Source organism: Triturus cristatus, chromosome 5_2, assembly GCF_964204655.1.
Source record: "Triturus cristatus chromosome 5_2, aTriCri1.1, whole genome shotgun sequence".
Classification (NCBI taxonomy): Eukaryota; Metazoa; Chordata; class Amphibia; order Caudata; family Salamandridae; genus Triturus; species Triturus cristatus.
In genome coordinates this window covers 904,503,432-904,575,520 of record NC_140588.1, presented here as the reverse complement: position 1 = coordinate 904,575,520, position 72,089 = coordinate 904,503,432, and positions in this window count along the sequence as shown.

Genomic DNA, 72,089 nt, shown 5'->3' with positions numbered 1-72,089 from the left:
TGCATTTTAGTTCACCATGGCGTCGGTACCAATATTCATTTGTCCCACGCTGACAAGCCATCAGATTGATCAGTTGTGTTTCCAAATGATCATCTCGGTGCTGCACTTTGTCCATAAAATCCTTAGCAGACACATTTTGTAAATGTACTCCACTTTTTAAAATGTGATTTACTGCATAAGACAGTGCAGACAAGTCGCTTTCAAATAAAAGATGGAACAAATAAGGAATACTTTGTCGAAATCTGGGATCTTCAGCATATAGTCTTGTAGTCCGATACTCAGAAGCTGGAATCTGTTCTGGACGTTCATCGTATCGTCCTCCTTTTCCTTTAGGAAACAGCTGGGGAAAACATCGAGCTTCCAAGCTCTCCTCCCATACACTCACGGGAGTTCCTTTTGCTTTCTTCATCTGAAAGAGATCAATATTATCTCCCATAACTTCTTTTGAATGAAGAGGATGTATGCTAAAATGTTCATAAATTTCTTCTTCCTTTGACTTGTCCACTTTTTCAATTTGTCCAGTTGGTGTTTCTGTGTCTTCTTGTAAATCTTCTTCTTCTTCTTCTTCTATATAAATTGATTCATACCATTTGTTATTCCTTTTCAAATACAAATTTGCTCTTTGTACTTTCCGCACATCTACCAGCTCCTGCCAAATCTTCTTATTCTTTGTAGGTACACCATTAACCAGAATAATTAATGGTTCAGTTTCCAAAGTATCCGCATCAATAGTTTCCATATTTTTTTTCAAATCCAAGGGCAAATACACCACTCTTCCTTTTAAACCTCTCAGTAAATCAGAAGGAGGTAATTTACCAGTTTTGGGCTCCATACGTACTATGGTCTGGAACGGATGAACACATTGAATGAGTATAGACTCATATGTATTTAATTCAGAAAGTTCAGCAGGAATAGCATCCAATTCTAAATTATTATGTACAGCTCTGGTCGGCATTCTATTTTCCTCTAACTTGTTGTAACAGTATTTACAAATACGCTGATCTTCACCCAAATCAAAACAATTTTCTAGAAATATATATGTGGCAAAATCCTTCCACTTATAATTATCTTCATTTTCACTCTTTCTGTAGAGATCAACATTCCTAGTTTGTTTTCTATAATGAGTTCTGCGGCAACAAATACAAGTAAAATTTGGTCTTTCATTAGAGACTATTGCAAATTTTGTTATATGATCATTAAATGTGTTACTTACAAAGGGTTCTACATTCTCTTCCACTTCTTCCTCATTTACTGTGTCCTTCTCTGCACTGTTTTGTTCAGGACCAAAGTAACAAAACTGAATTTCATCAACAACCTTCTCTACATCTGATACCGTTCCTCGGAACAGAGCCCTATTCAATTCATTTAACTTTATTGCTGGACTTTTGGCAAAATACAACCGTCTCACAAACTTTCTCATTTCAGTATGATGAACAGCCAGCATCCTAAAATGATGGAAAACACTATTGCACACTTTTCTAGATAGACAAGCCAGAGAATGACCCTGCAAACCAGTATTCTCTCTCACTCTGCATGGATCCAGACTTTGAAGCACCTTAATCTTCTGTTTTATACTTTTTTTACTATATTCTCTTAGAAACTCTCGAAATTTGTCAATAGATTCCTGACGCACAGTGCAAATACTACTACAATTCCAAGTGTACACTGGGGCTTTAGGACGTCTCCCCATAGCCTCATCTGCCATCACTTGTACCTCATCTCTTGGAACCATTATCTCCTTCTCCATTATGCAACCATTTTTTACTTCGTAAGAACGACCTCTGGTGTAGACTGCATGCAGCAAACTATTACTTTGAAAATAGCTCTCTTCATTAAAAAAAGGTTCACTACTTGAACTATGCATCCACTTTCCTAAAAACACTTTACAAAAGTTTGTTCTGTTCACTACTCTTTTCCTTTTGCTATGTGATTTCAGTACATTAACCATTTTGTCTAATGTACGCATCCTATTCAAAATTAAAATGAATAGTTTCCTTTTTAATTCTAATGCCTTTGCTGCAATGGCTTCTATTTCTTTTTTTCTTTTATAAAACTTTGTCTTTTTCTTATATTTCTTCACATCCTTCATCAAATTGGACATAACTCTTCTCTGAAACATTTTTCTACGTATCTCTTTAAACGCTGTTTTTCTATTTATATAAATCTTTTCAGTTGCTGAAGGTATATTTGCATTAACTAAATTGTCAATTTTTTCCTCTCCTTTTTTGTTCAAAACATCCTTTCGAGTACAGACATTTTGTACATTTTTCATTCTTTTGAATATATTTTTTAGAAATTGTTTTTTCTGCTTACCAGAAGATTTTTTCTTTTTCCCAACATGAGCATCTTCTACTAACTTTGGTCCTCTAGTTGTCTTCAAATATAGGTTTTTTTTTTGCGTTTTTTGAACTCTGGATTTTGTAGGCATCTTAAATTTTGTCCACTGCTCTTCAGCAATACCTGAAAAAAACTAAAAAAAAAATCCTTTATTTTATTTAAATATATTACTACATTTCTTTTCACAATAGTCACAAAACGTAATTTCTTTGCCAATTTGAATGCACACTTACTGCTCTTTTTTTTTGGCAAGTTAAAATCACTTTTACAGACTGACACATTATGAAACCACTTTTCAGTTTTTTAAAAAAGCCCATGTCCAGACTGCTTTTTCAGACCACCACCATGTGTATCCTCGGTGACTACCTACACTCCAGCAAGGGCAACCAGCCTTAGTGATGCTGAATGTATTTGCATTACAGACTGAAACCTGAAAACCCCACTCGCTTCTAAATACTGTGCATGATTATACATGGAAAGGAGCTGGGTGTGTGCTAAGAGTCTGCTTCTGCACCAAAATAATCGCTCCCCCTTTTTCCTACTAATGCAACTGTGAAATCACCAGAGCAAAACGCAATAAATCTCTGCCTGTAATTCCTATTTCCACACAGAGTCATGTTTTCACATTAGTCCCAAAACGAAATTTCTTTGCCAATTTGAATGCACACTTACTGCTCTTTTTTTTTGGCAAGTGAAAATCACTTTTACAGACTGACACATTATGAAACCACTTTTCAGATTTTTTTAAAAAAGCCCATGTCCAGACTGCTTTTTCAGACCACCACCATGTGTATCCTCGGTGACTGCCTACACTCCAGCAAGGGCAACCAGCCTTAGTGATGCTAAATGTATTTGCATTACAGACTGAAACCTGAAAACCCCACTCGCTTCTAAATACTGTGCATGATTATACATGGAAAGGAGCTGGGTGTGTGCTAAGAGTCTGCTTCTTCCCCCAAAAAATCGCTCCCCCTTTTTCCTACTAATGCAACTGTGAAATCACCAGAGCAAAACGCAATAAATCTCTGCCTGTAATTCCTATTTCCACACAGAGTCATGTTTTCACATTAGTCCCAAAACGAAATTTCTTTGCCAATTTGAAAGCACACTTACTGCTCTTTTTTTTTGGCAAGTGAAAATCACTTTTACAGACTGACACATTATGAAACCACTTTTCAGATTTTTTTTAAAAAAGCCCATGTCCAGACTGCTTTTTCAGACCACCACCATGTGTATCCTCGGTGACTGCCTACACTCCAGCAAGGGCAACCAGCCTTAGTGATGCTGAATGTATTTGCATTACAGACTGAAACCTCAAAACCCCACTCGCTTGTAAATACTGTGCATGATTATACATGGAAAGGAGCTGGGTGTGTGCTAAGAGTCTGCTTCTGCACCAAAATAATCGCTCCCCCTTTTTCCTACTAATGCAACTGTGAAATCACCAGAGCAAAACGCAATAAATCTCTGCCTGTAATTCCTATTTCCACACAGAGTCATGTTTTCACATTAGTCCCAAAACGAAATTTCTTTGCCAATTTGAATGCACACTTACTGCTCTTTTTTTTTGGCAAGTGAAAATCACTTTTACAGACTGACACATTATGAAACCACTTTTCAGATTTTTTTAAAAAAGCCCATGTCCAGACTGCTTTTTCAGACCACCACCATGTGTATCCTCGGTGACTGCCTACACTCCAGCAAGGGCAACCAGCCTTAGTGATGCTGAATGTATTTGCATTACAGACTGAAACCTGAAAACCCCACTCGCTTGTAAATACTGTGCATGATTATACATGGAAAGGAGCTGGGTGTCTGCTAAGAGTCTGCTTCTTCCCCCAAAAAATCGCTCCCCCTTTTTCCTACTAATGCAACTGTGAAATCACCAGAGCAAAACGCAATAAATCTCTGCCTGTAATTCCTATTTCCACACAGAGTCATGTTTTCACATTAGTCCCAAAACGAAATTTCTTTGCCAATTTGAAAGCACACTTACTGCTCTTTTTTTTTGGCAAGTGAAAATCACTTTTACAGACTGACACATTATGAAACCACTTTTCAGATTTTTTTTTAAAAAGCCCATGTCCAGACTGCTTTTTCAGACCACCACCATGTGTATCCTCGGTGACTGCCTACACTCCAGCAAGGGCAACCAGCCTTAGTGATGCTGAATGTATTTGCATTACAGACTGAAACCTCAAAACCCCACTCGCTTGTAAATACTGTGCATGATTATACATGGAAAGGAGCTGGGTGTGTGCTAAGAGTCTGCTTCTGCACCAAAATAATCGCTCCCCCTTTTTCCTACTAATGCAACTGTGAAATCACCAGAGCAAAACGCAATAAATCTCTGCCTGTAATTCCTATTTCCACACAGAGTCATGTTTTCACATTAGTCCCAAAACGAAATTTCTTTGCCAATTTGAATGCACACTTACTGCTCTTTTTTTTTGGCAAGTGAAAATCACTTTTACAGACTGACACATTATGAAACCACTTTTCAGATTTTTTTAAAAAAGCCCATGTCCAGACTGCTTTTTCAGACCACCACCATGTGTATCCTCGGTGACTGCCTACACTCCAGCAAGGGCAACCAGCCTTAGTGATGCTGAATGTATTTGCATTACAGACTGAAACCTGAAAACCCCACTCGCTTGTAAATACTGTGCATGATTATACATGGAAAGGAGCTGGGTGTCTGCTAAGAGTCTGCTTCTTCCCCCAAAAAATCGCTCCCCCTTTTTCCTACTAATGCAACTGTGAAATCACCAGAGCAAAACGCAATAAATCTCTGCCTGTAATTCCTATTTCCACACAGAGTCATGTTTTCACATTAGTCCCAAAACGAAATTTCTTTGCCAATTTGAATGCACACTTACTGCTCTTTTTTTTTGGCAAGTGAAAATCACTTTTACAGACTGACACATTATGAATCCACTTTTTAGATTTTTTAAATTGCACATGTCCAGACTGCTTTTTCAGACCACCACCATGTGTATCCTCGGTGACTGCCTACACTCCAGCAAGGGCAACCAGCCTTAGTGATGCTGAATGTATTTGCATTACAGACTGAAACCTCAAAACCCCACTCGCTTGTAAATACTGTGCATGATTATACATGGAAAGGAGCTGGGTGTGTGCTAAGAGTCTGCTTCTTCCCCCAAAAAATCGCTCCCCCTTTTTCCTACTAATGCAACTGTGAAATCACCAGAGCAAAACGCAATAAATCTCTGCCTGTAATTCCTATTTGCACACAGAGTCATGTTTTCACATTAGTCCCAAAACGAAATTTCTTTGCCAATTTAAATGCACACTTACTGCTCTTTTTTTTTGGCAAGTGAAAATCACTTTTACAGACTGACACATTATGAAACCACTTTTCAGATTTTTTTAAAAGCCCATGTCCAGACTGCTTTTTCAGACCACCACCATGTGTATCCTCGGTGACTGCCTACACTCCAGCAAGGGCAACCAGCCTTAGTGATGCTGAATGTATTTGCATTACAGACTGAAACCTCAAAACCCCACTCGCTTGTAAATACTGTGCATGATTATACATGGAAAGGAGCTGGGTGTGTGCTAAGAGTCTGCTTCTTCCCCCAAAAAATCGCTCCCCCTTTTTCCTACTAATGCAACTGTGAAATCACCAGAGCAAAACGCAATAAATCTCTGCCTGTAATTCCTATTTGCACACAGAGTCATGTTTTCACATTAGTCCCAAAACGAAATTTCTTTGCCAATTTAAATGCACACTTACTGCTCTTTTTTTTTGGCAAGTGAAAATCACTTTTACAGACTGACACATTATGAATCCACTTTTTAGATTTTTTTAAATTGCACATGTCCAGACTGCTTTTTCAGACCACCACCATATGTATCCTCGGTGACTGCCTACACTCCAGCAAGGGCAACCAGCCTTAGTGATGCTGAATGTATTTGCATTACAGACTGAAACCTGAAAACCCCACTCGCTTGTAAATACTGTGCATGATTATACATGGAAAGGAGCTGGGTGTCTGCTAAGAGTCTGCTTCTTCCCCCCAAAAATCGCTCCCCCTTTTTCCTACTAATGCAACTGTGAAATCACCAGAGCAAAACGCAATAAATCTCTGCCTGTAATTCCTATTTCCACACAGAGTCATGTTTTCACATTAGTCCCAAAACGAAATTTCTTTGCCAATTTGAATGCACACTTACTGCTCTTTTTTTTTGGCAAGTGAAAATCACTTTTACAGACTGACACATTATGAATCCACTTTTTAGATTTTTTAAATTGCACATGTCCAGACTGCTTTTTCAGACCACCACCATGTGTATCCTCGGTGACTGCCTACACTCCAGCAAGGGCAACCAGCCTTAGTGATGCTGAATGTATTTGCATTACAGACTGAAACCTCAAAACCCCACTCGCTTCTAAATACTGTGCATGATTATACATGGAAAGGAGCTGGGTGTGTGCTAAGAGTCTGCTTCTTCCCCCAAAAAATCGCTCCCCCTTTTTCCTACTAATGCAACTGTGAAATCACCAGAGCAAAACGCAATAAATCTCTGCCTGTAATTCCTATTTCCACACAGAGTCATGTTTTCACATTAGTCCCAAAACGAAATTTCTTTGCCAATTTGAATGCACACTTACTGCTCTTTTTTTTTGGCAAGTGAAAATCACTTTTACAGACTGACACATTATGAATCCACTTTTTAGATTTTTTAAATTGCACATGTCCAGACTGCTTTTTCAGACCACCACCATGTGTATCCTCGGTGACTGCCTACACTCCAGCAAGGGCAACCAGCCTTAGTGATGCTGAATGTATTTGCATTACAGACTGAAACCTCAAAACCCCACTCGCTTCTAAATACTGTGCATGATTATACATGGAAAGGAGCTGGGTGTGTGCTAAGAGTCTGCTTCTTCCCCCAAAAAATCGCTCCCCCTTTTTCCTACTAATGCAACTGTGAAATCACCAGAGCAAAACGCAATAAATCTCTGCCTGTAATTCCTATTTCCACACAGAGTCATGTTTTCACATTAGTCCCAAAACGAAATTTCTTTGCCAATTTAAATGCACACTTACTGCTCTTTTTTTTTGGCAAGTGAAAATCACTTTTACAGACTGACACATTATGAAACCACTTTTCAGATTTTTTTAAAAAAGCCCATGTCCAGACTGCTTTTTCAGACCACCACCATATGTATCCTCGGTGACTGCCTACACTCCAGCAAGGGCAACCAGCCTTAGTGATGCTGAATGTATTTGCATTACAGACTGAAACCTGAAAACCCCACTCGCTTGTAAATACTGTGCATGATTATACATGGAAAGGAGCTGGGTGTGTGCTAAGAGTCTGCTTCTGCACCAAAAAAATCGCTCCCCCTTTTTCCTACTAATGCAACTGTGAAATCACCAGAGCAAAACGCAATAAATCTCTGCCTGTAATTCCTATTTGCACACAGAGTCATGTTTTCACATTAGTCCCAAAACGAAATTTCTTTGTCAATTTGAATGCACACTTACTGCTCTTTTTTTTTGGCAAGTGAAAATCACTTTTACAGACTGACACATTATGAAACCACTTTTCAGATTTTTTTAAAAGCCCATGTCCAGACTGCTTTTTCAGACCACCACCATGTGTATCCTCGGTGACTGCCTACACTCCAGCAAGGGCAACCAGCCTTAGTGATGCTGAATGTATTTGCATTACAGACTGAAACCTCAAAACCCCACTCGCTTGTAAATACTGTGCATGATTATACATGGAAAGGAGCTGGGTGTGTGCTAAGAGTCTGCTTCTGCACCAAAATAATCGCTCCCCCTTTTTCCTACTAATGCAACTGTGAAATCACCAGAGCAAAACGCAATAAATCTCTGCCTGTAATTCCTATTTCCACACAGAGTCATGTTTTCACATTAGTCCCAAAACGAAATTTCTTTGCCAATTTGAATGCACACTTACTGCTCTTTTTTTTTGGCAAGTGAAAATCACTTTTACAGACTGACACATTATGAAACCACTTTTCAGATTTTTTTAAAAAAGCCCATGTCCAGACTGCTTTTTCAGACCACCACCATGTGTATCCTCGGTGACTGTCTACACTCCAGCAAGGGCAACCAGCCTTAGTGATGCTAAATGTATTTGCATTACAGACTGAAACCTGAAAACCCCACTCGCTTCTAAATACTGTGCATGATTATACATGGAAAGGAGCTGGGTGTGTGCTAAGAGTCTGCTTCTTCCCCCAAAAAATCGCTCCCCCTTTTTCCTACTAATGCAACTGTGAAATCACCAGAGCAAAACGCAATAAATCTCTGCCTGTAATTCCTATTTCCACACAGAGTCATGTTTTCACATTAGTCCCAAAACGAAATTTCTTTGCCAATTTGAAAGCACACTTACTGCTCTTTTTTTTTGGCAAGTGAAAATCACTTTTACAGACTGACACATTATGAAACCACTTTTCAGATTTTTTTTAAAAAAGCCCATGTCCAGACTGCTTTTTCAGACCACCACCATGTGTATCCTCGGTGACTGCCTACACTCCAGCAAGGGCAACCAGCCTTAGTGATGCTGAATGTATTTGCATTACAGACTGAAACCTCAAAACCCCACTCGCTTGTAAATACTGTGCATGATTATACATGGAAAGGAGCTGGGTGTGTGCTAAGAGTCTGCTTCTGCACCAAAATAATCGCTCCCCCTTTTTCCTACTAATGCAACTGTGAAATCACCAGAGCAAAACGCAATAAATCTCTGCCTGTAATTCCTATTTCCACACAGAGTCATGTTTTCACATTAGTCCCAAAACGAAATTTCTTTGCCAATTTGAATGCACACTTACTGCTCTTTTTTTTTGGCAAGTGAAAATCACTTTTACAGACTGACACATTATGAAACCACTTTTCAGATTTTTTTAAAAAAGCCCATGTCCAGACTGCTTTTTCAGACCACCACCATGTGTATCCTCGGTGACTGCCTACACTCCAGCAAGGGCAACCAGCCTTAGTGATGCTGAATGTATTTGCATTACAGACTGAAACCTGAAAACCCCACTCGCTTGTAAATACTGTGCATGATTATACATGGAAAGGAGCTGGGTGTCTGCTAAGAGTCTGCTTCTTCCCCCAAAAAATCGCTCCCCCTTTTTCCTACTAATGCAACTGTGAAATCACCAGAGCAAAACGCAATAAATCTCTGCCTGTAATTCCTATTTCCACACAGAGTCATGTTTTCACATTAGTCCCAAAACGAAATTTCTTTGCCAATTTGAAAGCACACTTACTGCTCTTTTTTTTTGGCAAGTGAAAATCACTTTTACAGACTGACACATTATGAAACCACTTTTCAGATTTTTTTTTAAAAAGCCCATGTCCAGACTGCTTTTTCAGACCACCACCATGTGTATCCTCGGTGACTGCCTACACTCCAGCAAGGGCAACCAGCCTTAGTGATGCTGAATGTATTTGCATTACAGACTGAAACCTCAAAACCCCACTCGCTTGTAAATACTGTGCATGATTATACATGGAAAGGAGCTGGGTGTGTGCTAAGAGTCTGCTTCTGCACCAAAATAATCGCTCCCCCTTTTTCCTACTAATGCAACTGTGAAATCACCAGAGCAAAACGCAATAAATCTCTGCCTGTAATTCCTATTTCCACACAGAGTCATGTTTTCACATTAGTCCCAAAACGAAATTTCTTTGCCAATTTGAATGCACACTTACTGCTCTTTTTTTTTGGCAAGTGAAAATCACTTTTACAGACTGACACATTATGAAACCACTTTTCAGATTTTTTTAAAAAAGCCCATGTCCAGACTGCTTTTTCAGACCACCACCATGTGTATCCTCGGTGACTGCCTACACTCCAGCAAGGGCAACCAGCCTTAGTGATGCTGAATGTATTTGCATTACAGACTGAAACCTGAAAACCCCACTCGCTTGTAAATACTGTGCATGATTATACATGGAAAGGAGCTGGGTGTCTGCTAAGAGTCTGCTTCTTCCCCCAAAAAATCGCTCCCCCTTTTTCCTACTAATGCAACTGTGAAATCACCAGAGCAAAACGCAATAAATCTCTGCCTGTAATTCCTATTTCCACACAGAGTCATGTTTTCACATTAGTCCCAAAACGAAATTTCTTTGCCAATTTGAATGCACACTTACTGCTCTTTTTTTTTGGCAAGTGAAAATCACTTTTACAGACTGACACATTATGAATCCACTTTTTAGATTTTTTAAATTGCACATGTCCAGACTGCTTTTTCAGACCACCACCATGTGTATCCTCGGTGACTGCCTACACTCCAGCAAGGGCAACCAGCCTTAGTGATGCTGAATGTATTTGCATTACAGACTGAAACCTCAAAACCCCACTCGCTTGTAAATACTGTGCATGATTATACATGGAAAGGAGCTGGGTGTGTGCTAAGAGTCTGCTTCTTCCCCCAAAAAATCGCTCCCCCTTTTTCCTACTAATGCAACTGTGAAATCACCAGAGCAAAACGCAATAAATCTCTGCCTGTAATTCCTATTTGCACACAGAGTCATGTTTTCACATTAGTCCCAAAACGAAATTTCTTTGCCAATTTAAATGCACACTTACTGCTCTTTTTTTTTGGCAAGTGAAAATCACTTTTACAGACTGACACATTATGAATCCACTTTTTAGATTTTTTTAAATTGCACATGTCCAGACTGCTTTTTCAGACCACCACCATATGTATCCTCGGTGACTGCCTACACTCCAGCAAGGGCAACCAGCCTTAGTGATGCTGAATGTATTTGCATTACAGACTGAAACCTGAAAACCCCACTCGCTTGTAAATACTGTGCATGATTATACATGGAAAGGAGCTGGGTGTCTGCTAAGAGTCTGCTTCTTCCCCCCAAAAATCGCTCCCCCTTTTTCCTACTAATGCAACTGTGAAATCACCAGAGCAAAACGCAATAAATCTCTGCCTGTAATTCCTATTTCCACACAGAGTCATGTTTTCACATTAGTCCCAAAACGAAATTTCTTTGCCAATTTGAATGCACACTTACTGCTCTTTTTTTTTGGCAAGTGAAAATCACTTTTACAGACTGACACATTATGAATCCACTTTTTAGATTTTTTAAATTGCACATGTCCAGACTGCTTTTTCAGACCACCACCATGTGTATCCTCGGTGACTGCCTACACTCCAGCAAGGGCAACCAGCCTTAGTGATGCTGAATGTATTTGCATTACAGACTGAAACCTCAAAACCCCACTCGCTTCTAAATACTGTGCATGATTATACATGGAAAGGAGCTGGGTGTGTGCTAAGAGTCTGCTTCTTCCCCCAAAAAATCGCTCCCCCTTTTTCCTACTAATGCAACTGTGAAATCACCAGAGCAAAACGCAATAAATCTCTGCCTGTAATTCCTATTTCCACACAGAGTCATGTTTTCACATTAGTCCCAAAACGAAATTTCTTTGCCAATTTGAATGCACACTTACTGCTCTTTTTTTTTGGCAAGTGAAAATCACTTTTACAGACTGACACATTATGAATCCACTTTTTAGATTTTTTAAATTGCACATGTCCAGACTGCTTTTTCAGACCACCACCATGTGTATCCTCGGTGACTGCCTACACTCCAGCAAGGGCAACCAGCCTTAGTGATGCTGAATGTATTTGCATTACAGACTGAAACCTCAAAACCCCACTCGCTTCTAAATACTGTGCATGATTATACATGGAAAGGAGCTGGGTGTGTGCTAAGAGTCTGCTTCTTCCCCCAAAAAATCGCTCCCCCTTTTTCCTACTAATGCAACTGTGAAATCACCAGAGCAAAACGCAATAAATCTCTGCCTGTAATTCCTATTTCCACACAGAGTCATGTTTTCACATTAGTCCCAAAACGAAATTTCTTTGCCAATTTAAATGCACACTTACTGCTCTTTTTTTTTGGCAAGTGAAAATCACTTTTACAGACTGACACATTATGAAACCACTTTTCAGATTTTTTTTAAAAAGCCCATGTCCAGACTGCTTTTTCAGACCACCACCATATGTATCCTCGGTGACTGCCTACACTCCAGCAAGGGCAACCAGCCTTAGTGATGCTGAATGTATTTGCATTACAGACTGAAACCTGAAAACCCCACTCGCTTGTAAATACTGTGCATGATTATACATGGAAAGGAGCTGGGTGTGTGCTAAGAGTCTGCTTCTGCACCAAAAAAATCGCTCCCCCTTTTTCCTACTAATGCAACTGTGAAATCACCAGAGCAAAACGCAATAAATCTCTGCCTGTAATTCCTATTTGCACACAGAGTCATGTTTTCACATTAGTCCCAAAACGAAATTTCTTTGTCAATTTGAATGCACACTTACTGCTCTTTTTTTTTGGCAAGTGAAAATCACTTTTACAGACTGACACATTATGAAACCACTTTTCAGATTTTTTTAAAAGCCCATGTCCAGACTGCTTTTTCAGACCACCACCATGTGTATCCTCGGTGACTGCCTACACTCCAGCAAGGGCAACCAGCCTTAGTGATGCTGAATGTATTTGCATTACAGACTGAAACCTCAAAACCCCACTCGCTTGTAAATACTGTGCATGATTATACATGGAAAGGAGCTGGGTGTGTGCTAAGAGTCTGCTTCTTCCCCCAAAAAATCGCTCCCCCTTTTTCCTACTAATGCAACTGTGAAATCACCAGAGCAAAACGCAATAAATCTCTGCCTGTAATTCCTATTTGCACACAGAGTCATGTTTTCACATTAGTCCCAAAACGAAATTTCTTTGCCAATTTAAATGCACACTTACTGCTCTTTTTTTTTGGCAAGTGAAAATCACTTTTACAGACTGACACATTATGAATCCACTTTTTAGATTTTTTTAAATTGCACATGTCCAGACTGCTTTTTCAGACCACCACCATGTGTATCCTCGGTGACTGCCTAAACTCCAGCAAGGGCAACCAGCCTTAGTGATGCTGAATGTATTTGCATTACAGACTGAAACCTCAAAACCCCACTCGCTTGTAAATACTGTGCATGATTATACATGGAAAGGAGCTGGGTGTGTGCTAAGAGTCTGCTTCTTCCCCCAAAAAATCGCTCCCCCTTTTTCCTACTAATGCAACTGTGAAATCACCAGAGCAAAACGCAATAAATCTCTGCCTGTAATTTCTATTTGCACACAGAGTCATGTTTTCACATTAGTCACAAAACGAAATTTCTTTGCCAATTTAAATGCACACTTACTGCTCTTTTTTTTTGGCAAGTGAAAATCACTTTTACAGACTGACACATTATGAATCCACTTTTTAGATTTTTTTAAAAAGCCCATGTCCAAACTGCTTTTTCAGACCACCACCATGTGTATCCTCGGTGACTGCCTACACTCCAGCAAGGGCAACCAGCCTTAGTGATGCTGAATGTATTTGCATTACTGACTGCAACCTCAAACCCTTAAAGTATTCCTTATTTTTACCAGTACACCTTAATTTATCATGAAACATTTTTCCATATTATTTTACATGTTCCTCACATTTAAATTTCTCCCAAAACAGAAAATAATAAACACAACTTCTACAAAAGGAATTCCAATTCTATTATTCATTTCTTAATTTACCATATACATCCCCTCTCAAACTCTAAACTCACCTTTAAAATTAGTTAGTTGTGAAAGAAATGTGGCACTCAAACAGCAGATTATCAGAGCCAGGATCTCTGTTCTCTACACCTCTCTCCTCTCAGCAGAACCAGATAATGGCAAACTTTCCCTCTATTTTTCCACACATATACATGTAAGTTTCAAATCTCAGTGCTTCCCCCTTTTTTTCAAATGTAATTACACATTTCTATTGGTTGAAAACCAACCCTTTTCCAAAAGTACCCTGCCCCCAACTTGACTTCTGCCTAGTACCCTTCCCCCAACTTGACTTCTGCCTGCTACCATAGCAACAGCTCATGGAACACTGCTGTGTGGAGTTAGGTCAGAAGTTCGCCACACAATGTTTCAATTCCACAGAGCAAGAGTGCTTGACTTTTCAAACCTAACAGCAAATCCATAGTACTGTTCTTTGGTAACACATGTTTTTGTACCAATACAAAACATGCTTCTATTAATTTACACATACAGCCTAGTTTTTATTCTAGAATGGTATGAAACAGCCAATCAGTTCTTTTTGTTTTGAAAAAAATATGTATGCCTCCATTTCCAAACTGTCTTTCTTTTCATATTGCCATTCTACTGAAAGACACCTCCTGAGTGCATCCAGTTCTCCTTTGAAGATGTTCACAGTGTGGATTGTAGGGCACAGCTATGTCTTCTGGAGTGAAAAGTTTGCAGAGAAAACAGGTATGGTGAGAGACCTTGCTTTGCCAAATGTAGACATTAAATGGATTGGTCAGAGAGGGTTAAAGTGGCACCAATTGATGCCATTGGTGAAATCCTTCATGCAAATCCAACACCCTGACCTCATAATAGTGCACTGTGGTGGCAATGACCTAGGCACTTTGACTGGGGTAGGTCTGGAAATGCTTATGAAGGACACCTTTGCACAACTGTTTTCACTTTTCCCTAAAACTGCCTTTGTGTTTTCCAACATATGCCAAAGGCAAAAATGGAACTGGTCCAATCATTTCTGTCCGCAAATTGACAAAGCAAGAAAGCACGTCAACAAATCTGTTTCTGCTTTCCTCCGTGACTATGGTATGGGTGCCATTTACCACAACAACTTGCGTTACGACATGCAAGACATTTATAGAGGAGATGGTGTGCACTTCAATGATGAAGGGAACAGAGTCTTCCTCTTGAACCTTAGACTCTGCATCGGTACTTACTTGTAGGTACCACTTAAAAAATCACTTCATAAACACAACGGCTCTTTTTAGAGCCCCCTAATATCTAAACTCTTAAATCTGCATTTCATTTCTTTTTTAATTTTTTTTTTCTTCCGTACGCTTACCGTAAGCTTACCGTACGCGTACCCCGTGATTTTTTTTAAAATCAATAAATGTTTTCTTTGTACTTTTCTGTCCTTCTTTGTCCCCCTCACAAATGTAAGGGGGTCTGTAACTCTCATCCTTGCCCCCTTTTCTTGTTTTCACTCTTTTTTTTCTGAGTGAAACACACAAAATGGCGGCCGCCGCTTCCTGGTTTCGGCCGATTCGAATGTTTACTAAGATCTAACAGCCAATCAGAATCGCGCTCGCGCACGCCACCGTACGCGTACGGTAAGCTTACGGTAAGCGTACCGTAAGCTGGCTCAGATATATATATTGATTTAAATGCTATTTTCTCAGGACCTACTGAACAGATTTACACCAAACCTACAAAAGGCACTTCCTTGACCTAGGGACTACCTCTCTGCCAAATTTCTAGTAATTCTGTTCAGCCGTTCGGGCTGTAGCCCTGTCTAAAGGTCCTATGGAAAAATGCATGGGAAAAACGCGTTTTGGGACCCCCCTTTTATCTCAGCCCCCGCTTGACGAATCCCCCCGAGACTTTCAGGGTAGGAGCGGAGCGTAGCGCCCCACCTATTTTGAGAAATTCGCGAGGATTCGTCAACCGGCGCCAAAGTTATTCCAAATAGAATGTTGCGGATTTCCTATGGAAAAGGGGTCCTAACTATAACTACCTACTGGCAACCGCCAGTAGGTAATATATATATATATATATATATATATATATATATATATATATATATATATATATATATATATATATATATATATATATATATATATATATATATATATATATATATATATATATATATATATATTAGCACAAGAGTCCGATCAGGTTGAAGGCTGTCAATCGAGCGGTCCGCGTTCAGGGTATCGGAAACCCTGTATCTATTACTCCACCACTATTTCCGATTCTGGAAATATCACGGACACAAGGGTAGTTGCAGCAAAAAGGGTTTATTTCTGGCTGCACAGCAACGCGTTTCAGCTTACGCCTTGATCACGCTGAGTGACAGGCGTTTTTTTGCACATTATTTAAATGCAGTGTAAAACATAAAAACAAACGGTGAACAGGCCCTTAACCTTGTGAAAAGCGGCGGCCATCTTATAATGTATAATTCCACATTAGAATTCAATATAAATCAGAGCCTCAAACATACGTTCAGCAGGGAGATCGATGAAAAAGATTAACAATCGAAAACACAAATATATCCTGTATCGTGAATTAAATATGATTGATGATACATCTAATTTTTAACACAGATTTTGTCAAAATGAAAGGACGAATATAGAATCCAGCCCAAGTGGGCATTGGTCGCCAAATAATTACAATATTCATTTGTAAGTCCATCAAAATAAGAGAATAATTGTTATTGAATACACCCCCAGTGGGTATTAATCGCCCCTCATCATTTGAAAGAATGATCATTATAAATCTTCCTACGAGGTACAAATAAAGACCACATATAAACAGCCCGAGTGGGCCTAAGTATATTATACTTCGATTGTTACTTAAATCAGTTTGTCATCATCCTCTAGAAGATCTCAACAATTTATAATTTGTGATTTGGATATTCTATCTCCCCAAGATTTCATGATCTAAAGTAGTTGTGAAAGCCAGCCACCAAGAAAGTGCAAAACACCTGAAAAATAAGAAAACAAAAAGACCTAATTAAAATCTGATTGATTCAATAGTTACACAGCTTCATATTCTACCTATGCAGGTGTACAGACAATTCTTCATTGGAATTCAAACCCAAAGGGGCCATAGTTTCAAGGTAAATGATGTGCCTAGACTCCAATTTACGTAGAGTTAGTAATCTATTACCCCCTCGGATATTCTCGCCGACAGCATCAATGACCACCATTTTTAGAAATTTCTCGTTCTGCATATGTGTATCACAGAAGTGTCTAGCTACCGGGTATTGTCTGTTATTGTGGCGGATAGCTCTGATATGTTCCAGTACTCGTTTTTTTGCACGGTGGATAGTGCTGCCTATATAGGCCTTGTTACAGGGACAAATTAATGCATATACACAATAGGTCGTATTGCACGTCAAAGATTTTCTTATCACAAATTTGTTTTTACTGCTCAGAATATCCAACGTTGTGCAGTCGACGCTGTTACTGCATGCCTTGCAGTTTCTACAGCATCGAAAGCCTACTCTCCCACTCTGAGTTGATCTATTTCTGCTAGTCACAAGATTGGGACTCAATTCCTCCCTTAAAGATCGATTTTTTTGAAAAGTGATCTGAGGGCCATTGCTAAGATGTTTTTTCAGGTGGGGATCAGTCAACAACACATGCCAATGTTTTTTGAGTGTCATTCTTACATCCCTAGCTTGCCCAGAATAGGTTGTAATAAACCTAAGGGTATCTGAGTCTTTGATTTCTTTGTTAGGATGTAATAGCTGGGTCCGTGTTAGTGTCTCCACTTTCTTACAAGCTTCTGAGATGGTTCTTTTGCCATAGCCCCTTTCTCTGAATCTTTGTATCATGGTCTGTTTTTCTTTTTCATAGCCTATCTCAGAGCTACAATTACGTTTGGCACGTAGTAATTCGCCAAACGGAATACTTTGTATCAATTTCTTAGGGTGTGAACTTAACGCACTCAAAATACTATTTCCTGCAGTTTTTTTACGAAATAGTTTCGTATGCATCCCACAGTCTTTGATTTCAATTTGTATGTCTAAGAATTCAATTTCCGTTGTACTTATTTGCCCAGAGAAGGCCAAATTGTAGCAATTGTCATTCAATTTGGCAATGAAGGTATTAGCAGAATCACTATCTCCATTCCAAATAAAAATATGTCGTCAATAAAGCGTAGCCACAGGACACATTGATCGAATTCTGCCATGTGCGCCACCACCTGCTCCTCCCACCAACCCATGACCAGATTGGCATAGCTGGGGGCGAAGCAGGTGCCCATGGCTGTGCCCTGTGACTGGCAATAGACGACCTCATCAAACAAAAAATAGTTGTTGGTTAGACAAAACTGGATCATAATCAGAATCATCTCTGAGTGCCCCAATAATGATATTGATCGAGTTTTTAGGTAATGTTTTATGGCTTGTAAGCCAAACTCATGTTTAATACTGGTGTAGAGGCTACACACATCCAAAGTTACGAGTGTGTAGTTCTCTTCCCAGTGGATGTCATCTATGATGGTCAGGAAGTGTGTCGTATCCCGCAAATACGATGGTAGATTGACCACATATGGTCTTAAATAGTGATCAATGAAGCGAGATGTGTTTTCTAGTAATGAACCAATTGAGGATACAATTGGTCTCCCTGGCGGGTTCAGTGAATCTTTATGTAGCTTCGGAAGTAGGTACAGAATAGGGATTGTGGGGTGAGGACACTTGAGATAATTGTACTCCTCCCATTCTAGTAGGCCCCTTTCACGCCACTCCACAAGCATATCCCCATATTCTTTGTTGGATTCAGATATGGAGTTCTTATCTGATATGCTGTAACATCTCTTATCTGACAACTGTCCATAGCCTTCTTTTAGATATGCGTGTTTGTCTAGAACCACGACATTACCCCCTTTATCGGACTGTCTTATAACAATCATTGGGTCGGTTTTAAGACTTTCAATGGCTAACATTTGGTCATGAGTCAGATTCTTCTGATTGAAGGCAGTTTTTTTATACCACAATTTCTTAAGATCACTTAACACCCCTCTTTCAAATACATCGATGGCATCACATTCAATCTGTGGTAGAAAAACTGACTTAGGTTTAAAACCACTCCCTGGATTCACATTACCATCAATATCATATTGTTGCAAATCAGCAGTCACAATACTCTCATCAGTCTCTTGATCATGTTGAGAAGTTAAAATATTCAAAATCTCAACATCATCAACATTTAAATTGCTTATAGTTACCCTTTGTGTGGTGAGATCCTTGGTCACATATTTCGTATCAAACCATTTTTTTAATTTTAATTTACGCGCAAAATAAAACAAATCTATTCTGGTCTGCGCAAAATTCAAATTATAGGTAGGACAAAAGGACAGACCTAGTGCAAATAGTTTAGTTTCTTCCTCTGTTAATATTCTTTTGGAGAGGTTGACCACAGTCATATTAGTTGTTTCTTCCCCCTTGTCATCATTCCCATGGGGGTTGCGGCATCTGTTTTTCCTCCTCTTCTTTGCCTGTTTGTTCCGATACCTCTGCCTCTGCTTCCGCGTCCTCTCCCTCTCTGCACTCCCTGCACATGTGGTGGTCTGTCCGTCCCTGGTTCATCATATGAAACTGGGCTAAAAAATTAGTAGATTTCTTCTGAGCCACATTAATGTCGGGATGAGCTGCTGAGGTTGAGGCGTCCGATAGGTTTCCATCCGATATATCACTTTCCGATATCTCAATTATTTCAGATGTTTTAGTTTGATGAATTAGACCACCCCCTTCCTTGTTTTTTTCAAAGAGGTGATCATATTTCTTATGGAAGGTAAGAGTACGGCCTGATTGATAGTCTTTGTAGTCCCGTATAAATTTCCTCTGTTTTTTAGCTGTAATTTCCTCCTCTAATTTGTCCATTTTCTTGGACAGATTATTCATGAATTCATCAATAACTTCCTGTGTAGTTATTTTCTCCAATTCAGCCAGGGTCGCCTCGATCTCAGCCAGTAGTTTGCAACGATCTTTTAAGGCGTATTTTACTAATATACGAAGCATAATGGTTGAACATGCATTTGAATTGTTTGACCATTCTTCTAGCATTTCTGGGTCGGGGTCTTCGTAAGTCGGTATAGTAAAAATCCGTAAGCCTCTAGGTACTCGTGCGACATCAATGTATCTCTGTAAGGACTCAGCCTCCCACCATTTGGCAAGCTCTTTTTTATGCAATTTCTCCAATTGATTGAATAGAGATTGCATCTTGATTTCTTCCGTGATGGCATTGGTTGCACCATTCGTTCCACCATTATCATCTGTCATAGTGAAAAATAATTTGTTTGCTGTGTTTTTTCTTCTTGCCTCTAAGGCTGCAGCCATGGTCACAAGCACACTATACGGCAACTACCAATGCTGTTTGTAGGATTGTTCAATCCAGATATCACAACACAGCTCCCTTCGCGTATCGAGGAGTTCACGTTTGCATTTTGGTTAGACAAAGCCCGGACTGGAATCCCACCACTCGCATCTAACTAATTACACGCCGTCAACCCACAGCGGTATTAAAGATATAAATAGGAGGATCTCACCGGGCAACGCCACCTCGATGCTCGAACGTAGTTTTTATAAAGTCTGCCAGCCACAGGCCACCGTTTCCTCGTTCCGGTATACGATAGCTTGACTCCGCATGGGTTGGTGGGAGGAGCAGGTGGTGGCGCACATGGCAGAATTCGATCAATGTGTCCTGTGGCTACGCTTTATTGACGACATATTTTTTATTTGGAATGGAGATAGTGATTCTGCTAATACCTTCATTGCCAAATTGAATGACAATTGCTACAATTTGGCCTTCTCTGGGCAAATAAGTACAACGGAAATTGAATTCTTAGACATACAAATTGAAATCAAAGATTGTGGGATGCATACGAAACTATTTCGTAAAAAAAACTGCAGGAAATAGTATTTTGAGTACGTTAAGTTCACACCCTAAGAAATTGATACAAAGTATTCCGTTTGGCGAATTACTACGTGCCAAACGTAATTGTAGCTCTGAGATAGGCTATGAAAAAGAAAAACAGACCATGATACAAAGATTCAGAGAAAGGGGCTATGGCAAAAGAACCATCTCAGAAGCTTGTAAGAAAGTGGAGACACTAACACGGACCCAGCTATTACATCCTAACAAAGAAATCAAAGACTCAGATACCCTTAGGTTTATTACAACCTATTCTGGGCAAGCTAGGGATGTAAGAATGACACTCAAAAAACATTGGCATGTGTTGTTGACTGATCCCCACCTGAAAAAACATCTTAGCAATGGCCCTCAGATCACTTTTCAAAAAAATCGATCTTTAAGGGAGGAATTGAGTCCCAATCTTGTGACTAGCAGAAATAGATCAACTCAGAGTGGGAGAGTAGGCTTTCGATGCTGTAGAAACTGCAAGGCATGCAGTAACAGCGTCGACTGCACAACGTTGGATATTCTGAGCAGTAAAAACAAATTTGTGATAAGAAAATCTTTGACGTGCAATACGACCTATTGTGTATATGCATTAATTTGTCCCTGTAACAAGGCCTATATAGGCAGCACTATCCACCGTGCAAAAAAACGAGTACTGGAACATATCAGAGCTATCCGCCACAATAACAGACAATACCCGGTAGCTAGACACTTCTGTGATACACATATGCAGAACGAGAAATTTCTAAAAATGGTGGTCATTGATGCTGTCGGCGAGAATATCCGAGGGGGTAATAGATTACTAACTCTACGTAAATTGGAGTCTAGGTACATCATTGACCTTGAAACTATGGCCCCTTTGGGTTTGAATTCCAATGAAGAATTGTCTGTACACCTGCATAGGTAGAATATGAAGCTGTGTAACTATTGAATCAATCAGATTTTAATTAGGTCTTTTTGTTTTCTTATTTTTCAGGTGTTTTGCACTTTCTTGGTGGCTGGCTTTCACAACTACTTTAGATCATGAAATCTTGGGGAGATAGAATATCCAAATCACAAATTATAAATTGTTGAGATCTTCTAGAGGATGATGACAAACTGATTTAAGTAACAATCGAAGTATAATATACTTAGGCCCACTCGGGCTGTTTATATGTGGTCTTTATTTGTACCTCGTAGGAAGATTTATAATGATCATTCTTTCAAATGATGAGGGGCGATTAATACCCACTGGGGGTGTATTCAATAACAATTATTCTCTTATTTTGATGGACTTACAAATGAATATTGTAATTATTTGGCGACCAATGCCCACTTGGGCTGGATTCTATATTCGTCCTTTCATTTTGACAAAATCTGTGTTAAAAATTAGATGTATCATCAATCATATTTAATTCACGATACAGGATATATTTGTGTTTTCGATTGTTAATCTTTTTCATCGATCTCCCTGCTGAACGTATGTTTGAGGCTCTGATTTATATTGAATTCTAATGTGGAATTATACATTATAAGATGGCCGCCGCTTTTCACAAGGTTAAGGGCCTGTTCACCGTTTGTTTTTATGTTTTACACTGCATTTAAATAATGTGCAAAAAAACGCCTGTCACTCAGCGTGATCAAGGCGTAAGCTGAAACGCGTTGCTGTGCAGCCAGAAATAAACCCTTTTTGCTGCAACTACCCTTGTGTCCGTGATATTTCCAGAATCGGAAATAGTGGTGGAGTAATATATATATATATATATATATATATATATATATATATATATATATATATATATATATATATATATATATATCCTTTTCCGACACAACAGTGTCGGTGCTCTCCAAAGTGCTGTCAGTACCAGAAACAGTTTGACACCTGCACACTTGTAAATCCCAACGCTCTCTACTCCTTAACTGAAGATATCGGCAATTGCAGCTTGTGAGTTCATAAATCCATTTGTAATTAGGCATAACGGCATAACACATTGATGCGTTTTGGTTCTTTATGAGTATATATATATATATATATATATATTCACTGAAAAAACCATAGGTTTCAGGGGCGTTATAGTTAGCTGGACTTTTCACTCATACAAAACCATTGAAATTCCCCCGTTATAGTTAGTTCAGCTAACTATAACTCGCGCGCCCGCAATGCACTGCTGATGACGTCACATATTACATCACTCAAGACATGGTCAGTGACATCACTCATGACATCACTGATGACATCTCAAATGACATCACTGATGACATCATCCAGTGAATGTGTGTTTTTCTGAAAATTACATATGTTTTATATATGTATATCTCAAGGTCGATGGAAGAATAAATGGGTATATAAGTGTCTAAATGGATGATTTGTATTTGAAAAATTGATTGTATAACTGACTGATTAAGTGTATCTTAGTGAATACATGGCTTAGTGAGTAATGTTTAAATGTGTAAATATCTGTATCAGTCTCTCACTTTGTGTATAAGTGGCTGCATGGGTTGGTGAGTAGCTACATGAGTGTCTGTATAGGTTATTAGTTGGTTTTTTGAGTATCAGTATGAGTGTCTGAGTGTCTGTATGGTTCGGTGGGGGGTATTACGTAGTGCATAGGTGCATGAATGAGTGACTCACTGTTTGTATGTGTTGAAGACAGCATGTGTGCAGGACTGTATGGGTGGATGAGTGTGTGCATGGGTGTGTTAGTGAGTGAATGACTGCCTCAATAGTGTCTTTATGAGTAACTACATATGTTTTAAACTAGTATATGTGACTATTGGTGTATATAAGTGAGTATATGTGAGAGTGAGAGATTGAAAGAGTTCCTGTATGAATAAGTATGTGTTTCTATAAGTGATTGTTTAAAAGACTAAGTATGTGTAAGTTTCTGTAGAAATAAGTGTGGTGGTGTGTGTATAACTGTAAATGCAAGTAAATGGGTGTTTGATTCTTTATTAGCATGAGTGACTATGTGTGTGAGTAACTCTATGGATGAGTGGCGTTGTGTAACAGGATGTATAGGTATGTGAGTACATATGATGAGTGAGTACATGTATGAGTGACTGTATAGGACTGTTGGTGAATGAGTGGATGTGTATGTGGATCTTAGAATTACTGAATAGGTTGTTGTAACTGGTAATGGTATGTCCATTGTTTTGAACATTGTAGTTTCTATTTTTGAATGTGTGTATCAAAGGTTATATTAGGGGAAGAGGAGGTCTGCCACTCTATCACAAGGATGATGTCATCAGTGATGTCATTAGTGATGTCATTGACCATGTCATGAGTGATGTAATATGTGACGTCATCAGCAGTGCATTGCGGGCGTGCGAGTTATAGTTAGCTGAACTAACTATAACGGGGGAATTTCAATGGTTTTGTACGAGTGAAAAGTCCAGCTAACTATAACGCCCCTGAAACCTATGGTTTTTTCAGTGAATTTCTAAGGTTTTTTAAATGCTAATCCTAACTATAACGTGCCTGAAACCTATGGTTTTTTCTGTGAATTTCAAAGGTTTTTTAAATGCTAATTTCAAACTATGCCTACAGAGATAGGACATGTGAAGAAAGAAGAAAAAACGCACAGAAAGAAAAAAAATAAATGCAGAAAGAAGCAACAGAAGTCCTCAAAGACGAAGAAAAGTGCAGGAAGAAGGATAACGTGCAGAAAGAACAAACAGAAGAGCAGAAAGAAGCCTTGTTACAAAATCATCCTGTACCCTCAACTTTTTCAGATGGATACTGGTGGTAACCGAGTCTGACTAACCAGTCCTAGAGCCAGTGCTATGTTAAAAGACACTCAGAATACAGTGAAAACACCTACATACACTAGGGAACACTATGCGTTGGGGTCCCCCTGTGATCAGCATGACCTCCTCTGTAAGCCCCTAGTATATAATAGGGCAGGGGATTAAAACTACCTCTTAAAACGCGCCACAGGGCGTGTTTGCACACGTTACCTCAGGCCCCGTCCCCTCACTTCCCCACTGTGTAAACACGCCCTGTGGCTGTTTCAAGTTGGGAGATTAAGTCCCCTTGAATCCTGAGGGTCCCTAGGGTCCAACTAGACCACTAGGTACCTCCAGTAAGCGCCACAGAGCTGCGTTGCAGAATGTTGTAAAAAGGGGCACGGCCTAGACCACCTCTCTGCAACGCAGCGGAGTGGTGCTTACTGGAAGCACCTGGTGGGCTAGTTGGCCCCCAGGGTCCCTCAGGATTGAAGGGGAATTATTTCCCCAACTTAAAACGCGCCACAGGGCTTGTTTGCACACGTTAACTCAGGCCCCGTCCCCTCCCTTTACCACTGTGTAAACACGCCCTGTGGCCGTTTTTAGTTGGGAGATTAAGTTCATTTGAATCCTGAGGGTCCCTAGGGTCCAACTAGCCCACTAGGTACCTCCAGTATGCGCCACAGAGCTGCGTTGCAGAGAGGTGTAAAAAGTGGCACGGCCTGGACCACCTCTCTGCAACGCAGCTCAGTGGCGCTTACTGGAAGCACCTGGTGGGCTAGTTAGCCCCCAGGGGCCCTCAGGATTGAAGGGGAATTATTTCCCCAACTCAAAACGCGCCAGAGGGCTTGTTTGCACACGTTAACTCAGGCCCCGTCCCCTCCCTTCACCACTGTGTAAACACGCCTTGTGGCCGTTTTTCGTTGGGAGATTAAGTTAATTTGAATCCTGAGGGTCCCTAGGGTCCCACTAGCCCACTAGGTACCTCCAGTATGCGCCACAGAGCTGCGTTGCTGAGAGGTGTAAAAAGTGGCGCGGCCTGGACCACCTCTCTGCAACGCAGCTCAGTGGCGCTTACTGGAAGCACCTCGTGGGCTAGTTAGCCCCCAGGGGCCCTCAGGATTGAAGGGGAATTATTTCCCCAACTTAAAACGCGCCATAGGGCGTGTTTGCACACGTCACCTCAGGCCCCGTCCCCTTCCTTCCCCACTGTGTAAACATGCCCTGTGGCCGTTTTTTAAGTTGGGAGATTAAGTCCCCTTGAATCCTGAGGATCCCTAGGGGCAAAATAGCCCACTAGGTACGTCCAGTAAGTGCCATTGCAGAGAGGTGTAAAAAGGGGCACGGCCTGCACCACCTCTCTGCAACGCAGAGCAGTGGCACTTACTGGAAGCACCTGGTGGGCTAGTTGGCCCCCAAGGTTCCCCAGGATTGAAAGGGAATTATTTCCCCAACTTAAAACGCGCCAGAGGGCGTGTTTGCACACGTCACTTCAGGCCCCGTCCCCTCCCTTCACCACTGTGTAAACACGCCCTGTGGCCGTTCTAAGTTGAGAGATTAAGTCCCCTTGAATCCTAAGGGTCCCTAGGGTCAAACTAGCCCACTAGGTACCTCCAGTAAGCACCACAGAGCTGCGTTGCATAGAGGTGTAAAAAGGGGCGTGGCCTCAGAACACCTGTCTGCAACGCAGCTCCCTGGCGCACACTGGAGATACCTGTTGGGCTAGTTGGCCCTCAGGGACCCTCAGTATTGAAGGGGAATTAATTTCCCAACTTACAAGTGGCCAGGGGGCGCGTTTGCAGAGTGCTGCAAGGAGGGGGCGTGGCCTCCAGCGCGATGCCGGTCTTTTACTTATTTTATTTTTTTAAGAAGGAGGGCTGTGTGGCCCCCCTTCTTTTTCTAATTTACTGGCCCTGGGGCCCCCATTCCCCAGGGCCTGCACCCTAATTTAATTTTGTTGAAAAAAATAAATTTGGCCCTCCCAAGGCCTTAATCGGCCCCGGGGACCCCAACCCCCGGGTCATGGCCTTTTTTTATTTAAATTCTTTAGGAGGGGGCTGCGTTGCCCCCCTCCTCAGGCCACTTATGGCTCCGGGGACCCCATCCCCCGGGGCCGGCCTTTGTTTTTTATTATTTTAAATATATATATATTCATAGAAACACCTAGGACATGCTGGACAAACCGTATGTACCTATCACCATGACGATTTGCGTGATATTCATTAAAAGGTGACTATGCATAGAATAAATCCACATGGAATGTATTTACACCGCTAGTGAAGCTCTGACGTGTCTGACGCCCTACCGTGCCTAATGGGTACTCTCCAAGTAAACACCCTTGTCGTTTATTTATACAAACATGGGTAGCTATTGACGGGCACATTTAATATACACGCACACCAAGTCATTCAAAGGGGATTCGACAAAAATTCGACCAAACTATGCAAGAAACCCCCCTCACGGTTAATAAAAAACACATCCACCGCCGGATGTGTAATACTTTTTATTTTACTCTGTGGAAAGGAGACGAACCTCACTTGAGAGTCACAGCGTGCTCCTGGCTGAGCCCAATGCTGTGTTACACCCACCAGTGCCCGCCGATTGCCTCCCACCTCTGTGTTGTATTCCACCAGCTAGTGCGTATGCTATGACACTCTCTAGCCCATGTGCACTGTAACACCACCCCGTGAATATGTCATGCCACACTTGCCTTCGCACGGGTTATATTGCCCCATCTAACGTGCCTTCCTCGATGTGTATGTTATAACGCACAGCGCTATGCCATACATATTACAATCTGGGATCCATATCTTTGTCACAGTGCATATGCAACGTTACACTCCCCAGCACATATTTTATATTACAACTTTAGAGACTAGTTATGTTACACAACACTGCCCTGTGCATATTACACTCCAAGGCGCATATCGCATAGCACGCGCTAGTGCCTGTGCTATCTCGCGCTCTCCAATGAATCTGTCATTGCGCACAATGTATTGCATATTATATTTCACGCCCCGGTTCATCTTATATCACACTTTTTGGTGCATAGTTTATACCATATACTACATCTAGTTTTCATTTTCAATCGTGCTCTCGGTACTATGTTCTATATAACACTGAGTCCACCTACCCTTTTCACGGGCATTACATTTTGCGATGGGGGTGGAGGGTCAGGGGGTGTTTCTGCCAAGTGAGCCCGGAGTCACAGTCACAAACGTCCTCTTCTTCCTGAATAAAAGTGAGATTATGCTGCATACTTGTTCATATTTTAAGTAGTTCGCACAGACACACATTTTAAAAACAATAAAGTTCCTAATACCCACCTTCTCTGAACAGTTAGCTTGCTGCCCCATCCACCTCCTCCCTATCCTCTGTTGTCTGAATCCATGGACTAGCCTCCTCCCTCCTGCCATGCATGGTCTGATGTGCTGCCACTGCCCTCCATTTAGCATGATGTACCAGTCCACTCCTCCTGCCCTCCATTGCCCAATTCTATGGCCCATCATTGACCTCCTGCTTAGCCTCTGTGCTTAGCTTGCTGCCCCTATTCTCCTTCCCCCTGCCCTCCGATGTCTTTGTGCGTGCCCCTGCTCCATCCTTTTTGCCCACTATGTTCCATGGACCTGCCACTCCTATCTACTCTGAGTGCTCTGTTGAGCTGCCACTCCCCTCCCACCTGCCTAGCATTGTCAGATGACTGTAACCTGTCCCTGCCACCTCCACCCTGCCTGTCCACATGCCATGCCCCTATCCCCTTCCTCCTGTCCTCCATGGTCCATTTTACTGCCACACCCTTCTGCCCTCCCTGATCTGTTGTGCTGCAACTGCTCCTCCTGCCTGCCCCGCGCGGTCTGTTGTGAGGCCCCTTCCCCTGAACTCTCTTGTCTGTGCCCAGGTCCTGACCCTCCCTTCTATCCTCCATGGTCCTTTGTGCATGCCCCTGCACCCTCCTTCTTGCCCATCATAGCCATTGTGCTGCCACTAACCCTCCCGCTTGCCATGCATGGACTTCTGTGCTGCCACCTTCCCTGTGTGGTCAGCTAGCTGCCCCTGACCCCCTCCCACCTTCCCTCCATGGTCTGTGTGTATGCCACCATAGTCTCATTGTTGCTCTCCATGGTGTGTCTTGTTTCTAGTGCCCATCCTGCCTGACCTCCATGGTCATCTTGCTGCTCTTGCCCTGCCACCTTGCCCCCAGCCCTCTGTTTCCATGTGCAGACCCCCTATTCCCTCCCTCCTGACTTGTCTGTTCCATTGTAATGCCCCTGATCCGTCCCTCCTGCCCTTTATGGTCTGTTATGCTGCAGCTTTCTCTCCTGTCTGTCCATTATGGTCAGCTAGCTACCATTGCCTCTTTCCCATCTGTTCTCTGTTGTCCATGTGCATGCTCCTGTCCCCTCCCTATTGCTTTCTATGGATTGTTGTGCTGCACTCCCGTCCCACATGCGCTGTGTGGTGTATTGTGCTGCTGCAAACCCTGATGCCTGCCCTGTAGGGTCAGTTTGGTGCACTTCTCCATGTCCCTCCTGTCCTCTGTTATCCGAGTCCATGTCCCTACCCCAATTCCTCCTGCCTACCATGATTCAATGTACCATACTTGCGAACATTTTGAACTTGGTAAGAGGGAGATTTTGAAAAAAAAACTGGGGTATTGATTTTCCCCTTTGAGTTACATTGAAAAAGAGGAGATTGTAGACAGGAGACAGATCAAATAAAGCCCATTTGAGCTTAAAAATATTGGACGTTTCCTGGCTGAAACGGGTCTGTTGGCATGTATGGTTGTACTACCACTGCCTCTTCCTTCTGCCCACAATGGTCTATTATATTGCCACAGCCTCTCTTGCCAGTCCTGTATTGTTGGTTTGTTGCCCCTGCCCCCCTTTCCACTGCCTTCCATAGTCTGTTGTGCTGCCACTACCCTTCCTGCCTGCCCAGTGTGGTCAAATTGTTGCCTCTGCACTCTCCTACCTGCCTTCAATTTTCAGAGTCCGTGCCCCTGGCCTCTGCCTCTCCACAGAATCCCAATGAACAACTAGATTGCTAACATTCTATATTTATTACAAAAGTGTGGAACGCCTGACGTCATCTTGATGTAATCAAAACTGTAATACCTAGAGTATTTCCTTTAGAAGTTACATATATGAGAGGGTCTTATTTGCATCAAAATTATGGTTAGTGCTCTAAAAAACTTAAATGAGGACATATTTTCTGAGTTTTCAAATAGCGACAAAGAACTTTTAAATTATTTGTAATCTTTATGTTTTTTTATCCAGTTGACCACTTGATTAAATGTTGCACCTTGGTGAGAGGATGTGGTGTTACTTCCAGAGCTGCAGACTTTGCAACTGGGGAACCAGGTTGGAGTTTCTGCTTCAGCTCAACATTCTGTGATTGTGGTCAAATCACTTAATCTCCCCATGTCTACAACCAAAATGAATTTGATCTTGTGTGATGTAACCAATGCTCATGTAAAGCATTCCAATACCTGACAAGTCTGCACTATATAAAGCTGCAAATACACAAAAAATAAGTGTTTTGCACACTTCTGTCATTGGGCTACATGTGGGCTACATCTGGGTTGTATTTGTGCTGCATTTAGGCTCTTTTGTGTCTGGTGGCCATCTTGGGAGATTTATTTGTTATGAAGTTTCCTAATTTCCTCATTTACTGCAGTCTCCTCAGTAGGAAATGCTTTCAGTTTTTTACTTTGATTCCATCAAGAAGGTATTCAGATATGTCACACATTTGCCATAAATTCGGAATGTTAGCACTCTAGTTGCTCATTAGATCACTGTAGTAAAGCTACTGCTCACCACGGAAGTCTGCTGCTGGTATTAAAAGTGCATGTTTCAGTCTGCATATCAGAATTTTTTAATGAAATAGAAGAGGATTTGAGAAGTCACTCAAAATGTGCCCTAATTTTTCTTTCTTCAGCACGAATCATAATTTCTATGGCAAAATGAACCCCCCATTGTGTTCCTTTTTAAATTAAATGTTTTAAGTTTTACCTGTTTATTCCAATCAAGATGGCTTCAGGTGTGCCATACTTTTGTCATAAGTAAGACAGTAAGCGCTCTAGTTGTTCTTAAGAACACTCTGGGACATTCTGTCATTAGGCTATACTTGGGCTACATCTGGGTGATATTTGGGCTACATTTGGGCTCTTTTGTCTCTGGTGGCCATCTTGGGAGATTTATTTGTTATGAAGTTTCCTAATTTCCTCATTTACTGCAGTCTCCTCAGTGGGAATACCTTCAGTTTTTTATTTTGGTTCCATCAAGAAGGCATTCAGATGTGTCACACATTTGCCATAAATTCTGAATGTTAGCACTCTAGTTGCTCATTGGATTACTGTAGTAAAACTACTGCTCACCAGGGAAGTCTGCTGCTGGTATTCAAAGTGCATGTTTCAGTCTGCATGTCAGAATTTGTTTATGAAATAGAAGAGGATTTGAGAAGTCAAAATGTGCCCTAATTTTTCTTTCTGCAGAACTAATCATAATTTCTATGGCAAAATGAACCCCCTCATTTTGTTCCTTTGTAAATTAAATGTTTAAGTGTTACCACTTTATTCCAATCAAGATGGCTTCAGGTGTGCCATACTTTTGTCATAAGTAAGACTGTTAGCGCTCTAGTTGTTCGTTAGAACACTCTGGGACATTCTGTCATTGGGCTATACTTGGGCTACATCTGGGTGATATTTGGGCTACATTTGGGCTCTTTTGTCTCTGGTGGCCATCTTGGGAGATTTATTTGTTATGAAGTTTCCTAATTTCCTCATTTACTGCAGTCTCCTCAGTAGGAAATACTTGCAGTTTTTTACTTGGTTCCATCAAGAAGGCATTCAGATGTGTCACACATTTGCCATAAATTCTGAATGTTAGCACTCTAGTTGATCATTAGATCACTGTAGTAAAGGTACTGCTCACCAGGGAAGTCTGCTGCTGGTATTCAAAGTGCATGTTTCAGTCTGCATATCAGAATTTTTTTATGACATAGAAGAGGATTTGAGAAGTCAAAATGTGCCCTAATTTTTCTTTCTGCAGCACTAATCATAATTTCTATGGCAAAATGAATCCCCTCATTGTGTTCCTTTGTAAATTAAATGTTTTAAGTGTTACCACTTTATTCCATTCAAGATGGCTTCAGGTGTGCCATACGTTTGTCATAAGTAAGACTGTTAGCGCTCTAGTTGTTCGTTAGAACACTCTGGGACATTCTGTCATTGGGCTATACTTGGGCTACATCTGGGTGATATTTGGGCTACATTTGGGCTCTTTTGTCTCTGGTGGCCATTTTGGGAGACTTATTTGTTATGATGTTTCCTAATTTCCTCATTTACTACAGTCTCCTCAGTAGGAAGTACTTTCAGTTTTTTACTTTGATTCCATCAAGAAGGCATTCAGATGTGTCACAAATTTGCCATAAATTCAGAATGTTAGCACTCTAGTTGCTTATTAGATCACTGTAGTAAAGCTAATGCTCACCAGGGAAGTCTGCTGCTGGTATTGAAAGTGCATGTTTCAGTCTGCATGTCAGAATTTTTTAATGAAATAGAAGAGGATTTGAGAAGTCACTCAAAATGTGCCCTAATTTTTCTTTCTGGAGCACTAATCATACTTTCTATGGCAAAATGAACCCCCTCATTTTGTTCCTTTTTAAATTAAATGTTTTAAGAATTACCACTTTATTCCAACCAAGATGGCTTCAGGTGTGCCATACGTTTGTCATAAGTAGGACTGTTAGCGCTCTAGTTGTTCTTTAGAACACTCTGGGAGGCTGCAGTAGAACACAAAGGAATCAACTGACAGTCTCTGCCCTTGTTGGATGTACATGTTTTACTGAGAATGTCAGACTTCATTCTCACATGACTGAGAAAGATAATGTGAATTTACAGAAAATATGCTCTCAGTTAGCTTATAGATCACCTTCCAAACCTCTGTGGGAAAAGCATGAGAAAATAGTTTTCTCTCAAACATGATTCATGATATCACAGCAGAAGGCTTTTTCACATGGTAAAATCACCTTAGAACACACCACAATTCCTAAAATGAGTACGGTACCATCAACAAATGATTTATAATGTAACTAAAGTCTTAAAACCTTCTATTAACTGCAATGCTTTTTAATGAGGTGCTATCATGTATATTGGTCCCAAGATGGCTGCCAACACTTCTTGGATGAAGTGCTGACAGCCAATCAGATCTCACGATGAGATGTGTGGTTAGGCTCCGCCCAGATATATATGTGATTTTACTTTTGATTTTCTCAGGAACTACTGAACGGATTTACACAATTTAAGCAAAAGACACATGCCTGACCTGAGGACTACCTCTTTGCCAAATTTCAAGTAATTCTGTTCAGCCGTTCGGGCTGTACCTTCGACTAAAATTCCTATGGGAAAATGCATGGGGAAAACGCGTTTTGGGACCCCCCTTTTTTCTCAGCCCCCGCTTGACGAATCACCCTGAGACTTTCAGGGTAGGAGCTGATCGGAGCGCCCCATTAGTTTTGAAAATTTCACGAAGATAAGTCAACCGGCGCCAAAGTTATTCAAAATAGAATTTTCAGATTTCCTATGGGAACTCGGTCCTAACTATAACTATCTACTGGCGACCGCCACACACTCCAATTTACTCACCTAGACAGTGAAACACACTCAAGTTCACTTACTCATAAAAATAGTATGACATTCTTACGCTCTTATAGAATCATTGATACAAGCACACACTCATCCATACAGTCACTCTCACAATCACACACTCTCACATCTACCCACTTATATACTCTTACACGCATATATACTGCCTTTCACATATGTAGTTAGTCACAAATGTACCACTGACATATACATTCAATCCCTAACACACCCATACATTCACTCACTCAACCATACAGTCCATCACAGATGCAGTCTTAAAACCATGCACCCATAGAATCACCCACTCACACATCTATGCATAGAGTGACACACACCCTACCCACACAAACACTCATGAACCCATACAGATACTTAGACAACCAATCAATTACCCATATAGAGACTCATATAGCTGTTCTCAAAACCATGCAGCCACTTATACACCAACATACAGACACATACACACATTTACACAGTTTAGTCACTAGTCTGCAGTAAGATACATTTAATGACTAACTTAAAGAATCATGTTATGCACCACAGAAAATCATCCATTTAGACACTTGTACACCAACTCATTCTTAAACAGGCCTTTCCCTATATATATTAAACATATTGACATTTTTCAAAAACACATACTCACTGGATGATGTCATCAGTGATGTCATCAGTGATGTCATTTGAGATGTCATCAGTGATGTCATCAGTGATGTCATCAGTGATGTCACTGACCATGTCATGAGTGATGTAATATTTGACGTCATCAGCAGTGGATTGCGGGCGCGCGAGTTATAGTTAGCTGAACTAACTATAACGGGGGAATTTCATTGGTTTTTTACGAGTAAAATGTCCAGCTAACTATAACGTGTGTGAAACCTCTGGTTTTTTCAGTGAATTTGCAAGGTTTTTTAAATGCTAATTCCTAACTATAACGTGTGTGAAACCTCTGGTTTTTTCAGTGAATTTGCAAGGTTTTTTAAATGCTAATTCCTAACTATAACGTGTGTGAAACCTATGGAGCGCCCCATTAGTTTTGAAAATTTCGCGAGGATTCGTCAACCGGCGCCAAAGTTGTTCAAAATAGAATTTTGAGATTTCCTATGGAAACTCGGTCCTAACTATAACTATCTACTGGCGACCGCCAGTAGATTATATATATATATATATATATATATATATATATATATATATATATATATATATATATATATATATAAAATTCACTTAAAAAACCATAGGTTTCACACATGTTATAGTTAGCTGTACATTTCACTCATAAAAAACCAATGAAATTCCATGTTATAGTTAGATCAGGTAACTATAACTTGCGCGCCCACAATAAACTGCTCATGACGTCACATATTACATCACTCATGACATGGTCAGTGACATCACTCATGACATCAATGATGACATCTGAAATTACACATTGTGGATTGCGGTCGCGCAAGTTATAGTTACCTGATCTAACTATAACGTGGAATTTCATTGTTTTTTTACGAGTGAAATGTACAGCTAACTATAAAATGTGTGAAACCTATGGTTTTTTAAGTGAATTTGCAAGGTTTTGTAAATGATAATTCCTAACTATAACGTGTGTGAAACCTATGGTTTTTCAGTGAATTTGTACGGTTTTTTAAATGCTAAGATATGTATTTATTTATTTATTTTTTTTCTGGTTTTTCACTGTGCGCACACCCTGCGCGCACGGTGCGCTTCACGCGCCGTGCGCGCGCTGTGGGCGCTCGGTGCGCTTTGCGCACCGAGCGCCCACGTTGCGCAGTCCATGCCGTGCGCGCCTCGCTTTTTTTTACACTGTAACATTTGTTTTTTTCTCCCTTGTGGGTCCTTTAGTTTGTTTAGTAAATGTGATTGTTACTTCTTTATTTTGTTTTTTATTTTTTTTTGCCGTGCGCGTACGGTAAGCTTACCGTACGCGCACTCCGCGATTTTTTTTAAAAATTATTAAATGTATTTTTCGTACTTTTGGGTCCTTCTTGGACCCCCTGACAAACACTAGGGGGTCTGCAACTCTCTTCGTTGCCCACTTTTCACGTTCCCCACCTTTGTTTCTCAGTGCGAGAGACAGAAAATGGCGGCCGACAATTCCTGATTTCGACCGATTCGAATGTTTACAGTCATGTAACCACCAATCAGAATTGAGCTCGCGCACGGCACCGTACGCGTACGGTAAGCTTACGGTAAGCGCACGGAGCGCGCTTACAGATATATATATTGATTTAAATGCTATTTTCTCAGGACCTACTGAACAGATTTACACCAGACCTACAAAAGGCACATCCTTGACCTGAGGACTACCTCTCTGCCAAATTTCAAGTAATTCTGTTCAGCCGTTCGGGCTGTAGCTCGGACTAAAGGTCCTATGGGAAAATGCATGGGGAAAACGCGTTTTGGGACCCCCCTTTTTTCTCAGCCCCCGCTTGACGAATCCCCCCGAGACTTTCAGGGTAGGAGCGGAGCGTAGCGCCCCATTAGTTTTGAAAATTTCGCGAGGATTCGGCGACCGGCGCCAAAGTTATTCCAAATAGAATGTTGCGGATTTCCTATGGAAACACGGTCCTAACTATAACTATCTACTGGCGACCGCCAGTAGATAATATATATATATATAGATATATATATAGCAATTTGCATTGAAGAATGAGTGGATATATAAATATAAATATCTGGATGGAGGATTTAGTAGCAGTGTGATTGACTGTTTACTTGACTAATTTATAGTGTCTCACTAAATATATTGGATAGTGACAAAACTGTGTGAATATCTGTATCACTTTGTCAGTTGTTGTGTAAACTGCTGCACCAGTTGGTTACTAGCTACGTGAAAGTCTATATTAGTTATAGATTAGTTAACTGAGAATTTGTATGGGAGAGTGACTGTGTGTGTGGTTCAGTGGGGGGGTGTGACAGCCCAAAGATGTGTGAATAGTCAATTCAGTAGGTATATGAAGTTAAAACTATATGAAGTTAAAACTACATGTTATAACAGTTGTTTGGGTGAGTGAATATATTTATGGGTGTGGTGATGAGCCAATATATGTCTCGATGGTACATGTCCAACAAACTAGAAAAATAAAAGCCAGTGTGTGTGTCAGTTGTTGTATATAAATAAGTATACATAAGACTCAGTGATTGTATGAGTGACTGTATGGATAACTGTATACTTGTAATAGTGTTTTTATAACACAGTAAGTATGAGTTATTATCTATATGAATAGATGAAGTGGTGATTTTATAAGTGTATAGCTAAGTAAAAGTAAGTATGATCCATTGTTTGCATAAGTGAGTAGGATGACTTCATAAGTGATTAGGATGTGTGCTGGTGTGTAATGTCGATATAGGTGTATGAGTATATTTGATATTGATCATTGACAGCATGTATGAGTGAATCTATAGGTAAGTGATTAGATGTGTGTATAGATCTAGGAATCACTGAGTGGGTGTTTAAAAACTTGTATTGGTGTGTCAATGGTTTTAAATCTGGCACTCTGTATTTTACAGTGAGCGATGAAAGGTTATACTAGTGTATGATGAGGTGTATCTGATTGTCACGTGGATGATGTCATCAGTGATGCCATTTGAGATGTCATCAGTGATGTCATTTGAGATGTCATCAGTGATGTCACTGACCATGTCATGAATGATGTAATATGTGACATCATCAGCAGTGGATTGCGGGCGCGCGAGATGTAGTTAGTACAACTAACTATATCGGAAGAATTTCAATGGTTTTGTTCGAGTGGAATGGCCAGCTAACTATAACACCCCTAAAACCTATTGTTTTTAAAGTGATTTCTAAGGTTTTTTAAATTCTAATTCCTAACTATATCAGGCCTGAAACCTATGGTTTTTTCAGTGAATTTCAAAGGTATTTTAAATGCTAATTCCTAACTATATCAGGCCTGAAACCTATGGTTTTTTCAGTGAATTTCAAAGGTTTTGTAAATGACAATTTTTAATGTATTAATTGTTATACTGATTTGTTTCAGACAAAGTTGGTGTAATTCCATCCAGTGATGTGATTCTAGGCACAAAACAATATTACTCACTGATACCACTACACCTTAACTTACAGTGAAGACATACTCCATAATATCTTACAAGTTCAAGATAGTTAAATATCTTCTAAACCACAAAATGTAAAACACAACTTTAAAACAAGAATGACAATTCTATTATTTATATCAAAATACACCACATACTTCCCCTCTCATAACTCACCTTTAAAATTAATTAGTTGAGAAAGAAATGTGGCACTCAAACAGCAGATTATCAGAGCCAGAATCTCAGAGCTGTACACCTCTCTCCTCTCTCCACAACCAGTAAATGGCAATTTTTCCCTCTCTTTTTTCCCACATATACATGTTAATGTAAAATCACAGTCCTTCCCACATTTTTTCAAATGGAATCACACATTTCTTTTGGTTGCAACTTTCAACCCCTTTGCAAATCATCCCTTCCCCCAACATGACTTCTGCCTGCTACCATAGCAACAGCTCATGGAACACAGGTGTGAGCAGAGAGGTCAGAAGTTCAGCAGACAATGTTTCAAATCCAAAGAGCAAGAGTGCTTGACTTTTCAAACCTAACAGCAAATCCAAAGTAATGTTCAGTGAGAACACATTTTTCTGTACCAATCCAAAACATGCTTTTAAAAATGTAAACATACAGCCTAGTTTGTAGTGTAGAATGGTTTGAAACAGCCAATGAGTTCTTTTTATTAAAAAAAAGTATGTATGCCTCCATTTTTCAACTGTCTTTCTTTTCATATTGCCATTCTACTGAAAGACACCTCCTGAGTGCATCCTGTTCTCCTTGAAAGATGTTCACAGTGTGGATTGTAGGTCATAGCTATGTCTTCTGGGGTGAAAAATTTGCAGAAAAAAGAGGTATGGTGAGAGACCTTGCTTTGCCAAATGTAGACATTAAATGGATTGGTCAGAGAGGATTAAAGTGGCACCAAATAATGCCTTTGGTGAAAACCTTTCTACATCTCCCACAGCCTAACCTTATTATTGTGCACTGTGGTGGAAATGACCTAGGCACTTTAACTGGGGTAGGTCTGGAAATGCTTGTAAAGGACACCTTTTTGCAATTGATGTCACTTTTTCCACAAACTGCCTTTGTATATTCTAATATGTGCCAAAGGCAAAAGTGGAACTGGTCCAACCAATTTTGTCCGCAGATTGACAAAGCAAGAAAGCACGTCAATAAGTCTGTTTCTGCTTTCCTCAGAGACTATGGTATGGGTTCTATATACCACAACAACTTGCGTTACAACATGCAAGACATTTATAGAGGAGACGGTGTACATGTCAATGATGAAGGGAACAGAGTCTTCCTCTTGAACTTTAGACTCTGCATCGGTACTTACTTGTAGATACCGAAAAACACTCAATGAACACAAGGGCTCTTTTTAGAGCCACCTAATATCTAAACACTTAACAGTGATTTTTATTTCTATTTTTTTTTAAGGCTTTTTTTTGGGTGCACCTCGTGATGTTTTTAAGGTTTTTTCGGGTACGCGTAGAGTGCGCGCACCTCACGATGTTTTTTAAAAAATTAAAATCTTTTTTTTTGCCCTTCGTGGTCCTACTGTGCCCCCCTGACAATGGCTAGGGGGTCTAGAACTCCCTACCCTGCCCCCTGTTCACGGTCTCCACCTTTCCTTTTTAGTGCGACAGACAAAATGGCGGCCGACACTTCCTGATTTTGACTGATTCGAATGTTTACTGACATGTAACAACCAATCACAATTATTCTCGCGCACGGCAGGGTGCGCGCACAGGGCTTGCTCAGTGCGCGCACCAGTGCTTAATTTGTAAAAATTGAAGTACAGGTGCTCAAATGTTTGTCAAAGGCCACACTCACTTTCCTCGGCTCCACCCACTTCCTCCACTGGCTCCACCCACTTCCTCTGGGCCACTGGAATTTTGTGTCAAGGAAGGGTCAAATTATGCGGCAGGGTTGAGTAAATTATGCGGGAAGAAAAGGCAAAATATACAGCACAATGAGGGACATTTTATGATACTTCATTATTTTGTCAGTTTTACACTTGTTAATACTTCCTGGGCACTGACTGCACCTTATTAATACCAGTTTAACACAAAAATATAGCAATAAGCAAAAGAAAGGTGGCCAGTCAACCTTTGCAAAGTGCCTTCAACTACTCAGCAACATCTGCTGCTTGCATGTTTAATAACTTTTTAACCATTTGAGCTAGGAACATTTTTTTGTTAAAAAGGCAAATCATGAAGCAGATAATACATTATGTGGCATATGCGGCAAATCGATACTTATGTGAAAAATACTGCTGCCACACAATTGCATAATTCCAGTGGCGCTGCCTGCAGGTATGTTATCATGTACTAAACAGTGCTGTTATGGAAGGCTTTCCAAAGTCAACCTGGAAAACTGTTATTATATCTCAATTTAAACCACAGCATAACCTTTTGGAACGTGCCTATTAGACGCTCTTGTCCATGATAACTACAGAAAACAAGATAAGGAGCACAATATTAAGAAGATGTCTATATTAATTGTTGCCGTCTTCGTTACACTGGTTACATGAACATCAGAATGGTTTCAATCACTCGCTGAGCCTCATACACAGTTTCTGGGTTCTTGAAGGAACTATGCAAATGCATCTGCACCAGGAGGCCCTGGCTGAGTCAATAGAACAACAGAAAGAATTCGATCCTCTGAATTTGCCATATATGCTTGCAATTTTCCGGCACATGGGATTCTGTGAGGGGATATGTCACAGGATCTCTCTATTTAATGCTATACCATCGGCAAATGTTAAGACGGGTGAAATAATATTATCACCTTTGCAGTGTCCCTTGGCACTACACAGGTATGCCAGCTATCAACCATGCTATTCGCACTCTAGTCTGGACCCCCCTGTCAACATGCTGAGAAACAAAGGGGCAGTGAGAGGGTTACAATACTCAGAGGGTCGCACAGATCACCTGCTTTATTTTAGGAGACAACTGCGAGCAGGCTTAGTCTCAATGTTTTATTCTCTTCATGGAACAGTCATGCCTCTTCATCTAGTGGAAAAAACGAGAAACCATACATTTTCCAATCCACCCAGCTGTTGATGATGAACCACTGAGGCACTAACTGTGAAACACACACATTTAGGTATCTGTGTGTATGCACGCATTTACCATAACATCGAGCGAAGAGTACAACGAGAATCTGTGGGCAACACTGCACTCGCTGAAAGACTGTCTAGAGTGCTGGAATTAAACAAAAGGGTGACGTAAGATTAACACCTTCCGGAGCGCTTTGCCAAAATGAACACATGGCTTAGATGACTTGCTTGTATATCTGAACTCGGGAAGTGGGAAGACATCGAATCCCACTTGATAAACTGACATTTCTGATCACACAAGGGCCTAGGGGGATTTAATCAAGATTTTGAACACTAGTAGGCAGCAGCACTGTAACATTCCTTTTGTTACTGTGGGCCGATTTCAGCAACAAACATAAATAAAAAGGCCCCAGTAACAAAACCAGCCCATTTTAAAACCAGCCCAGCTCCCGCCCTTACAGGCTCCCGGCGTTGGTTACTACTTACCCGGTAACATAACATTGCTGCAGTTACAGACCGTTCACTGCCTTATTCGGAGGCCTGCTGCACACTGCATACTACACACTTTTTCAAATAATAGTGCATTTGCTCCGAACTGCAGTGTGCTCATGATGAGAAGGCGGGCGGGAGTGGATTCTAAAAAAATGTTACGTTTGGTTACGCTTTATGCACGCTGTAACGGCAGCCCCAAAGGACCAAATCCAACCAAATCAGTGTCCCGCCCACCGGCAACACAGACTGAAGGCATGGAATGCATGGATTTGTTATTGGCAAAGTCCACCTCACCGGAAAGACAGAGTGTGAGTAAACAACAGTAGATTATATTTGTGTGTCACAGTGACACACATGCAGTCAGTCAGTGTTGATGTGAGTTGGCAGTGGCAGGCACTCCGGTCTAGACCCGGCCCTGATAAATAAGTGCCGGTGCTAAGCACCGGAAAGCACCGGCACAAATTAAGCACTGGTGCGCACGCTGCGCGCGTATAGATATTGATATGCTTTTAAATGCTATTTTCTCAGGAAATACTGAACAGATTTACACCAGACCTTCAAAAGGCACTTCCTTGACCTTATGGCTACCTCTCTGCCAAATTTCACGTAATTCTGTTCAGCCGTTCGGGCTGTAGCTGTGTCTAAAGGTCCTATGGAAAAATGCATGGGGAAAACGCGTTTTGGGACCCCCCCTTTTTCTCGGCCCCTGCTTGACGAATCACCCCGAGACTTTCAGGGTAGGAGCTGAGCGGAGCGCCCCATTAGTTTTGAAAATTTCACGAGGATTCGTCAACCGGCGCCAAAGTTATTCAAAATAGAATTTTGAGATAACCGCCAGGAAATGATGTTACTGCAAACCAACATATAGTGGGCGGACCCAAAGTAACAGTTGATCGTGAGCAAGGTATCTGCGATACCGAAACGCGTAGATCTGCTTATGCCTGTATCCCGAGAAGCAAATCATTAAAAGAAACGCAAAAAAGTTGCTGAGAGTGCGTCCCAATTTTCTTCCAAATCGGAGGGATTGTTTGTGGATATATATATATATATATTCACTGAAAAAACCATAGGTTTCACACACGTTATAGTTAGGAATTAGCATTTAAAAAACCTTGCAAATTCACTGAAAAAACCATAGGTTTCACACATGTTATAGTTAGCTGTACATTTCACTCGTAAAAAACCAATGAAACTCCCCCGTTATAGTTAGTGCAGGCAACTATAACTCACGCGACCGCAATCCTCTGCTGATGCTAATACTGTATTTAGACACTTATTTGCCCATGTCTTCTTCCATTAAATTTTAGCTATACATATATTACAAATATTTTTTTTTCATAAAGACACATATGTCATCAGCAGAAGATTGCGGTCGCGTGAGTTATAGTTGCCTGCACTAACTATAACGGGGGAATTTCATTGGTTTTTTACGAGTGAAATGTACAGCTAACTATAACATGTGTGAAACCTATGGTTTTTTTTAGTGAATTTGCAAGGTTTTTTAAATGCTAATTCCTAACTATAACGTGTGTGAAACCTATGGTTTTTTCAGTGAATTTGTACGGTTTTTTAAATGCTAAGTTACTTTACGCCATTCGTGGCGTGCGCGCCCAGTTAACGCAAGCACGCGGTGCGCTTCGCGCACCGCGCGCCCACTTTATGCAGTTGGTCCCGTGTAAGCGTAATCGGCGATTTTCAGAAAAAAAAAAAACTTTTTATTTGGCCTTGGGGGTTGTTTGGGGACCCCTATATCAATGCTGGGTGGTTAGGATCTCAAGAAACTGCCTCTTTAGACATTTTTTGGCATCGTTTTTGCTGCCCAACTCAGAGAGCGAGAGAGAAAATGGCGGCCGCCGCTTCCTGGTTTCGACTGATTCGAATGTTTACTAAGATCTAACAGCCAATCAAAATCGCGCTCGCGCACGCCACCGTACGCTTACGGTAAGCGCACCTGGCTCAGATATATATATTGATTTAAAGGCTATTTTCTCTGAATCTACTGAACAGATTTACACCAAACCTACAAAAGGCACTTCCTTGACCTGAGGACTACCTCTCTGCCAAATTTCAAGTAATTCTGTTCAGCCGTTCGGGCTGTAGCTGTGTCTAAAGGTCCTATGGAAAAATGCATGGGAAAAACGCGTTTTGGGACCCCCCTTTTATCTCAGCCCCCGCTTGACGAATCCCCCCGAGACTTTCAGGGTAGGAGCGGAGCGTAGCGCCTCACCTATTTTGAAAAATTCGCGAGGATTCGTCAACCGGCGCCAAAGTTATTCAAAATAGAATGTTGCGGATTTCCTATGGAAACGTGGTCCTAACTATAACTACCTACTGGCGACCGCCAGTAGGTAATATATATATATATGTATATATGTATATATTTGAAATATACTAGGAAAGAGCGGAGTAATATTACATACTATAAACAGATGAATGCTGTAATCCAAAAGAAATGGTCCACAGAATATTGTCCATTCCAAAATAAATGTGTATTTATTATTTTTTATTTTTTGTTTTAATGTATTTCTATTATGATTACCTCCCTGCTTATTTCTCAAATTGCTCAATTGTTCAGTAGTATTCCAATAAGCTAATACATTGGTTTACACCTAAACCATCACATATGAAACTGTTACATACATTCAGAAATGGCGTTCAATCAATTTTCATAATTACAAACCAAAGACATTTTTGTAACATAAGTTCTAATGTATCCGTATAGCAAATATTACTCAAAGTACATAATCTAGTATTCAGTCACTTTCAAACAAAACGAATATTATATTCATTCTGACAAATCCGTTGAGTAAATATTGCTCAATGTACACAGCCACACAGCCAACGCGTTTCGTCCTATCTAGGACATCATCAGGGCTGTAAAAAAAGAAAAAGAAAGAAAAGCACATCATATCACTGTACAATACTAAATGTATAGTACTTCCAAACTACCTATACAAGGAAAAATGTATCCATAATTTACAATATTTGCCTATTTGACAATAGAATCTTGTATTCAGAAATAGAAATATCCATTCATGATTAAACAATATTAACAGATACTTTCAATTCTAGTAGTGATCTGATTGTCTCATAAGAATTTACACAACGTCCATTCCCCTTTACCTCATTTAATATATCCCCTGAATTTCCAGTCGTACCAGTGTTCCCCCCCACAGCTTATCATTCATTTTACATATTCTAATTTACTGACATACCTTTTTCCAAGTTTGTCGTCACTTTGAATTTCACTCTTTATTTTGTAGATAATTCAGGAAGATGTCATGGATCATTCCCGTTCTATCCTTCTGTATGCAGTTGATTGGTCTAAAAATATAACAAAAAGGCATCCCATTAGTAGCACTCCTTCTATCCCTCCGATAAGAAAATGAAGCGCCCCATTCCAATCTCATACCTTGCAGCAAAAGGCCCTCGTAATTCTCACAGCCGGTCCGATAGCCCTGCTTTGTTACCTGAAACCGCCATAGTTCATTTAAGACAATCAAGCACCCATCATTGTTCCTGATTGTTCATCCTGTTCTATCCTCCTGTACGCAGTTAATTAGTCTGAAAAAATAACCAAAAAGCACCCCATTAGTAGCGCTCCTTCTATCCCTCCGATAAGAAAGTGAAGCGCCCCATTCCAATCTCGTACCTTGCAGCAAAGTGTCTCCGTAAATTCTCACAGCCGGTCCGATAGCCCTGCTCTGTAGCCTGAAACCGCCTTAGTTCCATTTAAAATAGTTAAGCACCAATCACTGATTCTAATTTCAAGACCTCATTACCATATAACTTCAAGTGTATCCTATCTGGTCCGCTAGTTTAAACCACCAATCAGATCACGTTTTACTATGTCGAATTCTGAGCATGGTCTGGAAACCATTCAATATGATCCAGCACCAATCAGTATTCCTGATTTGTAAACCTCATTAGCATAAAGCTTCTGTAGCTCCCTATCTAGTCCGCTAGTTTGGCCACCAATACAATCGCTATGTAATATTCTGAATATTGTCCGGAAACCGTCCCATTCACGTGACCTTTCCCCAGCACCAATCACCCTTAGCCCGTCCTGATTCGTGATACAAATGCACCTATCACTGGTACATCTAATTTAAGATCCAATCATCATGTTCTTACGATATTCGATCACCAATCCTGTATTAATTTAATTCCGTTCCCTGTTGATATATTTCCAATATTACTCATCTGATTCACCATTCGTAATACAAATGCACCAATCATTGATTCACTCTATTAATTCAACTCCGTTACCAGAAGACATATTTATAATGTTACTCATCAAGTTCACCATTAATTCCACAAATCCCGTTCCATCCGTGAAAAATCGGAAATGAAGGAATCCCTGTTACATTCGCCAGTTTCGCCACCAATAGACTCACCTTTTACTGAGTAATGAATCGAACATGGTCCGGAAGCCATTCCACCTACATGTCATTTCACCCAAACGTCACCCTATTCAACGGTCACGATTCATAACATAAAGCGTCAATCACTGATTTACCTCATTTGTAGTTTAATCCGGACATAACACTGATAACTCTCCAATCCTCCATTAGTTTAACTCCGTTCCCAGCCAACGTTGTTTGCAATGTTTCACAACTAGTCCACCATTAAAATCAAGTACTTATAATCCTTAATCAGTATAGCAAACAAAAATACACTAATGTTATCTCCAATCCAGTTACCTTAATCTCCACAACAGCCTAAAGTCACCACCAATCCCTCCTCATTTATTGAGTCTATACACACTACATATCTGATATCCACGTGCAGAATTAAAACTGGATTTGATCATATTCAATATACACCACGTCCCCCCAAGATGTTAATTCACACACATCGTGTAGGGATTTTCTATCCTTCACTTATCGTTTGAACTCTAAAACCGTAATACGATAGCAAAACAGCTCCTAGATAGTGGCACCACAATGCTTAATGCTGTATTCACTGGGACAATTCCCTACTTCAACAATTCATATTAACACTGGAGTATCACAATTGGGAACTGCACTCAATCACCAATACTGCCATCACTCTGTTACTACTCCTGCTGGACATCCTACATAATTATGCATTCAAATCCCATTAGTAACACATGAGACATTACTCCAGAGGATACCACTAAGTTTCATTCCAAAAAATAATGGAGCTCGGAGTCACTGTTCAGACCCAGCTCCACTGTTCTGCATCTACTGATCCAACGTGCCTCCTCCTGTCTAATTTTTAATTCCCAATTCCCTCCTCTACGTCCTAATTCTATTTTCTGTATCCCATGAAACCTCACATCTTTCCTCATAGGATGTGCCCCTTAATATGCTGAAAAAGTGGTGATCTGCTGTCCTCATTATCAATAGACCATCTATGTTCTTGTATTTGCAATTTCAAATTACGCTTAGTACTGCCTATATAAATTTTGTCACATGTACAAAATATGACATAAATGACCCCCGTACTGTTGCAGTTTATAAATTCCCTGATGGAATATTTCTTGTTTGTGTTATATGTAAACTCCTTGATCTTGATAATACCCAAACTACAAACATTACAGGTACCACATGTATAGAAACCATTCGGTGGTGGCGGTAACCACATCCTATCCACACCTTTAATTGGTTCTATATAGTTTTTAGTCACCATCTCCTTAATAGTAGGACTGCGTTTAAATACAATCCCAGGTTTGTCCCCAATTACGTTCATCAAACCTGTCACTCCTTTCAAAAGATCCCAATTTTTTCCCAGAGCTTTATAAATTTGATTTTGTTGGGAACAGTACGTTGTCACAAATGCAATTTTCTCAGTAGTCTGAATTTTCTTTTTTTGTTTCAAAGTATTAACTCTATCTATCCTCAAGATTCTTTGCCTAGCCTTAATCAAATTCTTTTCTTGATATCCTCTGCTGATTAAACGTTTCTCAAGGTTATCCAACTCTTTGATGAACTCCACCTCAGTGCTACAATTCCTTCTGATCCTTACCATCTCTCCATAAGGGATTCCCCTGGTCACTGAGCCAGCATGAGCACTTTCTGCTCTTAATAATCTGTACTTTTTCTGAATAATCTGCTATTGATGGTCTCTCCATCCACAAACAGTTCCACATCCAAGAACTCCAATTTCTCAAAATCATGTTTCATGGGGAAATTAATATTGAAAGCATTCGAGTTCAAATAATCCAAGTATTCATTCAAATCACCCGAATTCCCTCTCCAAATCATTAAAACATCGTCAATAAAATGAACCCAGAACAAAATATGATCTGTCCACTGTGCAGCACCCCGACCCCAGGCATGCTCCCTCTCATACCATCCCATAAATAGATTGGCATAAGAAGGAGCAAACCTGGAGCCCATCACAGTTCCCCTGATCTGATGGAACCACGTGTCCTCAAAAAGAAAAAAGTTATTGTTCAGAATTATCTGGCTCATTTCAACTAACATCTTAGAATGTTCTCTCAAACTGGCACTCCGGCTGCTCAAAAAATGATTCAATGCCTGTACACCCTTATCATGTTCAATACAAGTATATAAACCTACCACATCAAGTGTTACTAGACTCATATTTGATTGCCATTGTATGTCCTGTAATTTATTAAGTACATCCATGGTGTCTCTAATGTCAGATGGCAAATTAGTGACTAGTGGTTTTAAGAATAAATCAACAAATTCCGACAAATGTTCTGTCATACTGCCAATACCAGAGAATATTGGTCTCCCTGGTGGGTTGAGTCTGGATTTATGTACCTTAGGTAAAGTGTAAATAAAGGGGTGGGTTGGGTTTTTCACATGCAAATATCTGAATTCCGCTTCGTCTATTAATCCCTCCTCTTTCCATACACATAACCTCTCAAGAATATGCCTGTTAGCTAGTCCCAAGGGATTCATTTGCAACTTCACATAGCAACTGCAATCACTCAATTGCCTATTAATTTCTGCACAATAGTCCATTCTGTCCATCACTACAAATTTCCGCCCTTATCGGCTTCACGAATAACAATATTCTTATCACTGTTTAAACTTTTAAGAGCTGCTTGTTGTTCCAAAGTTAAGTTGAAATTCTTCTTTTGTTCGTTTAACATACAGATCAATAGCAGCAAATTAGGTACCCTGTGGAATGAACTTTGATTTCATTCTAAGTCCACTAGTGCAGCTATAATCCATTTGTATGTTTAAGAATGAGGCGACATCATCTATTCCAAACCTCTCACCCTCAGTCAAAGACATAAGCAATTGAACATTACACAAATCTGCAGTAGTCATTTCTGAACTTTTAATGGTAGATTTAACATTAATATTCCTTTCAAGTGTGGAGAAAAAACTTTTCAATTTTAATAATCTTGAAAATTTAAATAGATCAATCTCCCAATCAGTATAGTTACACTCATTTTTAGGACAAAATGACAAACCCTTCTTAAGCACACTTAACTCTTCTGATTTCAAAATTCTTGTACAAAAATTGATAACTTCCAATCCCTCAACCTCCTCTTTGTTGTCAATTTGACCTTCATTCAATACCATACCTACTTCCTGTTCTTGTCCTGACTGCGGGTCCCAATGCTGGTATTTCCTGTGCTTCCTCCCCCTTCTTTTCCTATTATGGCTTTTGTTTTTCCCCTTTTTATCCTCATAATTTCCTCGGAAAAAGAAGAATTTGTTGTGGGTACGCCCCCCACTGCACCTACTAGTAATGGTTCCTCAGTAGAAGAGATACTTGAACTACTGTAATGGACCGAGCTCAATTTGCCTTGATTCAGATTATCTCTAGCTTGCATTAATTTAGGAGCTTCATCATAGCCCTTAGCAAATGTAAAAACTCTGCCTTGATTATAATCTCTATCGTCTCTGCGCAATTTGCTCAGCTTTTTATCCTTAATTTGTAGTTGATGTCTGCTGATAACATCTTTCAAAATAACATAATTTTTATCAGTAAGTTCCGGTAAATTCAATATATATATATATTTACTGAAAAAACCATAGGTTTCACACATGTTATAGTTAGCTGGACATTTCACTCGTAAAAAAACCATTGACATTCCCCCGTTATAGTTAGTTCAGCTAACTATAACTCGCGCGACCGCAATCCACTGCTGATGATGTCACATATTACATCACTGTATTCACTAAGATACTGTTAATAAGTCAGTTATACAATTAATTTTACAAAAAAACATCCATTTAGACACTTATTTACCCATTTATTCTTCCATTAACCTTTAGATATACATATATAAAAAATATTTATTTTTCAGAAAGACACATATTCACTGGATGATGTCATCAGTGATGTCATCAGTGATGTCATTTGAGATGTAATCAGTGATGTCATGAGTGATGTCACTGACCATGTCATGAGTGATGTAATATGTGACGTCATCAGCAGTGGATTGCGGGCGCGCGAGTTATAGTTAGCTGAACTAACTATAACGGGGGAATTTCAATGGTTTTTTACGAGTGAAATGTCCACCTAACTATAACATGTGTGAAACCTATGGTTTTTTCAGTGAATTTGCAAGGTTTTTAAAATTCTAATTCCTAACTATAACGTGTGTGAAACCTATGGTTTTTTAAGTGAATTTGCAAGGTTTTTTAAATGCTAATTTCTAACTATAACGTGTGTGAAACCTATGTTTTTTTTAGTGAATTTGTAAGGTTTTTTAAATGCTAATTTATGTATGTATAATTATATTTTTTATATATTTATTTTACAATAAACTACCTATGTATATAGTTATAGATTGACTGTATCCTGTAATATGGAATGGCTCAGCTCTTTTTTTTTTAATTTGGACAAACTTGAACAGCATAGTTAATATCTTCTATAAACTTATAAACTTTTTTTAAGGGTTTTTCACCGTGCGCGCACCCCGCGATTTTTTGAAAAAAAATAAAATGTTTTTTTCACCCTTTGGGGTCCTTCAGGGACCCCCTGACAAAGGCTAGGGGGTCAGGAACTCTCTACCCTGCCCCCTTTTCACGTTCTCCACCTTTCTTTTTCACTGTCACACACAAAATGGCGTCCGACACTTCCTGATTTCGACTGATTCGAATGTTGACTGACATCTAACCACCAATCAGAATTACGCTCGCACACATTTGGTGCGCGCACCGTGCGAGCACCGTGCGCGCATTTAGATATTTATGTACTTTTAACTGCAATTTTCTCAGGAACTACTGAACAGATTGACACCATATATGCAAAAGGCACATGCCTGACCTGAGGACTACCTCTTTGCCAAATTTCAAGTAATTCTGTTCAGCCGTTCGGGCTGTACCTTCGACTAAAGGTCCTATGGGAAAATGCATGGGGAAAACGCGTTTTGGGACCACCCTTTTTTCTCAGCCCCCGCTTGACAAATCACCCCGAGACTTTCAGGGTAGGAGCTGAGTGAAGCGCCCCATTAGTTTTGAAAATTTCACGAAGATAAGTCAACCGGCGCCAGAGTTATTCAAAATAGAATTTTCAGATTTCCTATGGGAACTCGGTCCTAACTATAACAATCTACTGGCGACCGCCAGTAGATAATATATATATATATATCAACCACTCCAAAGTTATGCCTGTTGTCAAAGACGCCACACATCGGGTGAGTATAACCAACGATTTCTTTATTTGCAGGAAGCAGCATCGCAACCAAGCCCCAGTCAACACAATGTTTTCTTCAAGCCCAACGCATTTCATGCTGTACACTTCCTCAGGGGCTGAAAAATCAAAAGTCAATGGTGAGGCATTTTTGGCGGCAACATTTATATTCAAATCACCCCGCCTCAGTGGGCGCGGCCGAATCAAACGGCCTCCTGGTAATCGTAGTGCTCGTCATATTTCTTAAGTAAGCAGCATCACACATTGCTCGAATTTTTACAAATATTTCCAAGTGGATTGTTGCCAGGCAAAGTCACTAATACTGCTTGCTTTCCTGAAATAATGGCACCTATGCCATAGGCAAGTTCGCCGCTTGACGAATTCGCTGGGATGCCTCGCAGCACCAGGGCAATCTTCGGCGGCTCAGGCACTAAGCCGCTAAATAACCACTCCAAAGTTATGCCTGTTGTCAAAGACGCCACACATCGGGTGAGTATAACCAACGATTTCTTTATTTGCAGGAAGCAGCATCGCAACCAAGCCCCAGTATATACATATATATATATATATATATATATATATATATATATATATATATATATATATATATATATATATATATATATATATATATATATATATATATATATCACCAGTAATCCTTTGTCAGCTCACAGCGTTATCAGCGCTTCCTCCGCCACAAAGGATATACGAACTACCGAAAATTCAGGCAAATCAAATATTTATTGCTGTTTCCTGATGACGCGTTTCAGGCACCACTTGCCCTTGTTCACATAGCCAGCAAGTAAGAAACACCATTTTTTTATACAATGCTTTCACCACGTGATAAAACACCTTCAATGGATATAGAGAAAATACTACATATACATGTGCATGTTTGTGGAAACACCAGTCTTTCCTTTTGTTTCTTTTATCTTTTTTCTTTCATTTCATACTGTGTATGTTGTCTTTTTTTCTCTTTTCCTCCTCTTTTTCCTCATCCAAATAACTGTAATGTCTGCGTCGCAAATGCATTGTGATCCTCCAAAAGATATCGTAATCCATATAGAGGTGATAGGTCCCAGATCTGTTTATAACTGTATAAATACATTGTTTCGTTCAAGGCTTCCATAAATATCTAAAATACTGGAGAATATAAATATAATATCAATATGCAAAACCATATACATAGATATATTAAACTGTCATAATTAATTCATATTTACATGTGCAAAATGTCATTGTTGAATTACATATTTTACCAATATTCAAGATTATATGCTTTTCTCGAACCTATTCCACCTTTCCTTATAATAAATAGAGGATACCACAATGAAAACCCATCGGGAAGCACCTGGAATGCAGATAAAGTGTCAAGTGTGTATTGAAGTGCTAAATAGTTGCAGTGCAAATACTAAGAAAGTGTTCTAACCCTTACAAACCTCTAAAACATTTTAAAAGTGTTCTTAAAACAAGGCCTAATAATATTTAGTGCATTTGAAACTAAAAAAAATCCAATCACAGTTGCACCCATATACTATAGACCGCTGCTTAAATGAATGCCTATATGTCACCATATGCAACAGGACCCAGAAAGTTTGTATATCAGAAATGTTAAAAATATGAATCTCTTCATAATTCAATTCATCAATCTATAAAAAAGTTATGCAGATCCTGTGTGTTATTCAAACCGTGTGGAAATTTGGTATCAAGCTCTAAAATCATTTTCGATTCTAACTGTCTCAGGGCCTTTTCACGATCTCCTCCACGTCGTGGTTTTGGAATGGCAGCAGCCACAAAATAGCTCAGACAGCTGAGATCGTTATTGTGTGTTTGTTTAAAATGGCGTGCTACCAGATATGTGGGGTCGTTATTGACTATGGCACGTAAGTGTTGCAATATCCTGACATGCACTTGCAGCTTAGTACTTCCCACATATCTAAACCCACATGTGCATGTCAGGATGTATACTGCAAACTCCGTTCTACACGAAAAATTGCCTCTAATGGCTATTTCATTTGGGCTAAACGGAGAAGAATAATGTGTAGTGTTCTTCCCAAATTTACAAGCCCTGCATGTACTGCATTTTGTAAAGCCATTCTTTGGTTGTAACCACATTTTAGCAGCTGCCAATTCTGGGCAAACTTTCCCTATTTGCGTACGCATCGAAATGCCCTTTCTGTAAGTGACAGTAGGTTGCGATGGTAATCTAGTGGATAACACACCGTCTGTTAGAACAATTGGCCAATGACGTTTGACAATAGGGCGTACCTTTCTCTCTTGCTTACTGAAGGCAGTGATCAATCTTGGGGCAGAATTGTCTTTAGCTGGTTTATCTACTTTATTGATGAGTAAGGACTCCCTGGATCGCTCCTTGGTCTTATTTATGGCTGTTTTAAGGGTCTTCTCATTATAGCCCCTTTCTCTGAATCTTTGATAGGCTTCTTCAGTGCATCTGTTCAGATCCTCATTGTTGTTACATATTCTTTTAAGACGCAAGAATTCACCGTAGGGGATGTTATCAATCATATGCTTAGGATGAGCACTGCTGGCATGTAACGTAAATTTTCCAGCAGTTTCCTTTCTATATAAGGTGGTACATAGTTTCCCCTCATTTTGGTAAACCTTAACATCTAAAAAATCAATACTGCCCCTACTGATATTAGAGGTAAATCTAAGATTTGCAGCATTGATATTGATCTGTTTGATAAACTCAGATGCACTTGATTCACTGCCTTGCCATATAATAAAAACGTCATCAATGTATCTTAACCAATACAAAACATGTTCCTTAAAAACCGTAGCATGTGTAATTTTGAGGACCTGCTCCTCCCACCAGCCTACATGCAAACATGCATAGCTGGGGGAGAAGCAAGCCCCCATCGCCATGCCTCTTTTCTGTACATAAATGTAATTGCCAAATAAAAAATAATTATTGTGCAAACACCATGAAATAAGACTTAGAAGCATTTTGTTGTGTTGATAAAATTCAATTGGCCTGGAGTCTAAAAAATATTCGATAGCCCTTAGACCAACAGAATGCTCTATGCTGATGTACAAGGATTCAATATCCAATGTGATGAATAATACATTATCTGACCATGTAATACCTTGTACTTTTCTTAAAAAGTCACCAGTGTCCTTTATATAGCTAGGCAATTTAACAAAATCCTGCAGAAAAAAATCCACATACTGTGTAACTGTTTCGCCTACACTGTTGATGGCCGATATAATAGGCCTGCCGGATACCGGTAAAGTTTTTTTGTGGACTTTAGGGATGAAATAAAGTTTGGATATTACTGGATGTTCTATATTCATGAATTTGAACTCTTCCGGTGATATCACCCCTTCTCTTTTCCAAGCCATAAGTTCCTTTTTCAGATTCTGTTTTGCCATATTGTATTTAGTATATGAGGACTTTTCATAGCATTCTTTATCTTGCAAATGTCTGTTCGCTTCTAGAATATAATCTTTTTCGGGCCAAATGACCATATTGCCTCCTTTGTCTGATTTAGTCACAATAATTTCGTGTTTGCTGCCCAACTTTTTAATCATCTTGGCATAATCCATTTCTTTCTTGCTTTTATAACGTTTTTTATGTTTTGTACGGTGGTACAGTTTTTTAATGTCTTCAACAATCACCTCATGATAAATGTCTATTGCGTCTTTAGGCATAATAGGTATGAATTTGGATTTGGATTTGAAGGGACTAATTCCAGCTCCCAATTGAGTAATGTTTTCCATACGCAGCCCTTCCTGCGTGGAGCACAATTCTCCTTCTAATTCTATACCTTCATTGCTCAGATGTTGCAAGTCCCGCAAAATTATTGCATCTGAGGCATCTAACTCCACGGTGAGCCCACTTTCACTGATATTATTGGCCACATTGGTAATCTGCATCTCTTTCAGTCCTTCTTTAATAGCAAAAAACTTTCGTAATTTTAATTTTCTTATGAATCAAAAAACGTCCACCCTGGTTTGGGAGTAATTAAAATCACTTACCGGGCAAAAAGATAGTCCCAAGCTAAGTAGTTGTTGTTCTGCTTGTGATAGTATGAAAGTAGAGAGGTTGACAATGGTATTGTTGTTTTTATTAATCTTTTGCGCCAATAGGGTTTTCTCAATGGCGCTCTTTCGTTTTTTGCGCCGCTCCCTTCTCCGTACGTTTTTCCTTGTTCTGATTTGCTGTTTGGATTCCGTGGCCTCAGGGTTTGGCGCCGGTCGAATGCTAAAAAATCAATCTCCTATCCTAAATTCAGGATTTTCTTTTGCCCGCTAATTTCTACACTAGTGGTGCTGTCATTGTCTGATGAAATCTTACTGGTCAGGGAGTCGCTTTCCAGTGTCGCACTTGCTGTCATCATACTTCCTGTTGCTTGAGGAGATTTTGTGCCTTGAGGTCCCTTGTCAAATATGGCTTTTTTTGCAGGAAAACGTGAAAATGCGACCTTCCTCGTAGTCACATTTGTCCCGTAGGAATTTATGCGCTTTTCGAATTTTGATTCTCTCCTCTTGCTTTGTTAATCTGTCTTGAATATCTTGCTTTGTCTTGGCGACAAAATCACTTGGTTCTAATTTTGCCAGGGATTCATTGATTTGTGCGATTTCTTCTAATAGCGCTTGCCGATCTATCTCCGCATATTTAACCAGGATGTGCACTAGATTCATTGATGCGGTCAGATTGCTCTCCCCCCATTCGCTCAGCATATTGGGGTTTGGACTCTCAAAACTCGGGGCTAGAAGAATTCGTAAACCCCTTGGAATGCGCCCTGCTTCAATGTATTTAGTAAGGGATTTATGCTCCCACCATTTGGTGGTTTCCGACTTCATGCATTTTTCAAGTCTCTTCAATACGTTTTTTGCATCCATTTCCTTGTTAGAGCCTGTGCTATTCGTACCTTCCCGTTCCGTTCTTTTACTAGGCAAATCATTAAATACTTCTTCAGCTGCAGCCTCTCTATTTCGGACCACCTACGCTGACATTTTAAAGGAAACAGATTAAATGTAGTTGTATTTCTACGGCGTGAGTTCAATCCGCCCGCCGTTCACTGCCTTCTATTCCTCCCCACCTGTGCAATCACTGTTGCACTCGTTGTTTTTCCGAAACTGACAGCTCCTATATATATATATGTATATGTATGTGTGTGTGTATATATATATATATTATTAGTGCTCGGAGGAATTTAAATTTCTAAATATAGAACATCCAACAATGGCCAAACTTTACTTTATCCCAAAAGTACATAAAAAGACAATGCCAGTTCCTGGGAGACCGATTATATCGGCCATCAACAGCATAGGGGAAACAATAACCCAGTATGTTGATTTCTTCTTACAAGATTATGTGAAAGCACTACCGAGCTACATCAAGGACACTGGGGATTTCTTATCAAAAATAGAAAATATCACATGGTCAGATGATTTGCTTTTCATCACATTAGACATAGAGTCCCTATACACCAGTATTGAACACTCCACAGGTCTGGCAGCAATTAAATTCTTTCTGGACCAAAGACCAATTGAATTTTATCACCACAACAAGATGCTTTTAAATCTGATTTCCTGGTGTCTACATAATAATTATTTTATGTTTGGCAATGATTTGTACCTCCAAAAAAGAGGCGTGGCGATGGGGGCCTGGTTCTCTCCCAGCTATGCATGCTTGCATGTTGGCTGGTGGGAGGAGCAGGTCCTCAAAATCAACCATGCTAATGTGTTCAATGAAAATGTTTTGTACTGGATGAGATACATCAATGATGTTTTTGTAATTTGGAAGGGCAGCGAAACGGAAGCTTCACACTTTATTGAAGAAATGAATATCAATTCTGCAAATCTTAAATTTACGTCCAATATAAGCAGTAAAAGTATTGATTTTTTGGATGTAAAAGTATATGAAAAAGATGGAGCATTAGCAACAACATTACATAGAAAAGAAAATGCTGGCAATCTGACTTTGCATGCCAGCAGCTCACATCCTAAACATATGGTTGATAATATCCCATATGGGGAATTCCTGCGTTTAAAAAGCATTTGTAATAATTATGAAGACTTCGATAGATGTATAAAAGAAGCATATAGGAGATTCCTAGACAGAGGGTACAGTGAAAAGATTTTAAAAACTGCCTTGAATAAAACTAAGGAAAGATCTAGGGAATCTCTTTTTAACAACAAAGCAGACCCGACACCTGATGACAATTCTGCCCCTAGGTTGATCACAGCTTTCAACAAACAAGAGAGGAATATCCGTGCCATTATTAAACGTCATTGGCCGATTATTCTCACGGATGGAGTATTATCTACTAGACTACCAACTCAACCAACTGTCACATATAGGAAGGGGATTTCTATGCGAACTCAAATAGGAAAGGCCTGCCCAGAACTAACTACAGCCAAAATGTGGCTACAGCCCAGAAATGGCTTTACCAAATGTACTACTTGTAGGGCTTGCAAGTTCGGCATTAATACCACTCACTATTTTTCCCCTTTCGGTCCAGACAAAATAGCCATTAGGGGTAATTTTACCTGCAAAACTGAGTTTGCGGTGTATGTCCTGACATGCACCTGTGGACTTAGATATGTGGGCAGCACGAAGTTGCAGGTGCATGTCAGGATATTACAGCACCTACGTGCCATTTTTAACAACGACACCACATATCCAGTGGCTCGCCATTTCAAATCGATACACAAAAATGATCTCAGTTGTTTAAATTACTTTGTGGTGCCGCAATCCCCAAACAACGCCGGGGCGGTGACCGTGAGAAAGCCCTGAGACAGTTGGAATCTAAACTCATTTTGGAACTAAATACTAAGTTTCCATCCGGCCTTAACAATACTGAGGATTTACACAATTTCTTATGAACCAGCACTTTTGAATCTTATACATTTCTTGATATTCGTTTTAGTCTGGTATATATTTTTATACTTATTTTTATACTCTGTATATATATATATTCTATTCCCCTTTCTTCTTGAGGAGGGAGAGGAAGGAAAAAAAAAATTGTTTTTATATGGAGTCTGTATATTTATAATTATCACAGTGGATTATTTATACTATGACACTTCATGTTTATAGTATAGTCCAGTATAATGTGAAAATTTGATGTTTGTTGTTCTTAGATATACAGGCACATTTATGAATTTATTATATTTCTCATTATTTGCACAATCACACCATAGCGTAATTTACATATACAGCTAAGGTTTTAGGTGGTTTTTCTACGCTAAGAATATAGTCCTATAACTAGGACAATAGAGTGGCCCTCTTTTTCAGTCTTAATATTATTCATTTCATATGTAGAGTCCATACAACTTTTGAGCACATAGGTTGACATTGTCAGGTTGTTTAATACATGTTGTAGACAGGCTTGGCAGCATTATCTGTAACAATAGCATTATCAATGTTATTGAATAGTTCTTTTAATGCTTTTAACATATTTATATATATTGATATATTTTATTATTGTTTGCCTTGTTACAGATGAAATTGGATTCATGGAATGTATCAATTTGCCGTCTGCATTATCTTGCGGTGTCATGAGATTCAACTCGGGACTTGAATTGGTGTGACTCCATAAATTGACTGAATAGGAAGTTACAAGGATAACATATGCATATAAATATGTTTTTCTGTTCTTTCTCTACTTATGATATGCATTCTAAACAGGATTTATGTACTATTAAGGGCACTCTCTAGAGATGAAATAGAAGGGGATAAAAACAATAATCCAATGTTAATATGGATGTATTTGAATTCCTGTATACACCTAAAACAATCATGTGTACATAGTAATATATATATATATTTTTTCTATGCCTATACTTGGTGTGTGGTCACATGGGTTTTGCATCACTATTTAAAAATTGCTTAGTTACCTTGCCTCGTTGATGTGAACAAGGGCAAGTGGCGCCCGAAACGCGTCTTCAAGAGGACTAAACAGCTCCAATAAACATCTTGTTGCTTCAAATCGGTGGTTCGTGGTTCCTTGGTGTGAAGGTTGATGTAACGGACGTTGCTCACTAGCTGAGGACCAGGTGTGTTTGTATATGTATATATATATACATATATATATATATATATATATATATATATATATATATATATTACCTACTGCCAGTCGCCAGTAAGTAGTTATAGTTCGGACCTATTTTCCATAGGAAATCCGCAACATTCTATTCCCAATAAGTCTGGCGCTGGTTGATGAATCCTCGCGAAATTTTCCAAACTTTTGGCCAGCTCCGCTCTGCTCCTACCCTGAAAGTTTCGTGGTAATTCGTCAAGCGGGGGCCGAGAAAAAAGGGGGGTCCCAAAACGCGTTTTCCCCATGCAATTTTCCATAGGATCTGTTGTCGCAGCTACAGCTCGAACCGCTGAACGGAATGACACCAAATTTGGCAAAGAGGTAGTCCTCAGTTCAGACTCATGCCTTTTGCATAAATGGTGTGAATCCGTTCAGTAGTTCCTGAGAAAATTAGAGTTAAAAGTACATAAATATCTATGGCCAGGGAGGATCCGCGGACCCTACCCGCACCGTAAGCGCACCCTCCCCGAACCGAGCGCGCACCCTCCCGATCGCGCGCTGAATGCTAATTGGCTATCGAGTGTCTGTCTACATTCGAAACCAGGAACTGTTGGCGGCCATCTTCTGCCTCGGTAGAAGCGAGGCTGAAGAAGCAAGGGGAATAGGTGTGTAAAACATATAAAGGGTGCAGAGTGGAAATACTCTGACCCTCTAGAGGTGCTTAGCCTTTTTTTTTTTTTTTTTTTAAACGGCGAAATGCGCACCTATCGCGTTGGGTGCTCGGATTCTCTCGCATTGGGTGCGCGGAACCACGGAAATTTTTTGGGGAAAAAAGACAAGAAATCATTGGTTGTATGACTACTTTCTACACTGAAAGGTAGGGTGTATATTTCAGTTTTTTAAAGGTATGATTCTTATTGGTTAAGAAAAACAGATTGTTAAGGAACATTATATATGATAAGCTGATATGTTGAAAAGTCAAGCACACTTCCTGTCTTGTTTAGCAACATTGTGTGCTGAACTTGTGACCTGTGTGCTCAGTGCAGTGTTTCATGACCTGTTTCTATGGTAACAGGCAGAAGGCAGATTGGGGTAAGGGTTGAAATGTATTTCAGTTGGAAAGGGTTGAAATGTTTAACCAATAGAAATGTGTGTTTGCTTTTGAGTTTATGTGTGAAGGATTGTGATTTGATGTTTACATGTATATGTGTGGAAAATGAAAGGGAAACTTTTCCATTCTTTGTTTTTGCTGAGAGGTGCACAGTGCAGAGATTCTGTAAAAGAAAATCTGGTGTGTGACTGATTTACTTCTTAATCTACAAAACAACTTGAAAGGTGAGTTATTTAATTGTGAAGGGATGTATGTAGACTATTTTGATTTTAATCAGACTAATGTATTTCTGCTGCTAAAGTGTAGGGAGTACTTTTTTCTCTACAATCTTATTGACAGTGTGTGTGCATGTAGAAACCATTCTGTGATAAGCATTTGTGTTTTTCATGTGTTTGCAGACAGATAACTGTGCTGTTTTTATATTTTGGTAGACTTAGAAACCAGTCATTGTTTATAAATTTGTGAAATGAGTTATGTTTCTATACTAAAATGTAGTACTCCTTCTAGATGAAGAAATGTGTTTTGGTATAGTGGAAGGGATAGTGTTGTTTGTCTAGAATCACACAGTGAGTATGTGTGCATTTGGGAACCACTGTGAGAGAAGCATTTGGTAACATCGTGTATTTGCTGACAGATAACTGTTTTAAAACCTGTCATGTTGTCAAGTTTTAGTAGCATTAGAAGCCAGTCTTTGCTTATGTAATGATAAAATAAGACATGCTTTGACACTAATGTGCAGTACTTTAATATGTAGATTGTGTGTAGTCTCCTTACCTCTTGCACAGTAGTGAATGAGTTTTGGTAAGCTGCTAGGGATAGTGTTGCTTGTCTAGAATCACACTGTGAGTCTGTGTGTATTTGGGAATCACTGTGAGAGAAGTATGTGGTAATATCGTGTATTTGCTGACGGGATACCTGTTTTAAAACATGTCATGTTGTCAAGTTTTAGTAGCATTAGAAGATAGTTATGGCTTATGCTTTGATTAAATGAGTCAGGCATTGACACTAAAGTGCAGTCCTGAAATATGTAGATTGTGTGCAGTTTCCTTACCACTTGCACTGTAGTGAATGAGTTTTGGTAAACTCCTAGGGATAGTGGTGCTTGTCTAGAATCACACTGTGAGTTGGTGTGCATTTGGGAACCACTGTGAGAGAAGCATTTGGTAACATCATGTATTTGCTGACAGATAACTCTTTTAAAACCTGTCATGTTGTCAAGTTTTAGTAGCATTAGAAGCCAGTCTTTGCTTATGCATTGATAAAATGAGTCAGGCATTGACACTAAAGTGCAGTACTGAAATATGTAGATTGTGTGCAGTCCCCTTACCCCTTCCACAGTAGTGAATGAGTTTTGGTAAGCTGCTAGGGATAGTGTTGCTTGTCTAGAATCACACTGTGAGTCTGTGTGCATTTGGGAACCACTGTGAGAGAAGCATTTGGTAACATTGTATATTTGCTGACAGATAATTGTTTTAAGCCTGTCATGTTGTCAAGTTTTAGTAGAATTAGAAGCCAGTTTTTGCTTATGCTTTGATTAAATGAGTCAGGCTTTGATACAAAAGTGCAGTCCTGAAATATGTAGATTGTGTGCAGTTCCCTTATCAGTTCCACAGTAGTGAATGATTTTTGGTAAACTCCTAGGTATAGTGGTTGTTGTCTAGAATCACACTGTGAGTGTGTGTGCATTTGGGAACCACTGTGAGAGAAGCATTTGGTAACATCGTGTGTTTTTTAGCAGATAACTCTTTTAAAACCTGTCATGTTGTCAAGTTTTAGTAGCATTAGAAGCCAGTCTTTGCTTATGCGTTGATTAAATGAGTCATGCTTTGACACTAATGTACTGTACTTAAATATGTAGATTGTGTGCAGTACCATTACCTCTTCTAGACTAGTGAATGAGTTTTGGTAAACTGCTAGGGATAGTGTTGCTTGTCTAAAATCACACCGTGAGTCTGTGTACATTTGGGTAAGGATTGTGAGAGAAGCATTTGGTAACATAGTGTATTTGATGACAGATAACTGTTTTAAAATCGGTCATGTTGTCAAGTTTTAGTAGCTTTAGAAGCTATTCTTTGCTTATGCATTGATAAAATGAGGCAGGGTTTCACACTAAAGTGCAGTACCATGTACTATTCTCTTCACTGTGCCAGAACTGAAAATTTAAAAGTTTTACCCAGACACTAACCTAGCAGTAGTCTGATGATTTAGTCAGTTTCCAAGTACTCATGTTGTGAAACATACATTACCACATAGATTGCTTCAAATGTCTATGCAGTATGCATGCAGTCTTCTAACATACTATACACTTGTCTTTCACATTTTCAATTCGCTAGTCAGTATCCATACACTTCCAGGAAACACCCTGTAACTCCCTTTGCAGTCCTCTAGTGACCCTTTCAGCACCATGTACTAATCCATTCACTGTGCCAAAACCCAAACACTTATAAATTCACCAAGATACTATCTTTGCAGTACTCTAATCATTCAGTCAGTGCCTAAGTATTCATGCACTGAGCCAGGCCTTAGGACATGGACTGCTTCAAACCCCTATCCACTATGTATGCAGTCTTCTAACCACCTAGACACTTGTCTTTCACACTTTCAATTCCCTAGTCAGTATCCATACAGTCCAGCAAACATCCTGTCACTCCATTTGCACTCCTCTAGTGACCCATTCAGTACCAAGTACTAATCCATTTCCTGTGCGAAAAGCCTACCACTTATAAATTCACCTAGGCACTCTCCTTGCTGTACTCTAATCATTCAGTCAGTACCCAAGTACTCATGCAGTGAGCCAGGCCTTAGCACATGGACTGCTTTAAATGCCTATTCAGTATGGATGCAGTCCTCTAATCACCTACACAGTTGTCTTTCACACCTTCAATTCCCTAGTTAGTATTCATACACTTCTAACAAACACCCTGTCACTCACCCAGTGTGTCTCCTTATAGTATTGTAATCATTTAGTCACTTAGCATGTAGTCTTTTAGTGAGGTAGGCTTTAGGGCATGAACTGCTTCAAAGTAGTATGCACTATGCTTGTAGTGTTTTAACGATCGTCACACTTGTGGTTCAGGGCTATAGTTTCTTAGTCAGTTTTTATATAAAATGTGTTTGTACAGTAATGGAATAGTATAAATTTGAAAGTTAATAATATACATTTATTTGTGATTCTTTTTTACAGATACAGAACAGGAGTGTTTCTCATCTGTTTGCACTCTTCTCATGCAAGATTGTTTGGATGAAGGGTCCTTAGGTGTTTCATCATACTTGCCGTGCCGCACGAGTATTTTTTGTTAGGATCGCATCGCAACAGAATTCTTTTGCAAATCTTGCACGTGACGAAGGTGGCATTGGTCTTTGTTTGCCCCTCGAGAAAAGTAAAACATTTCCACACCACTGAAGGAAAACGTTGTGGGCGTGGTGCATCCTCCAAAAATTCATCCTTAGATTCGGTGAATATTTTATAGCGACAACATTTACAGTTTTTGTAAGTTAAACTTATAAAATTTTGTTAGCTGTATGCATTTTATATATCTGTGATTTGTATCTTGTTTTATTTTGTTGAGAATAGCATGTTGTTGTTTTTTTTAACAATCTTTGAGATTGTTTTTTTTTGCCCGCTGTTAAGTGATGAGTATGATTGAAATCACTATTTTTAGTGAAATGTAATATATTCTGAGAACAGCAAAAAAGGCAAAAAAATTACTTTGTGGACATTATGCTGTGTTGTAAAAAATGTATTACATGTTATAATTTTTTTTTCCTTTTCTTTCACAGATCCAAATTTTAAAATAAGCAATTTTTATGAATTTAGATTGGAATGAAAATGTGAAAAAAATGTATACCATTTTTTATTCCTATTACTGTAAAGGTAAGTTTAACTAAGTCTCAATATGCAGAATGAGGAGGTCTGCAAGAAGCTACAAAGTTGAAACATGTTTCTAAAAACACTCTGTTTATACCTATGTACTTTTGAAATCTGACCATAATCAGATATCATGTGACCTGCAAAAAAAGAGATTTGAGGGGTTCATAATATTTCCCATTTTAGCTATTGAAGGACCGCAATTATTTCAATCATTCTTCTTTGAACATCTTTGCAGACAAAACTCTGTGCTTACCTTTTATCATTCACAAGGAATTTTAAAAACGGAAATATGTCACTTTTTGTAACATAGTTATTGTGTAAGATACTCTTTCATATTTACAAAGAGAGGAAAAGGCACTCTGTGCACTTTTTATACTCCATGTAAATACAACCTCATCATGCAGACCACTTTGTGTTGAAAGGGTGTTCTATAAGTGTTGTTGTGCATGATTGCACTTAATACTCATAGAACAAGACACATGTCTAGATTTATCAGAAATCATAAATCTCGATTTGTGTGTGAATGGTGCACCATTCTAAAATTGGTGTAGGAAAGCACAACAAGGAGAATTGTTTGAATTTCTCCACATTTTTATATCTTCAATGCATGCTGAAATGTTCAGCATACATTGAAGGAGAAAAATGCATTTTCTCATTGTTTTTGTGCAGGTAGGTGTGTCTTCCTGTAGAAAAACAAACAGCACATGACACAGATATCCTTGCACTATGGTGCAAGGGTGCCTGAGTCACCACATAGCTGCAGTTTAAGCAGCCGTGCAGAGAGAAGCATAGATTTGCAATATAGTTATGTACATATGTTGCATCCCTGTGCTTCGGAAGTACTGCAGCACACTGCAGTTAAAGAGGTTACTGTGTGATGCTGCAGCACTTCCTCATAGTTCTGCACTTATACATTCACCATACGCTACTAATGCATTCATTCAGTCAATTACGTACTACACATACATTCATCTAAACTTTCACACACTAACAAAGAAATGTAGCTCTTTTTTTAAACCAGGAAAGTTAGTTCTTACAAGAACTTTTTTTTTATTCTTTTTTAATTTTTTTGTACTTTTTGGAACAATTTTCTTTTTTTTTTCTTTTTTTCGAAAAGAAAAAAAGACAACAGGAGGAAAACAGTCAACTTCTGCAAAAAAAAAAAATAAACACAAGTTTAGCACTTGTGGTTTTGCTGCGCTCGGCAGATTAGTTCAATTGACTGCTTGCCGTAACATAGTAGTTTGTTGCATTTAATGCAACTAATTTTTAGTTTTCCAAATCCTGGACGTATGTCCGGGTGAGTGCTTGATGGTGATGCTGCAGAAGTGCTTGCCACTGCTGGCTGAGGCTGCTGTCGGAGTCTTCTGCATTGCTGCTTGGCCAGGTTCACGGGATGCAGAGTCTTCAGGTGTTTTAACATACTTGCAGTCCCACAAGAGTATTTTTTTGATGGATCTCCTCTGGAAAGCACTCTTTGACATATTTTACATGTCACTTTAGTTGAATTAGTTTTATGTTGTCCTTCTGGAAAGGAAAAAAAATTCCACACCACAGAGGTGTATCTTTCTGGGCGTGGAGGTTCCACAACAAATTCCTCATCGGACGAATGGTCTGATTCTGATGGTGGCTGCTGTGCAGAAGCCATTGTCTTCAGAAAAATTGCAGCTGTGGAAATCGTCCCCAAAAAGTTTCTTCTAGTTCTAAGGTGTGAGATGTTCCTCCAAAGAAGCTCAAAGAATGATTGAAATGGGTGGGGTCTTTCAATAGTTAGAATAGGAAGTGTGATGAACCAATCAAATCTCTTTTTTTGCAGGTCACATGGGATCCGCGCACCCTGCGCTTACGCAGCACGCACCCAGCGTGCATCCGCAAAATTGAATTAAAAATAATTATAGGATTAGATGTAAAAATATATTAGTTTTAAGACTACTTTAGTGTTTGTCTTCAATTAATATTCACATGAAATACATATATATATGTTTTTAAAAATTTTGAATATTTTGCGGGATCCGCGCACCTACAGCGTCATAGACGCAGATGACGCATCGTGGAAGCGCGTAAATGTCGCGTTACTAACATTGAACGTGTCGCGTATAGGCTGGGAGTCGCGTACTGGTCGCATTGCGATCGCGCACTAAACACGTACCCAACGCATACCATGCGCCTATGCTATCGCGTAGGGATCGAGAACGGTACGCATAGGGTGCGCGGATCCAAAAACATGGAAAAAAATATATAAAATAAAGTTTTGAACATATAGTTAAAAAAATATTTTGAAAAATATAAAAAAATATGTTTGAAAAACCCATTAAATTCAAATAATATTTTTTGATTTTTAAAAGAATTAATTGAAAAAAGAAGTTTAGAAAATGGTGATAAAGTATTTTTTTAAATTAATGAAATTGACATACTGAATTTGAAAAATATAGAAATCCTATCAAAATCATTAAACATGATATCTTCAGAGATAAGTTAAAGATAGGAATTAGCATTTAAAAATCTTTGAAAATCACTGAAAAAACCATAGGTTTCAGGCCTGATATAGTTAGGAATTAGCATTTAAAAAACCTTTGAAATTCACTGAAAAAACCAAAGGTTTCAGGGGCGTTATAGTTATGAATTGGCATTTCAAAAACCTTTGAAATTCACTGAAAAAACCAAAGGTTTCAGGGGCGTTATAGTTAGGAATTGGCATTTAAAAAACCTTAGAAATTCACTGAAAAAACCATAGGTTTCAGTGGCGTTATAGTTAGCTGGACATTTCCCTCGTACAAAACCCTAGAAATTCCCCCGTTATAGTTAGTTCAGCTAACTATAACTCGCGTCCCCGCAATGCACTGCTGATGACGTCACACATTACATCACTCATGACATGGTCAGTGACATCACTCATGACATCAATGATGACATCTCAAATGACATCACTGATGACATCACTGATGACGTCATCCAGTGAGTGTGTGTTTCTGTAAATGTAAAATATGTTTAATACATATATAGGGAAAAACCTATGGAAGAATGAGTGGGTGTATAAGTGTGTGAATGGATGATTTAGTAGGTGCGTGACTGACTCTATAAGTGAGTCATTAAACGTATCTTACTGCAGACTAGTGAGTAAACTGTGTGAATGTCTGTGTCTGTCTGTCTGTTGGTGTATAAGCGGCTGCATGGTTTTGTGAATAGCTATATGAGTGTCTCTATGGGTTATTGATTGGTTGTCTGAGTATCTGTATGGGTCCCTGAGTGTTTGTGTGGGTGGGGTGTGTGTGACTCTGTGCATACATGTGTGAGTGGGTGATTCTATGGGTGCATGGTTTTAAGAGTGCATCTGTGATGGACTGTATGGTTGGGTGAGTGTATGTATGGGTGTGTTCATGATTGAATGTATATCTCAGTGGTACATGTGTGACTAACTACATATGTGAAAGGCAGTATATATGTGTGTAAGAGTATATAAGTGGGTATATGTGAGAGTGTGTGATTGTGAGAGTGGCTGTATGGATGAGTGTGTGCTTGTATCAGTGATTGTATAAGAGCGTAAGAATGTGGTACTATTTTTACGAGTAAGTGAACTTGTGTGTGTATTACTACATAGGTGAGTAAATGGGAGTGTGATTAATTATTTGCATGACTGACTAGGTGTGAGAGTACCTGTATGGATGATTGGTGGTGTGTGAGTATCTATTTAGGTGTATAAATGCATATGATAGTCCTGTACTGAGTGACTGTAAGTATGAGTGACTGTACAGGTGAGTGCGTGGATGTGTGTGTAGATCTAAGAGTCAATGAGTGGGTATGTAGTTATTGGTATTGGAGTATCTATGGTTTTGAGAATGGATGTCTGAAATTTTGATTGAGTATATCAAAGGGTGTGAGAAGATGCACTAATTTATCAAATGGATGATGTCATCAGTGATGTCATCAGTGATGTTATTTGAGATGTCATCAGTGATGTCATGAGTGATGTCACTGACCATGTCATGAGTGATGTAATATGTGACGTCATCAGCAGTGCATTGCGGGGGCGCGAGTTATAGCTGAACTAACTATAACGGGGGAATTTCTAGGGTTTTGTACGAGGGAAATGTCCAGCTAACTATAACGCCCCTGAAACCTATGTTTTTTTCTGTGAATATATATATATATAGCTCAATACCTCACTCGGCAAGCAAGCGAAGAGACCGCACATAGATGAAGGTGAAAATACGGTAAATATGGTAATATTTTTATTTACCGTATAGAAATCAACAGGACACGTTTTGGCTTTGCGCCTTATTCCTACTGTTCAACATAAACAAGAAACACTGCCATACTTAAACCTAGTCATGAGGCAAGTACTTCCGGGTCAAATTTGTAAAATTTAATGAAAATAAACATAGAGGATCAGCACATATTACAATTCATGGCGGCCATCTTTGAGAGGTTTGATATCAATGTTAGAGCATGATTTAGAATTGTATCATAGTACACCAATCAATGTCAATGCCCGTAAGGCTTATTTCAAAACAGCGTTTCAACATGATGGACAAGAAAATATTTACACGTGTTTCCTTGATGTGCACATGCGTCATTGTATATAAATAAAGCATTATTTAATTGCAATCATTGCTTGTGAATTATATTAGAGCATTTGCACAATTAATGTGGTGAAAAATATATTATTATTCATTCCTTTACCAATGATCAATTTGATTCATTCCCGATCTTAAACTGCTCTACAAAAATTAATATCTAGCTCTGGATGGGCAGACTAACATGATGAAAAATACTATCTCGCCCTTGATGGGCAGACTGGCATGATTTACATTTAAACTACATCAATTACTCATTCGAAATTAATTTTTAAAGAAACTACCATCAAATGGCCTGACCTCTAGTCATTCCGATTTGTTATGATAGAGTCCATTCAAAATAAACAAATTTATCTACACATGTATACACAATTAGGCGTCTATATATATACACCTCTCCAATACCGGAGAGAACCTGCTTTCCAAGCCAGAGAGTAATCCATCCATTTAATTGCATTGGGCGGCACATAAATCCAGATCCATACAACAAGCAACACAGCAAAGTCCATTTCCAAATGGCTGGTAACATTAATAAAAGATGCATTTCGGCAAAGCATAGTCTTTCTCAATTTTTTAGATCACCATTATGAATGCCATAGCGCATGCTCAATATATACTTCCCTTCATTGGACATGAAAGAAATACTTTCACGTTTTCCCCGTTTTCACAATCATACATATATTTTGGCTATTTCATTTAGCAGCATGCTTAAAATCCATACTTTATACTTTCCATCTGCCTGTATAGGCTATTTTCAAATAACAGTGCACAATGCTCATAAACTGAAATTTCAATGTTCCATTAATATCGAGGAAAATGATTGTTGCATTAGCTGAAATCAGTATGAAAAACCAAGCCAGCGGCTGTAATTGTTGTGCTGTGTCTCTAATTGCATACAAAGTAAACATATTACTGCCCGATCCGCCAATGAACTGTATGTCCCCAGTCTCGCAGCATAAGGCCAGTGCCACAGTACCCTCCTCCTGACATCAGAAATCTGCAGGCAGAAAACACAGCTTCTCGCAGCAGCCAACTGAACGGAAATATACCAAATTTGGCAGAAAGCTAGATCTTGGTCCAGAAAGAGTGCTTTTTGTAATTTGGTGTAAGTCTGTTCAGTTGTTTTGGAGTTATTAAAGAAAAAAGATTCATATATATATATAGAGACGCGGACTGCTGATCAATGCTCCAGCAGCAATGCCGTGTGTGGCTGGTTCCAACCTGAAAGAAAAGTTGCAGCCGGCATTTTTGTCAATTGGGACACAGTTCCTGGGGGGGTAAATAAAGTGTAAATAGGATATAAGGGGTCAGGATAGTAATATCCTGACCCCATGGGAGTGATCGAGGGGTCCTCATGGGCAAGGAATAGTCCAAAAATGTTTTTTTGGGTGCACATGGGGAACCACGGAACCACCGCAGTTCTCATTGCCGGCCCCCATGTGAATCCGTGACGGATCCATGGATGCAGATCCCAATTTTTAAACAATACACCCACTCACAGACCCACTCATATACTCACACACCCACTTACACACCCACACAACCACTCAAACAGCCACTCACACATCCATCCAGCGACTCACACACCCACTCAGAGACCCAGGGAACCACTCACACACCCACACATCCACTCACACACCCATACAGCCAGTCACACATGCACTGACACTGCCAACTACACATCAACACAATCAATCACACACACAGATTACAGGGACATTATAGTTAGGAAATAGCATTAAAAAACATAGAAATTAACTGAAAAAACAAAGGTTACAGGGTTATATTTAGGAGATAGGATGAAAAAACGTTATGGTCAGGTTCAGATTTTACACACAAAACCATAGAAATTCAGCAGTTATAGTTGTATTTACCTCAAGTAACTATAACCCGTGCCATAATGTAACTATAACTCGCATAAACTATAACTTTCCCCTCGCCATGCACTGCTAATTACCCCACATATTACATTACTCATGTCATCTTCTATGATATCGTTGATAATATCACTGCAACATTTACAGTGAAATTATTGATGAGTAAGCTGTGCATGGCGGGGGTACAAGTTATAGCTACCTGAGTTACTTGAGGTAACTATAACTATAAATGGTGAATTTATATGGTTTTATGTGTGTAAACTCTGAACCTAACTGTAACGTCCCTATAACCTTTACTTTTTATTGAATATGCAAATACATATATATTTTTTAAGAGGAGTGAAGCATGGCTGCATGTTGCCCCACAGAATATTTAACATCTGCCTGACAGACATTAGAGGGCACCTGGTCAATAACAAATTCTTCCTAATCTTCTGAGTAGGGTTGACCACCTGCCCAATCCTTAGGGTTTCAAGCAGTTGGAATGAAACACTGTGAGGATGGAGATATACATAAATAGGCGCAGGAGCTAAAAACACCACCAGTGTGGAGTCAACAAGTATGCAGCGTGAGAGGCACAATACCTATATTTAGGCAATATCATAACTAAGGCCACCTCCATGGCCACACACATCTATACCACCAAGGGCAGGCCCTCCTCTCTGATGAACCCATAAAACGCAGGTACCACGTGCAGGCCTGCCCTAAAAGCGCCTGGAGACCCAAGGTTAGTAGTTTGGGACCTGCCTCTCCCCGCATTGGGGTAAATAAAAAATGATTTACGAAGGGAGACTGGCTATAAAAGGCTTCTGGTCTGTGCTGATTAATGGAAATGAGCTCTCTGCCAGGACACTAGAATACTAAAAAAAAAAATCTTCTGATTTGAACAGTGTCGCTTCCGGTGTGATTTTGGAACATAAATAAAAATAAACACTCATTTTGTAGCGGGTACATCGGTTTATGAGAGCCCAGGCGCCTGGAAGGTCATGCCACTGACTTGCTATTTCAAGCAGCCATTATTCAGTCAGGACTGCGATCCTGCAGCGTGTACCCATTAATATTTCACAGAGCAGGAAGCGAAGGACGGGAAACAGAGAGAAGAAGCGGACAGCCGTGACCTGCGGCTTCTGCGCCCTGCCAGTCTGCAGCGACTTTGTCAAGCAGGGTTAAATTACTTTTTTCAAACTAATTTCCTAATTTCTATGTGGATGGTATCCTGTGATTCATCACTTAATCTCCCCATGCCTGAAAAATGAACGGGTCCCTCTGTAATGCAACTGGTGATCGTGTAAAGCGCTCGGGTCGAGTTCGCGCTATATAACACTGCAAAATAAAAGCGTTGGGCTGAGAGTAGCACCACCATGTGCTACGCCTGGAAAACTCTAGGGACACTCTCGTGCGCCATCTAGTGGCTATATAACGACACGCTTTACTGCTTATTCTGTCGTAGTGTTATTATTAGTATTGTGATAGCATTTATATAGTGATTACAGCTCCTGACTAGGCCTCGAAGCGCACTCCGAGCGAGTTGCACGCTTCTCATGAGTACCTAGAGTTTGTTATTAATCACCTTTAGAGATGTGGTTCTTCTTTTGATTTTAGTGTAGAAACGTGCGGGTTTCTCATTCACGCTCGTGCAGGAAGTGTCATCCATGGATGGAGGTTGTGTATGTGTACAGACATTCTGTCCTTGCTGTGAAGGGCCATCACTGCCAAACGTAAGCTATAGCGGGGTGGCGGCTCCTCCGCTATGGCGGAGGAGCGTTGCCCACTGCTTTGAAGCAGTGGATGTCGAAACATAAAATGATGATTACTTTGAGTTATTATCATTTTATGCTCGTGCTGCTTTGCGGGCGGGCGGGGCTGCTCTGCTCTCGGAGCAGGGCAGGGGAGGAGTGGCTTGCCCACTCCTAAGTGCACATGATTATTTGGCCAGCTCTCTCGGGCCGTCCAAAAAAGTAATGTGCACTTTCCCTGTACTCCATGCAGGCTGCATTACAGTCTGCATGGAGAAGATACCCAGGCCCCCATTCCCTGGCTGAGCATTCGAACCAGGACGCTCAGACCAATCACAATGCCAGGCCCGGTTCTAGCGGGTGGGCTAGTGGGCCAGGCCCACCCAAACGTGAGTCTGGCCCACCCAAACAGGAGCCTTGGCCCTCGCAGTGAGGGCTTGAAGGCAGGCGCGCAAAGCACACGTTGTATGTGTCA